Source organism: Coffea eugenioides, chromosome 7, assembly GCF_003713205.1.
Source record: "Coffea eugenioides isolate CCC68of chromosome 7, Ceug_1.0, whole genome shotgun sequence".
Lineage (NCBI taxonomy): Eukaryota > Viridiplantae > Streptophyta > Magnoliopsida > Gentianales > Rubiaceae > Coffea > Coffea eugenioides.
The window spans coordinates 2,319,220-2,389,277 of NC_040041.1; the positions used below are offsets into that span (position 1 = coordinate 2,319,220).

General features: G+C 37.1%; 8 protein-coding genes and 1 non-coding gene across 10 annotated transcripts; 3 read left to right on the forward strand and 6 right to left on the reverse strand.

Moving 5' to 3' along the window:
• Positions 1-3,952: 3,952 nt before the first annotated feature.
• Positions 3,953-4,024, reverse strand: TRNAQ-CUG. The gene has a single exon. It is a non-coding gene; the product is annotated as a tRNA-Gln (tRNA).
• Positions 4,025-7,732: 3,708 nt separating this feature from the next.
• Positions 7,733-9,315, reverse strand: LOC113778518 (GATA transcription factor 19-like). The gene is made up of 2 exons (XM_027323955.1): positions 8,590-9,315; positions 7,733-8,317 (listed from the first exon to the last, which is right to left on the reverse strand). Exons 1-2 carry the CDS (start codon positions 9,052-9,054, stop codon positions 8,021-8,023), a joined length of 762 nt encoding a protein of 253 aa, XP_027179756.1. The 5' UTR covers positions 9,055-9,315; the 3' UTR covers positions 7,733-8,020.
• Positions 9,316-19,827: 10,512 nt separating this feature from the next.
• On the forward strand, positions 19,828-21,542 carry LOC113777422 (2-hydroxy-6-oxononadienedioate/2-hydroxy-6-oxononatrienedioate hydrolase). The gene is made up of 3 exons (XM_027322498.1): positions 19,828-20,520; positions 21,217-21,306; positions 21,471-21,542. The coding sequence occupies exons 1-3, from the start codon at positions 19,828-19,830 to the stop codon at positions 21,540-21,542; spliced, it is 855 nt and encodes a 284-aa protein (XP_027178299.1).
• Positions 21,543-22,203: 661 nt separating this feature from the next.
• LOC113778699 (sugar transporter ERD6-like 6) lies at positions 22,204-27,958 on the reverse strand. Its single transcript, XM_027324175.1, has 18 exons — positions 27,767-27,958; positions 27,604-27,666; positions 27,417-27,506; positions 27,264-27,323; positions 27,111-27,176; positions 26,959-27,024; positions 26,768-26,843; positions 26,148-26,212; positions 25,977-26,069; positions 25,744-25,824; positions 25,516-25,600; positions 23,921-23,967; positions 23,772-23,834; positions 23,599-23,658; positions 23,390-23,449; positions 23,211-23,270; positions 22,415-22,529; positions 22,204-22,316 (listed from the first exon to the last, which is right to left on the reverse strand). Exons 1-18 carry the CDS (start codon positions 27,956-27,958, stop codon positions 22,204-22,206), a joined length of 1,455 nt encoding a protein of 484 aa, XP_027179976.1.
• A 2,457-nt stretch (positions 27,959-30,415) lies between these two features.
• LOC113778477 (putative DNA-3-methyladenine glycosylase YfjP) lies at positions 30,416-34,833 on the forward strand. Its single transcript, XM_027323899.1, has 2 exons — positions 30,416-31,914; positions 34,446-34,833. The coding sequence occupies exons 1-2, from the start codon at positions 30,656-30,658 to the stop codon at positions 34,465-34,467; spliced, it is 1,281 nt and encodes a 426-aa protein (XP_027179700.1). The 5' UTR covers positions 30,416-30,655; the 3' UTR covers positions 34,468-34,833.
• Positions 34,834-44,346: 9,513 nt separating this feature from the next.
• LOC113778280 (zinc-finger homeodomain protein 6-like) lies at positions 44,347-47,268 on the forward strand. 2 transcript variants are annotated; one of them, XM_027323627.1, is made up of 2 exons: positions 44,347-45,851; positions 47,182-47,268. In XM_027323627.1, exons 1-2 carry the CDS (start codon positions 44,785-44,787, stop codon positions 47,204-47,206), a joined length of 1,092 nt encoding a protein of 363 aa, XP_027179428.1. In that variant the 5' UTR covers positions 44,347-44,784; the 3' UTR covers positions 47,207-47,268. The 2 variants fall into 2 exon arrangements, with proteins under 2 accessions (XP_027179428.1, XP_027179427.1); XM_027323626.1 differs by having other exon boundaries at positions 47,162-47,239.
• Positions 47,269-48,716: 1,448 nt separating this feature from the next.
• On the reverse strand, positions 48,717-50,974 carry LOC113778666 (late embryogenesis abundant protein D-29). The gene is made up of 3 exons (XM_027324140.1): positions 50,625-50,974; positions 49,816-49,925; positions 48,717-49,737 (listed from the first exon to the last, which is right to left on the reverse strand). The coding sequence occupies exons 1-3, from the start codon at positions 50,855-50,857 to the stop codon at positions 48,929-48,931; spliced, it is 1,152 nt and encodes a 383-aa protein (XP_027179941.1). The 5' UTR covers positions 50,858-50,974; the 3' UTR covers positions 48,717-48,928.
• A 528-nt stretch (positions 50,975-51,502) lies between these two features.
• Positions 51,503-56,282, reverse strand: LOC113778083 (ATPase family AAA domain-containing protein 3C). Its single transcript, XM_027323350.1, has 8 exons — positions 55,970-56,282; positions 55,780-55,875; positions 55,265-55,375; positions 54,537-54,846; positions 53,864-53,954; positions 53,167-53,497; positions 52,542-52,690; positions 51,503-52,315 (listed from the first exon to the last, which is right to left on the reverse strand). The coding sequence occupies exons 1-8, from the start codon at positions 56,261-56,263 to the stop codon at positions 51,787-51,789; spliced, it is 1,911 nt and encodes a 636-aa protein (XP_027179151.1). The 5' UTR covers positions 56,264-56,282; the 3' UTR covers positions 51,503-51,786.
• Positions 56,283-57,721: 1,439 nt separating this feature from the next.
• LOC113778540 (protein RADIALIS-like 3) lies at positions 57,722-59,282 on the reverse strand. Its single transcript, XM_027323979.1, has 2 exons — positions 58,876-59,282; positions 57,722-58,085 (listed from the first exon to the last, which is right to left on the reverse strand). The coding sequence occupies exon 1, from the start codon at positions 59,144-59,146 to the stop codon at positions 58,904-58,906; it is 243 nt and encodes an 80-aa protein (XP_027179780.1). The 5' UTR covers positions 59,147-59,282; the 3' UTR covers positions 57,722-58,085; positions 58,876-58,903.
• Between the last annotated feature and the right edge of the window lie 10,776 nt (positions 59,283-70,058).

The window sequence follows — 70,058 nt, forward strand, 5'->3', positions numbered from 1 at the left end:
GAAGGGGAAATTTATCCGCTTCAATGAGTGCAACATCATTCACAAGAAGCTGGTACTGCATCTTTACCTCCTCCACAGTTTTCCCACCTACGGCCTTTGCTACATTGTGCCAACGATCCGGAGTATCCTTGTCATATATTGCGAGAGCTGTTTCGAACACCTTATTTTGCTCTTTGGTCCAAGTGGAGTTGGAGTTAAAGCTGCAAGATGGATTGCTAGATGCCATTCTTGCATAGAAAGCACCGAAAAACTAGTCAAACTTAAGAAGTTTGAGAGTGATGATTAGGATTTGAGGTCGTTGGTTATGATTTATAGTTGAGCAGAAAAGAACACAAGGTAGCAGACACTGGTAAATGATGCATGATGCGAAACTCGGGGCCTTGTGAGAAGGAGAGATTATTAAAGATGGACGGTAACTAATTGACAATTTGCGATTCAAGATTTGCAGAACAACTCATTATTTAATGCTAATAAACATTAAACAAGGCTTAACCTGAAGCTGGAACGTTAATGGAATTGGGAAGAGAACATAAATATGTTGACCAAAAAACGTGCACCAATAGTTACATTTTCTGTGCCTCATCTGTCTGTACTCTGTAGCTTCAGTGTTCTGTTCTCTACTGTAGAACATTAAGAAGTCTCGGAAAAAATGAGCACGCTTAGCAACGGCCATTGTTTTTAGATCAACTTGCCATTTTAAATTGCATTAATTCCTCGAATGCTAAGGTTTTGTTTGGATTGCATTTTTCTAGATTTTTTGTAGAAAAATTACTGTAGTGATTTGATATATGTGCTAAAAAGATGATAGGAAAATATGTTCACGAAAAACGTAGAAATTTTTCTTTGAAAAACTGCTGTCCAAACAGGACCTAAAGTTTCTGCAAGCATACGGTTTCGACTTTCAAGTTTCAACTAAAGATTCCTAGATTATAGGTCTGAAGAAACAGTAGTAATATTCCATTCACTGGTGATTTATTTATTACCCGTACAACAGGTAAAAGGTTCGGAAAATTTATGACCTAACCCAAAAAAACAAAAAACAAAAAGAAAGAAAGAAAACCATGCCTCAATTTGTCAAAGATTCCAACCCTATGATAGAAATTACAGACTAATTATCTGGCATGCTGCCGCGTTTTTTACCATGCCCTCTGGCCTCTGTGCAGGGACGAAATTAAGGAGTGCGGGCTTGAGCAGCCGTCCTCAAACTTCTTAAAAAATCTATAAAGGCCCCTGAAATTTTTTTTAAACTTGTATATGAAGTCCTAATTTTTAAATCACCAACATGTTTATCATTATCACATTTAGATATCAACTAGAGAATCTATTTAAATGTCACTGGTTAAAATCAACTCTTAGTTTTCTTATATTAGCAAAAGATTTTCTTGGTGCTAATTTTAGGATTCAAATCTTGTGCCTGATAGTTGGGGTGGGAAGGATGTAAGGAAGGATAGGAGGATTAAAAAAAGTATTAGCATAAGATACAAACTTATTATAAAACTAATCTTAGTATATAATTAGTATTTGTGTTATATACTACTCATAAATACTAACTATACAGTCTCTTTAAGTTTTCTTTGTAAAAAATGTCCTATATATAGCAATTTAAGTCTTAGTTTCCTTATATTAGCATACATATCAGTTTTCACTTTAACATTTTTATAGCATTACTAGTCAGTATTACTTCTAAGAGTTTTTCTAGATGGTGCCAAGTAAGTATTAGTTAACAACTTAAATTATACTTAACTTACCATATGATTATACACAATCACAATTATATTTACCCCTTGCATTTAGATGCTTACAAATTAATATACTTTTTTTAAAAATTCACATTTGAGATCCCTCTTAACGAGTCTTTCATTAAGGACTTGCTATCCAAATCATTCCTTCATTAGATATGATTATTATAACTTTAAAATAATAACTTAAGAAACACTATATCAATATACAAAATAAAACAAAAAAAGGTATAGTTAATTAAATATTTTAATATTTATTCTTATTCTAAATTTATAATTTAAAAATTTATGATGAGCATCAGCTTATAATCTACCAACTAGATAAGAGAACAACTCAAGTTCTCCATTGATGCCAAGTGTCAAGGTCTCATTTGAGGAAACAAATTTCATTTCTTTATTTTGGAGAAAATTCTATGAACAATTGAATAAGATGATGTAACCAACAATACCGTTGATTTAGATTCACTGAAACCTTTTGCAGAAGTTTGGTTTCCATTGGATAGAGTAAAACCTTTTTTCTAGAAAAATTTTTTTTTACGCTTTTTCAACCAAACATCAGAAAAAAGGGAAAACAGTTTTTTGAAAAAAATTTCCATCGATACAAATAGACCCTAAGCAAGCATGTTTTGATAGAAAATTATTTAAAATAATTTTTTTTAAAATCATTATTTTTTTAATATGATGTACGTTAAATAAAAAAATAATTTTGAACTCGTGTCCTAGGATGGAGAAAAATAATTTTTAATATCATTATCTCTAATATTATTTACCTCTTGAACCTTAGCAAATTATCCTCATTGTTACAGATTTAGTTGGTCATATCAGTGGGTGGGCCACAGCGTAGCACTGCAAGAACCATACTAGTATGTTTATGTATTGTCCCCCCCCCCCCTCCCCCAACCACCACAAAAAAAAGCAAAATATTGGTTCGGTCATTGCCTCTGTGTTCTATCCATATTACTAATGGTGTTGAGTGCACAGGTACATTTATGTGCAAGAAAACAAAATTTGCATGTACTAATTTTCTTAAAATTAATCTTGCAATATTAAAATAAGATCATAATCTTCCGATTATGTTTTTTAACTGAAACTAATACTTACTTATTTTAGCTAGCTTATAAAGAATATTTGTAAACTCTATTGGTAAGTAAACATAATAATCTTTTTTGTTTCGCAGTACCACAAACCAGATGGTACTTTTCCCTTCATATGTGGTACAGATTGTGCCTATGAGACTAGGATTGTAAAGTAGTAAAGGATACTCAAGGACAATGTTAAGGAAAACAACCAAAACCAAAGAACAATTTTGAAGCTGGATATTCACAAAATATTTGTATCAAGAAAGTGTCAAGGACCAAATCATTTAGTAGTGGCAATGTAGCAATGAATGAATGTGGAGCAAAAGAAACACCCAATCTCAGAGAACAAAGGCACCGACAAAGCCTGAAATCTAAATAGAAAATGGACCATAGGCGAGTATGTTTGAATAGCAAATTATTTATACAAATTTATCTATTTTGATCATATAGTATCTATTTCAGAAAATTGTCCCAAATAATTATATATCCAAACACAGTTGTTACTACTACTTTCTGAAATACACTCAAGGGAAATATCTTTGAGCTCCGAAAAAAAGTAAAAATCGAAATATAAAATAGACCAAAGGCAAGTATGTTTGAATAGCAAATTATTTATACAAATTTATTTGTTTTGATCATATAGTATCTTTTTCAGAAAATTGTCCCAAAATTTTTTTATCCAAACACACCTGTTACTATCACACGAGATCCTCAATGTCATTTTTTCAGTGGCAATTCAGTGTCACTTCTACATTTATGCCAAGTGTTCTATTTATTTAATTTGTCATGTGTTGTTTATTTAAATTTCTTCTATTATTACGTGATAAGTGAGATTGACACTGGATTTGGCACTGAGCAGTGTGGCATAGAGGATCCCAACTGCTGTTACTACTACTTTCTGCCAAAGGGAAATATCCTCAAGCTTCGAAAAATGGTAAAAATTGAAATAGAAAATAGACCAAAGGCGAGTATGTTTGAATAACAAATTATTTATATAAATTTATCTGTTTTGATGATACAGTATCTTTTTCAAAAAATTGTTCCAAAATTTTTTTATCCAAACACATATATTACTACTGCTTTCTGAAATACGCCAAAGGGAACTATCCTCAGGCTCCGAAAAATGCTCAAAAAAGGTCCCACCGAGATTTGAACTCGGGTTACTGGATTCAGAGTCCAATGTCCTGACCACTAGACCATGGGACCACTTGATGGTGTGATTTGTGAGCTTCCCTATCCTATAAATTGACAACTCCAACAACTCACCAAAGAAATTATCGTTTACTTTTTTTAGTGAAATTTGGAGACCAAGAAAAATATCCAGAGAATATAGGAAATTAATGACAGCTATTAGCAGTTATTGAAACTTATGCGAATAACCAATGACTTTCCTTCAAAATCATGCAAATTTTGCAAGACACAAATTGCATGAAAATGCAAAAAAAAAAAAAAAAAAAAAATCATAATTCTTGCCAGCAAAACATACGTAAAAGAAAAAAAAATTAACTTTCCTTTCCTTATCCACATTTTTCCCTATAAAGTATAAACAAATACTACCTTAATGAGGTTGCACTTTTAGACTCATCCTGATTTGTTTCTAGTCGGAACAACGTTTTTAAATTTTTAAAAGTTGCCTCATTATTCTGATTCTTATCAAGAAACTTCAACATTGTTTTGTGCAGCAAATTATTAGCGCATAAAGATTTTTTTTTTTGAAACAAAATTGGCATCCACTTTTTCTTTTGGAGTACAAGGAAAACAAAGTAGTATTTAAACTCCACTACTTTGACGACGCGTTTCACAATCAAATGAAAGATAGTAACTGACATTGAGCTTCCATATGCTCACTAAAGGTGCGTTTGATAAAACTGAACTTGAAAACTAAAATCTAGAACTTGAAAATTAAAATTTAAAATCTGAATTCATTAAGTTATTAAATTGTTAAATATTAAATCAGATACGTTTGAGTGTATATCACATTCAGAGATAAGTAAATACCTTATCACTTATTTTTTGAAATAAATTTTGTTTAAAAAGTTCAGTGTCACTTAATTAATTCAAATATTCAAGTTTTGATTATCAAACGCGTTTGAACATATTAAGATGTGAATCCATTAAATTTAAGTGCTGAATTGAATTATCAAACAGAGTCTAACACTTTCGAATTTCATTTAAGTCCGACTCTAAGGCAAACCTAGCATCTTAGTTTAGAATTTTGTCCAAGAAGATTAACCTTACCATTTACTTAACGTGTGCTTAAGCCCTTGTGTAAGCATTTCCTATCTTTTGCGTCCACTGCGATTAAGTTTATTTATACAAATACAACCAAGAATTTCAAAACCTAATTTATGACTGTTTGAGAACCCCCAATTTTTATTTCTTATCCCTACAAGTTATATATGATTCTGCTGGCATTAGAATCTTATTTAAATAATTTTGTGCCCAAAACTTAGAAAAACCTTTTCTTTTCTTTTCTTTTCTTTTTTAAAAATGTTTGCATGGACAAGTTATTGCAAGATTAGAATTCTGGTTAGACACAAGGGTTTACCATTTCAGTAGCCATTCCTGAACCTCAACACCCACCCAAAGCAGCCGCTAATCAACCATTGCCGCCACCGCCCCAGCTGATGACGCTGATATAAACCCCTTCACGTCCTTCTTATCAACCACCAGAACCAGAAGCAGAAGAAAAAACCACCAGAATCAGAACCCATCATCCAAAGCCGCAATAACTAGTCAACAACTTCTTGACCAAAATAACTACTACCTCCATTCCCTCTATCAACTCCCACATACTCATCAGACAGCTCTGGCCTTTCACAACCACTCTCTCATCCTCCTCGATTCCCACTCTCTCATCAAAGACACAAGGGCTCCGGCACTGTTCTTGTGGTTTAGTTTATGAAAAATGTAGTATATCATGCATCAAATTTAGTACAAGTAATTGAAGTTTCTTTTTTTCACAACTTGCATTTCGACATTTGAGTATAGTTACGTCAATCCCGAAATTATTTCTAGAGTATGGGAAAAATGTGAAAATGTGTAGGCAGGATAGGAACACTCCAAAGTTTTATGTTAGGAAATCATTTAAAGCTTTTGTTACGCAGGCCGTCTTAAGATTATTGTCATTCTCGTGCCTTTTTTTTTTAAGAGCTTATACGACAATGCAAGTAATTTTCTTCAAGCTGATGATTGTTGCATCTTTGAGTCGTCGCGCGCTGTTTTTTTCCAGTTTTGGGCCAATAACTCTTAGCTGACATGAAGCCGTGGTGACTGGACTACCTAGGCCCATGAACGACGGTACAACATTTAGTAGCGTCAAATCCGATAACGTTCTATCAGAAAATCATGACCTCCATTCATCTCTCAGATCTCTGGGGAAATGCCAAAATGCTAAGCATATCTAAGTGGAAATGTCAACAGATTTATAATTAGTGATCTCCGGCACAAAACGACACAAATAGTTCTTTACAAATAGATGCATAATCCTACGCTTTCAAAATAATGCAAATTAATCTCTTATATAAGTAAATCGCACCATTTTAGTCCTAAAAATCCATGTCATAAATGTTTTTAGGGCAAAAAGTCTTCTAAAATGGGTATTGGGAGTAAACCGGGGCAATCTGTACAAGTGAGGGACTAAATAACTCAAATGCAATGTACAAAAGTATTCGTATCGTTTTCCTTATTGACCTCTAATTCACATTCTGAAATTAGTAGTATTATAAGTTCATTCAAAGACTTTAGGTTCGAGTTCCATAGCTTTCTTGATCTGAACTGAGGTAAAGATTGCTGAGTCGAAGCTGATGTGTCTGCAAAGCCACTCTTGACACTCACACAAGAATTATGGAGGATACAAACAACTTTGTAAATATGGACGACCACTTCCTTATTTTATGTATATGTCATTATTGTATCAAGAAAAGAGTACCTAGACCATTTTTTATTTTACTGAATAATAGAACAGATTTAGGGATGGTCGCATAATTACATGAGCACCATAAAAAATGGAGTGAATTTTAGCCAATCAAAGTTTCTAGGTTTATCCTTTCTCAGTGTCCCAAATGCAAGGAAAAAGATAAACTCGAAAACTATCGGTGGATGCTTATAATTAATGCACGCAGATCTGTTATTTCCCTCATGCATGGTCTTATTTTATGTAGCTAGATGGTACCCCTATTAGAATACTTAAAACTTTTTATCGCATAAAAAATGACTTCTTGAAAAACAGTTGAGCATGTTTACCAAATTTATCAAAGGATAGACATTCGCAACGGAACAAAACAAATTAAACCCTCCACCAATTCACTTTTTATTAATTGTCGTTTATAAGTTTGCTGTCTTCTCGATTGGTTTTCCACGCATTATTTTCTTTTCGAATTTCATCAATTGACTTGATGCAGCAGGAAGAAGAGAGCTTGATTTCTTTTTTTTTTTCCCCCTAATTTTTTGGTTTCTTAGTACATAATAATATTCTCTATGGCATTATGCTTGATCAATCCCACATCACATCAGTTTTCAGTTTTAACAAGACGGACAGCCTTGTCGCAGCCAATTTCCCTTTCTTGTTCTCCTCGTCAATGCAGGCCATATACCCTTCTACATCCTCTACCACATTTCTCGTAAAGTAGACAAATCAACGAGCCCTGAGCAAGCAATTATTAGTACTTAATTGACAACTCCTATTGGATCATGAAAGTTACCAGTTACTACTCGTACAAAATCCGGTGTTAGCAGAAATCAGAAGTTAATGTAGTAGTACGACTGGTGGAAGGAGATTGGTGCAGTCAGCAGTTTTGATCATCACATTCAAGAAAAAGGTGCCAAGAAGCAGCCCGACTGCCAGAAAAAGTAGTAGTAGGAGGAAATAATATATCTTATATATTTATAGGTGACTTATCAAAAGTGAAAAAGCAAAAGATCAACTGAGCGCAAAAAAAAAAAAAAAAAGCAGCTAAAAACATAGGATTAACTCATTTTTCACTCCATCTCTGTCACTCTCTCGGTCTAAGATGGACAAAAAAGAAAAACAGCTGAAAGGAAAGAATTTCGTGATCCATAGCTTTCACCACATCACCATCACCAGCACACCACCCATGCCACGTAATCATATGGAGTTTGGAGGAGGCTTTGATCGATCATTTTCTTCCTTGATTTCAAACGTCTATTTTGAACCTTTCTTTCTCTCTTTTCTGGCTTTTTTCATCTGGTGAAGTCGTGAACAAGACTTGGCCTATCTGTAACATTGAGACGCCAAGAAAGGAATGGAACGCCATTATCCGAGTCACGGTCATCGTCGTCAATGAACCTGAATTCATTCCCATAAGCCGATGAAAGATACGGCATTTTCTGAGCCTGCGAGTGATGAACCCATGAACTGTTTAGCATGTGTTGAGAGTCCGCTCCGCCGGGTACACCATTAGTCCCACTGGTCGCAGCTGCAGCGGATGCCCTCCTCTCTTCCTTCTTAAAGCGAATTCCACAGGCATTACAAAGCGACTGCATTCCACCAACACCATCACTTTTAGCCTCCACAAAGTTCAAAATAAATAAACAAATAAAAACTAATCGTCCATTTTCACCCTGGTAGTAATACAAAATATATGATTGCTTGATTAATGCCAAAATGGGAAAAAAAAAAATGGCATCTCATCACAACCATTAAATAAAGTCTCCATATTGAAAGAGAAAATAAACGTGCTAGTTGGTCCGTTTTTCACCCTTTAAAGAAACAAAACGAATGGTAATTCTTTTTTTAAACTGGTAATTACCTTGGGTCCTTTTGGGCCGTTTCTCCAGAGAGGTGTAGAAGTGGTGTCACAGTTGGCGCAGCGTCGAGCTAGGAGGCCATCGCCACCGCCAGAGTTGGAGTTGGTGTGACTGTTTGCGCGGCTACTTTTGTGGGACGTATGATGGGGAGAATTGGAAGAATGTTTGGACTGTAAAATATCCCAGCAGAAGTTAGACATGTAAGAAGAGCGTCTTTTTTCGGTGTCATTATTGGTTAGACGAGTAGAAGGGGTGCCCAAGGAAAGAGTGCAATCAACAGAGGAAGACGGCGGAGATGATGCGAAGGAATACATTTCAGCCGTTTCATCGAAGGGTTTATTGTGATGGTTAGGCATGGAGAAGAGCATGGAGAAGGAATTGGCTTGATGAGTGTGGAACATCCCACATGAACATGGCCCAGACATGTTTCCATGAGAACCACCATTGCACCTATTACCGTGCATCATCGTTTGTTTTCTTTGTTCTTTCTTTTCTTGCTGCTGCTTCAATCTTTGGATGGATGAACAATCTCTCCAACTGGTCTTTGAATTTATAGGGCTAAGACAAAAGAATGAAAGAAATACTCTACTAACTATGGGTTTTGTGAGAATGAGGTGAAAAAAGGGTTGGAAATTGGGAGGGTTAATAATACTGCAGGTCAAGTTTGGAAAACGTTAATAAAGGCAAGGGCGGTACAAGTACGAACAAATAGTAAGTTGAGAGCGATGGGTAATAATCAAATGGAATGGGGGGGGGGGGGGGAGGGAAGTAAGTTGAAGCTTGGAAGGAAGAGCTCGAAATGTTATGTGAATATGATATATGAGCGTACGAGAGTGGAGAGAGAGAGAAGAGAGAGTTGAGCTGTCTGGTAGCTTTCTTTTATTTAAGCTAATAAAATGGTGAAATAACAGTCAGCAGCTGCAGCAGTCCACGTTGTCGTCAAATGAAACATTTTTGGAGTCCATGTAGAATATAGGCCAACGAATGTACAGTAAGACTGAGATATACAAAGAGGCAAAAACAAAAACAGACGAAAAGGGTCCCAGGTTTACCACGTTACTAGTTTATTTCTACTTGCTTGCTTAGCAGCAGGAGCAGCAGCAATAAACAGAAGAAAGACTGAAAGAGAGAGCGAGAATACTGACGGAGACCGGGGCTTTGATCAAAGATGATCGATCAGAGGAGGGCACGAGATGATATATGTTTATGGTATGCTTTGCAAGTGCAAGTGCAAGTGCAAGCGGTCACTACTCCTCTTCTCTCTATATATAGTACACTGCCTGTGCAGTTGGGTCATTTTTGTTGGAGTTTAATGTTAGAGAATTCGGAATATTTTATACCGTAAAGGTGAAGATACGCACATAGAATATGTTAGTAGAAGTTTGAAACTGATTCGGCCACAAAGTGAATGAATTATAAAGAAAGAAAGAAAGAAAAAAAAAACACACTACCGGTAATATCGATCATTATTATGATGAAAAAGTAATTGACGTGTATTTATGGATTCTTGCTGATGTTCTTTTAGGGGTTAACACAAACAGCACTCCACTAGTTTTCAAAATGCGAACATGAATAAATCTCAATTGATTTTTAAGGGCACAAAGAATTTGGATCTTGTAAAACACTTTTTCCATATTAATTCTACAAATAGCGAGGGGTGAGGACAGAGAATTCAATAATCAGTGTCTCTGCAGCGCAAAGAAGTGGCCAAAGGGTGTGCTCAAAACGAAACAAAACAAAAAGAAAATATGTTTAGGGTTTTTGGGGGGGCCTGCAAAGGTTGATGATCAAATGCGTTAGTGTGTGTTGTGTGTGTAAGAGAGAGACAGAGGGAGGGAGGAGAGTTTGGGGGGATATGATGGATGGGGTTGGTCATCGGGTAGTCAAAAGAACCCACGTGACTAGCGGGAACAGTCTTCCATGGATGGATCTGCCTTCTCCGATCACGAGGCAACAGTCTCAAACCCAATACATCAAAAACCTCTGTCCGTATCCGTATCTCTGCCCCTCTCTGCTCTGTCACTGCCACCCTCCCAATGAAAATGGAAAATGCCCCAAACTCACTCCGCCCCACACCTTCTTCAACGTCCTCCATCTCACGGGCCCAATTGCCAAGCCCTTTTACGGAGTATTTGGTTTTGTATCAGTAAAAAAGAGAGAAAATTTGTACCCATTTTTTGCCTTTATCGGCTGCGGTGTTCTTCTTAATTAGCAGAAGCAAAGCTAAGTCCAAACACGCAATTTGAATAGGTGGTGATCAAAGAACTCTCTTCTGTCTCTCGATCTAACCTTTTTTTTTTGAAACGTAATCATGTTAAAAGTTTGCGTTGTACGCTCTTTCTTTTTTGGTGCATCGGAGAGTTCTCTGGTTGATGCATAAAACTATTTAATTTGTGGATAATGTGAAAGCTTTAATCAATTAATCGGCCCTTTTTGCTCATCATGTACTAATATATGCAATTGATTAGCCGACCTTTTTCAGGATATGTAATATGCGGATTACTCCTCACTTTTAGCAATTGAACTACTAGTTTGTTTTTGGGTTAACGCATTTATTTACTAAAAATTGCACTACTAATAGAAACAAAAGTAACTAATTGACAACAAGCTACGCTAATCCCTTTTTCAGACCAACTAATTCGAATTATTATATTTGTGTTTGGATAGGAGATTATTTAAAATAATTATTATATCATTTTTTGTGATGTGATACGTATATATGAAATTAAAAATTTTTAAATAAAAATTAATTAAATTCTATAATTGTAATACATCAATATTAATGAGTGTGTTTGGATAGCAAATTATTTTATGTAATGTATCTGAAATAAAAAAATTATTTAAAAAATACGTTGATGATCCAAATAAATTAATATATATAAATAAGATATAAATAAAATGCAAACCAAGACAAAACTCATGATTTTGTGCCTGAAAATCTCATAGTAGTAGTAGTACTCTGTACCATAGCAGCTAGTGGCCGATGGATTGAAGTCGGAGCTACTGCTGACGAGGGGTGTGAGTGTGGATATTGTGGATTTACATTCCCATACATAAATTCAAAGGGACAATGAGGAGTCCTCTCTCCCAATTGTACAAAGTGCAGTTGCGTAGTTATAGGCCGTCCAATCCAATCCATCAAATGCACGACGGAAGCAGACGCAAGTATTAGACGGATCATCATTCATCACCATCCCCGAATCAGTTATCACACGACCACTGGTTTCAGCTGACTACTAAATCAATCAACTGGCGGTAGCCTGGATTCCCGTGAACTCTCCCATTCCAACTGAAATAAGTAGTGTCTCCTGCTCCACCTATACTCCTCCTATATTTATGTTTAATTCCTTTCCCTGCTCATCACATGGTCGTAATTCGTATTCCCAAAAAAAAAAAAAAAAAAAACCAAAAAAAAGATGAAGATAGTAGTAGTGGTTCATTTACCAATCTAGCCTAACTGGTAGTCTGTTGTTCTTCCTTTATTTTCCCTTTGAAACCAATCGCAATCTGACTTGACTGACTGCAAGTACCTACTCCATCTGTCCCGTTAAAAAACTGTCATACATTTAATTTAAAAAAGTCTCAAAATATTTCTCTTATTGAGAAAGTCAAAACACATATTTCAGTCTCTTCTTTTTTTTTTTTAATATAATCCCTCCCTCTGATCATATGCATGTTACCTATTTAAATTTAAATTTTAAATTTGTGGGATAAAATTGAAAAAAAAAAAGAACAAATATCACAATCAAATTATTATTCTTAAAATATTAAATTCCCGAAACGGGACCGGGATGAATGGAATACTAGATAGTTATACTTACTTAAAATTCTAATAATTTATCTTGATTTAATAACTTAACTGTAAAGTTAATAGTTGAGTTCTAAATAAATTGTCACGATCAACCAAATAGCAGTGACACGGGCCATGTTGGTAGAGGTGGTTCCTATAATCTATCCAATTATTTGTGAGAATTTGGTTCAATGATGGAAAAATAATTGTAAGCTTCTTTTTTACAAGCAAATGGAGTGAGTGCTCCATATATATATATATATATATGTAACTACTTCCAAAAATGGGATGCGACAATAGTAGCAGCAGTTAGTATTACTTGTCGTCGTGAATCAAATTGCCTGCCTCTGGTCCGAAGAATTAGAAATTTCATCAATGGAGGATATATGATGATCTAGTAGTAGTTGCAGTCGAGGAAGAGAAGATGCTTAGATTTGGCAGACGAATAAGAAAGAGAAAAGCGAAAGACATATATAAAGGTAGGATTCAAATGGGATACTCTGCAATCATCAAAGCAACAAAACGGTGGTGGTGTGTTGTGGTTTTACGATGGAGATCTTTGACTCAAACAACAAGCTAGTAACATATACGTAGAGACAATAATAAAGTTGTATGCCACACCTTAAACTATCAAAACTCGAAAGAAAATGGATAATAAATGATGATGACTTAGAGGTTAGCTAGCGCGTCACATACTACAAAACAGCGGAAACAAAATTTAATAAAAATAAAATAAAATAAAAAAAAGGGACCCCACGTCCATCATCATGGCCCGAGCCCTGAACAACAACAAACAAACTCCTCTGGAATATCGATCGATTCGATCAAAAGATTCATCAAATACAGCAAAAACAAAGAGAGAGAGAGAAAGTTGGAGGGTGAGAAGAGAATCAGATCGTCTAGAGATTGCAGACTCATGTAGAGTTCGACAAACGGGACGACCACCGCTTTCCAAAAGATGCTCTCTTTCTCTCTCTCTCTCTCTATTCTGCTTTGTAAACTACGAAAAAACAAACTACGATCTACCCAAGACTTGACGACGTCGCATTTTGCCCCTTACTTATTATACATGCTATGCATTGATTCAGCTAATAATTAATTAATCCTTATTTTATTTTATTTTTTCATTCCATCCAATTCCTCACAATGGCCAAACCCTACGTGAATTGCACGCTTGTAGTACGATTTATTAACGCTCGGTAGCACCGTGCAAGTTTTTAATTAAGCTGGTGGACTTGTTCAATTTATTACGGGTGATGTGCCATTCAAGCGCCGAGGATGAGAGTGGAGAAAAGATTGTCGTAGTCTCAGATGTCTATGAAAATTCTGGCATTTAATGCGATCTGTTTATACCCTTCTTTTTTTTTTTAATTAACGAAACTCGGGGATTTGCTTAATCATGGCAAATGCAGCCCCCACGAACGCAATTAATTCTCACAGCCTTTGAGAGTTATATATATATATATATATATATAGAGAAAACACACACACACACACACACATTGGTCTTTGGGAACGCATATGCATGCTTATTATTGTGCCTACTACCAGCTAGTAGTAAAATAAGTACAGTAACAAGGAACTTTGCACTGCGATACGATGATGATGATGGTATGTGGGCCGTTGGATTTTGTGGGACCGCCTCGGCTGGACCAAGTTTCCAAATACTGCATGCATATCCTATCATGTCATCTATCTCCTGCTTAACACTAACCCGAAAAGAATCAATCATTAGCATTAATCCACGTTCCACGTGGACTTCAACCAAGTGATTTCCCCCCTCGCTTGCATGCATGCATGCATGCATGTATGCATTGCGGTGCAATTTGTATCGAGAAGCTGAGAACTTTATGGCAGTAGTACGTATACAAACGACGCAAGCCAAGAACATATTGAAATCTTGGGAAATTTTTTTTTTTGAGAAATGAAAAATCAAGAACATTCCTCAAAAGCAACAAGATACAACTGGAATGGATCTCACTTCTCCTCTCTCTCTCTCCCTCTTTCTGGCTTTCCTTCTCCAGGGGGGAAAAAAAATTAAAAACAAAAAAAGAGGGATGTATAGTTTGGGATTGGTCTAGTTATGTTCTTGTCTGCAGGATCTACTTTTTTCCAGGTAACGTAAAAAGAAGCAGTAGTAGTTGTAGTATCTATAAGGTTTCTGGATGGAGTAAAGGAAAAGTAAGGAAAAGGGGAAGGGAGGAGCAGGAGAAACCCCTAATGAGCCGACCTACCTATGGAATGGAAATTGGAAAGTTGGGTTCTGGTCAAACAACAAACTACATCTAAAGAATAAACTGTAACCTCGAATTGTCTCCTCTTAGGAGGTCTAGTCTTGTGGCCAAAGGAACCTTAGATTTCTCCCCAACCCTTTAATTATTGTATTGCACCTATCTCCTTTTGTTTTCTCTTCTTTTAGTTTCTCTTCTTTTGAATGTAATCATCAATCCTCGCTTCAGCCAAAGAGTTGGCTTGGTCATGCAAGTACTCGAGATCGTGGAGGCTTTTTTTTTTTTTTCGGGGGACCAAAAACAACCGTCATTTCTTCAAGCTAGTGTCCAGTAAGGATATCGTAATTTCAGACATTAGAAGGGAGGTTAGTTGCAACTAATGAAAAACTTACCACGAAGTCATATTTGTTTTTGCTTTTTTCAGGGTTATTTTGTGAATTCTATCTTGTCTTAAAAACATCAATTTTTAGGTCTGTATTCTAGATAAGATTAAACAGCACCTTGAAAATACTTAACTTTTTTGGGGGGGGGGGGGGGATGATGCTAAAAAAGGGTAGTTTTTGTTTGCACAAAAAATAATCATAACAATCTTTGAGGTTATTGGTCAATTTACCCCATAACAAACGATCATAATGTCTCATTTGGATTTAATAAAAAATCAATAAAAGTGGCATCTCGGGAATAATTAATGCTGTTAGCTTATAACTTATAGCAAGTCGCAATTTCTTGGTAACACTAGAGATTTATAAAATGACAATCCTGATACAAAATTCGATATCCTAAAGCCAGGATTGTAGCTCCAGCTCATCAATTTTTAAATAAGCATATCAGTCCCTAAAAAAGGAGGAAGTGAATGTGCCTAATGATCAGGTTTCGGAATTTGAATTGGTGGAGTTTGAAGAAAATCTCATTCTTATTAAATTGTGGTGCTGATATCGTTTGGAACCCTATGGCCTATGCCATCCTATCATCACAACTTTGGTTTCTTCAACACATGATGAATGAGTTGAATGGATAGTTGAATTCCAGCTCATTCAGCATAAGTTTCGTAACGGACTGCATTTGGGTCCAAAAGTGGATTAGCAAGTACCGAGGCGATACAAAAATAAACAGTATGGGCTAGACTCTTTGGGCCTAAATTTGCCTAATCAAATTTGCCTAGAGTCTATGCTCCTTTCTTCCTTACGGGTTAATTTCAGAAACCTCACCTGAGGTTTTTGACAATTTCACTAGCTTCCTCTAAAATTTTTAAAATTATACAAACCTCCCCTAAGGTTAAGGTTTTGATAACAAAATTAATCCAATTAGAAAAAATAACGTTAAAAAGTACTTTAAGAAAAAAGATGAAACTTTTATTCTATATATATCCCTCGTGCATGTATACAAGTTGTATTAGTAAAAGAATAAAATTTTTTGAATTTTGCCTTTCTTTTCTCTCCACTCTCATTTACTAATATACAACGATTAAGTAATTAGAGCACTAATTAACTATTAGTAACTAATTAACGAAAATAACTATTGAAAATTTCTTTAGTGATGAATGATGACTTGTATTTATAAAATAACATTAATTGATATACCTAATGGAGAAAGGAGGGAAAAAAAAGGTAAATTTTGAAAACTTGCCTGTTCAAATAATAAGAATCATAGCAAACATCATGTTAAAAGAGATTACTTATCTATTTTGCTGAATCTTGTGATCATTAGGGTAATTTTGCTGCTTATTTGTATTGTCTAATTTATTAAATGTGAACTTTTTGAATGGTGAAATGCTGTATTAATTGTTTCTAACTTTTAATTAATTTTGGTTTTTTACTAATACAACTTATATACATGTATAAGGGGTATTTATGAAATCAAAGTTTCATCCTTCTCTTTAAAGTACTTTTTTAATGTTACTTTTTTTAATTGGACTAATTTTGTTATCAAAACCTTAATCTCAGAGGGGTTTGTATAATTTTATAAATTTCAAAGGAGGCTAGTGGAACTGTTAGAAACCTTAGAGGAGGTTTCTGAAATTATCCCCTTCCTTACAAACCTCTTGTGGAAAACATACTTAGTTCATATATTGTGCACAACAAATTTAACTATGGATATCATCAGCAAGGGTGGAGCTAAGATCCCAAATTTTAGTACAATAAATTTATTTTAAAAAATAAAACTACTAATAGTATATACATATTATAATTGTACCCTATGAGTACTCTTTGTTTTTTTAAATGTTGCAAAATGAATTCATTATTAATTTTGTTAAATATATCTTTTTCAATGTAAGTAACTAAAGCTTTTGATTTTTTTAAAAATAATTTGCGAATCACCATCAACTTTATTTTCTACAGGTTTCTTTTATAAAATTTATCTTTACCCTATTATAAATAAAAAACATAATAATTTAATTTCATATTATAAATAAAAAGTTTACCATCCACTTAAATAATTATTGTTTTTGAAAACTTTGAAGTTTGAAAAAAATGATTTTAAAGAATTGGTTTTCTTACTCCACTCAAGAAAGTTCATCCCTCATGTTTGGACATTTTAGATGAATTTATTCTTGAACTAACTTTCGTAGATAATTTGAAATAAATTCAAAATTATTGTGATGGTAAAAATTATGAATTTTCAATTTTTTGGGGTCAATGTATATAGGAAAGAAAATTTGATAAAATATAATAGGGTCAAATAAGATGTAACTTTAAAATTTTCCAAATTTTCTAAGTCTAAGAACTAATTTTTCAAAGTTAAGTGGGGTCAATTGACCCCACTTGCTTCTATGTGGCGGCGTGCATTTAGGTGTCAATTTTTATTGTGTAGTTTATACTAGGGCTGCAAACGAGTCGAATCGAGTCGAGTTTTGATCTAATCGAGCCGAGTTTTGACTTAATTTTAGTGAACTCGAACTCGAACTCGAGCTCGACGAGCTGACAATTTCAAGCTCGAGCTCGAAAAAAAAAATTTATTATTTTTATTTTTTAAAAAATAAATAAAATAATATTTTTTTCTTAATAAATAATAAAATATTAAGGATATATATGTAATTTTACTATTAAAATAAAAAATAAAAAAATATATATGCACTTAAAATAAAAAAAAATAAAAAAAAATATACTTAAAATAAAAAAAATATATATATATATACTCGAGTAACGAGTTTAATATCTTGAGCTCGAGTTCGAGCGGCTCGATCCGTTTAGGGCACTCGCGAGCGGCTCGATTCGTTTGAAACCCTAGTTTATATTTTTCACCCCTCTAGCTCTCGCACCTTTTTTTATTCTCAATTGTTAGGCATAAAATTCAAATTCTGAATTTGATAGTAACGAAGGCTCTTTATAAAGTTCATCTTAAATTCCTTTGAAAAGAAAATTCTAAGAAGATCATCTTAAATTTACTACCGTTTATCAACGACCATTTGCAGCCAATGCTACTAAAGCAGCAGACGATTCTCAAATGTTTTCTAAATAAGCAATTAGCTCGTCCCATACCTTCTCCCGACTTGGCCTACATCAATTCCACGCAATAATTAAGAACTGCTCACCAATCACAAAAGAAAAGTAGAAAAAGACAAATACTCCTAATAATAAACTTTAGTGGTGAATAATTTACTCAATAAAACAAAAAACTAATCCAAAGTCGATTTGTAGCCTCTAGTCAAGAATAAGAAATTCAGCAGAAGAAAACCATTTTGTTTTACAGAATTTTGTCCCTCACATTGGAACAACTACATGAACAAAAAAAAAAAACAAAGAAAAAAGGGCTGCTTTAGATTGGAACGAAACGGTGTGCTCACAGAATGCAAATGTCTTAAATAATCCAAACTCTCTGTTATTACATGTGAACTGAAACGGTGTCATATCGGTCGTCAGGAATTAGGTTAGCCAACCTTAACCGGAAAAAATGTCGGTAACCGTAGTTGATCCACTTAAATCAAACAAATCAAAGCCGTAAACCAGTTACCAACCCATTCATGATTTGATTACCTGAAGGCCAATCACCAGAAAAAAAAAACAAAGGTTCAACATTTGGTTAAATCTTTCACTAACTACGGTGGATCTAAACCTCTAGAAGCCCATGTCGGAAAGTTCTCCGGTGCAGGACAAAACAGTACCTCGAATTGGCTCCATCAAGAGTAGTCCAAACTCCATAGCATATGCAATTTAGGGTGGAATGAAGTTGGCAGTGTGGTTGATCTAATTAAACTTCAATCAGACCTTCCACAACGAATTCAAATTATTTATACCTGGTCAGACACAGATTAGTTCTACACGGAGATTCCTAATACTAATTAAGAATAGTTAACAGTGACCGTACACATAGTCACAGACAACAAACTAAGATTTCGTGCAAGAAATTGTTCAATCAAGACTTTTTTTTTAGCCATGTGATGTGGCCCAGCAATTTTATCTCATGAATTTCTTAAAGCTAAAGTAGCTTAAAATTATGGAACAAACTAATCCCTTTTCTATTTGTCCAGTGTACAAGTAACATCCCAAATGTTAATGCAGAGATGGGATGTGTAGTAGTAGTATTCAGCATTGAAGCAGTAAAATCCACGTCTACGAGTTTCATGAAATATCTATAAGCTGCCTGCAGAAGAAAACGGTGAAATAAACTGCACGAAACCGAGATATCGATGTTCAAAGGGAGATCGACTGAAACAGCACACAAAACTTTATTTTACTTATGTCTGTTGCAGGATTGGTTCTTGCAGACTATTTAGTTTATGGATGACGCAGAATACGTAAGAATCAGAAAAATTAAGCGTGTAACTAAATTTTGAATATTCAGTCGCACTAATTTAACGTGAACATATGATTGATAAGCGATAGAGAAAAGCCACAACCATTCATAGATTAATTTCTTGGGCTTTATATTTTCAACTTTAGACGTTAATGGGGTAGAGTACACACAGTTCCAAACAGGTAGAGATATGGGGAACCGACTGTCTCAACTCGTCATCGCCATTTTGCATTATGTGATCTGGCGCCCACAAATCAACCGCAGCAGCTGATAACAACCCGGCACCAAACCAGCCTTGTCTAATACTCTGACGTCTTCCCTCCTCCGTCTTAAATTTAAAACCCACCGCTAGCTGCCTGCTATGATCACTCCCCAAGCTAAAGCCATCGACCTCCCTCTCCCCATCTCTCTCTCTTTCTCTCTCTCTCTCTCTCACACACACACACTAACACACGCTCACCCACACGCAGCGCCACTAAATTAAGATGGTTAACCTTGTAGCAATCCAAAAGCCAATGTTGCATGGCCTAATGAAAATGGCTGGAGTTGTACCTCAAACTATAGAAATCGAGTCAGGCACGGTTATGAACTTTTGGGTTCCAACTGAAACCGTCCCAAAACAGAAAAAGTCCAAAAAAACCACTCGCTCCAACAACGTGGACGAAATCAACCTTAATCACAACATCCTCAAACCTAAAACTGCGAAGCCAGTAGTAGTATTAGTCCACGGCTTTGCAACTGAAGGGATCGTCACTTGGCAATTTCAAGTGGGCGCTTTAACGAAGAAGTATTCGGTTTATATCCCCGACCTACTCTTCTTCGGCGGTTCAATCACTGATAGCTCGGACCGGTCACCGACTTTCCAGGCCGAGTGTTTGGCTAAGGGGCTAGGGAAGCTGGGGATTGAGAAATGTACGGTGGTGGGATTTAGCTATGGTGGTATGGTGGCATTTAAGATGGCTGAGTTGTACCCGGACTTGGTTCAGGCGATGGTGATTTCGGGCTCCATTTTGGCCATGACTGATTCCATTAGTACCACAGCGTTGAATGAGTTGGGGTTTTCTTCTTCTTCTGAGCTGCTGCTGCCAACTTCTGTTAAGGGTTTAAAAGCACTTCTCAAAGTGGCTGTTCACAAGAAGCTTTGGTTCCCCGATCGGCTTCACAAAGACTTTCTTGAGGTTAGTTGAATCATTACATTTTTCCATGCAAAAATCATTTGTCTGACTTTTTTTGTTTTCTGAGCATTTTGTTCTTGAATTTTGAATTGCATGGGCAAATTAACCTACTTTTTAATTTTCTCCTCTTTTGTTTTTGGTGAAAACTGGGGCTGACTTTGCTTGATAACAATTGATAATATGTTAGTGGTGATGATATTTTGATCTAGCAATTCAAGTTGATATTTCAAAATTTAGAGGTTTAAGTTTAAATTTCTCATCCCATCTCCACACCTTCCTTGCTTGTGGTTATCACGGGACAACAGAAGAAATTTTCAAAGGGATGGGTATGTGGGTTTGTTCGTATAAAAGAAAAACCTTGGTGGAGCAACTAGTCAATAGCTTCATATAATGGGTTTCCGTGTCCCATTGACACGTACGAATGGTACGATACATAAGCAATCTGCAGAAAAAATACACTAGCGGTGTAACTGTCCAAAAGAAATGAGTCTCTTGTTAACTCTCTTTCAAAGATGTACATAATAAAATTTCAAGAAGAAGATGGGGCAGGTTACCTACTACTACCTAGTACATTAGAAAGTACTATACAAAAAAAAAATTTTGGTAAAATCTTGAAGCCAGGCACTGCAACCCACCCCCCATTTTGGTAATTAGATAGTTTAGAAGCCAAATTGATTCAATATACTCACTCTGATGCAGGTTATGTTCAATAACAGAAAGGAAAGAGGAGAACTTCTTGATGGTGTAGTAGTCAGCAACAAGGATGCTACCATCCCCACATTTACACAGGTGACTGATGAATTCTACATTATTGAGGACCGACCACCTTCGCTAATTAATTAATTAATCATGGAAACAAAAGATAAACTGCCTTCTCGCTTGATCATTCCGTGATTACATGGGCAAGCCAATGACTAATGAACGGTAACATCTTTACCATATGCCTCTCGCAGCAAATACATCTTTTGTGGGGTGAGAATGATCAGATTTTCAAGCTCGAGCTAGCTCAGAACATGAAACAGTAAGTTTCCAGATGATTAGTTTTCAGTTCATCTCCTATATCCCTGCATAAAAAAGCACATCTCCTTCACTAGGTTTGCTACAAGTCTGACGTCCTTCGCCATGAAACATTTCTTGATATATACATCATTCATGCAGTTTGCATGATTCACTAGGATTATCTATCTGTTAACAGTAGTATTCCCACACATGGAGTCATTACGATTGCTATACGGACTGATGCTATTTGATTCTATGGTACTATCACTGAGCAGGCAACTGGGAGATATGGCGACGATTCAAGGCATAGGGAAAGCAGGGCACCTGGTTCACCTAGAGCGACCCTGCGTCTACAATAGGTGTCTTAAGAAGTTCCTCGCTTCCCTGAAGGCAGATGAAGCGCAAAAATTCATCTGATTTTCTTAAAGAATTCATGTCCTCTTTTTGATTTCCTTCCTTTTGTTAACATTATTATTGTTTAGTAGTATTTAATTAATTGAATCAAACATGAAATTGGTGTGCCCACACTCAGGGGAATTGATTTCCTTGCATCTCCTCTTTGTTCCATTACAACAACAATTGACACATGGATCCCAGAACAATTAAAAGCAAAGATACTTTTCACACATTTATTAGTAACAAAAATTTCACTTGGAAGTAGTCGATAGGGGATTTGAGGAAAAGATATCATCTGAACGACCACTGTATTTCTTCCAACGTTCTTCCTTTGGTTTCAGGAACCCAAAGTCTAACAAACACTACTGTGAAAGCTGCTACTAATGCGTAAATGGCGAATGTTCCTGTTGAGATCAAATTAATATCAGTATACATACGAAATATGCATGTCTCCCTCTGTGTGTGTGTGTGTGTGAGAGAGAGAGAGAGAGAGAGAGAGAACCTCCACTGCTCCATGTCAGTAGCAAGTTTGCCGTCATTGTGACCACTGATGCTGTGAGCCAATTGAACAATGTTGCAACACTGCCGCCAAGACTTTTGATGTTCACTGGAAGTATCTGCAGTTTTCAATTCAAACACTTGAGAGAAGAAAGTTTACAATAACTTTTAACTGTCATATGAAATCAAATCCCCAAAAGAAGATTGCAGCACAACAGATAATTTCATTGAAGCTCCTTCCAGTAGAATGAATGCTTTGATTGCCTTAAATTCTAAGCAAAACAGAGTTTGGAACAAAGAGATTGCAAGCAACCAGCTGCAGTCTTCTTTTTGTTAGTGGAAATTACCTGGTCAAGTTTGTAAGCATTGTATGGACAAATCTCAAGAAGGAGCCATTTATGCTTCAATTATTTGACTAATATTTTTAGTACCTATGAAAAAGTTATTACAGAACTTTTAGACTTCGTTGTTGCTTAAGAAAGTCATATTGCATTGCCTATCCTTTTCCATTTAACAGGCATTTTGTGATTTAAGAATTTGCCCAGTGCTGTAAAGCCTTTCATCTTTGTCAAGGAAACCTTGTTGAGACTAATAAATCTGCAATAAGGTATTGCAATTTTCACGAAGTGCACATGAAGAGAAGATCAAATTAGAAGAACCAAAAATGTTGCGTTTCTTTCAGCAACTAGTCTCCATATCCCCCAAAGTCGAATATACTTCTTTCATTGTATGATGAAAACAGAGTTCATTTCTTTAATAGTAACTTCTTGTTTTCAGCCACAAGATTGACTTAACCCTACCTCGGACATTATAACCCATGGGACAGCTCCAAGCCCTAGAGAGAAGCCAATCACCAAAATCTGGATAGATAGTTTGAAAAAAAAAAAAAACTGAGAAATGCCTGTGAATTTCACCAAACAATTAACACATGCACAGAGAGAGAGAGAGAGAGAGAGAGAGGATCTTAGTGGAGACATACCACAAGACCAACCAATGACAAAATCCCTAATACAGAACGAGAATTTTCAGGTATGAAATCCTGCAACAATGGTAAGAAACTTCTGGTTATGGGGAAGAAGGAAATCATACATCATGATGACATTGAGATAAAAGATCTAACTTCTCTGTTCAAAAAAGTAGTGAAAAAACTAGCAACAGCTACACAAGGAAAGCTTCAACTCTACTTGCCTCCAAATAGAATGCGATTGCAACAAGAAGACAGCTAGCTGTTGTCAGTGATGAGGATACCTGCAGAAACAGGTTACAGACTTCAAACTGTGAATTATTACAATCTAAAAGAGATTATCCCTATAAAAATAACTAATCTTAAATTCATGTGTCATATTTTTAGCTCTACGCACCAAAAGAAGCACCCTGCGACCGGCTTTATCTATCAATGACACAGAAATTCCAGTTGCAACCACCTACATCAATTATGGGAAATTATCAGCAACCATAACCTTTTAAAACTTGAAAACATGTCATGCAATGTGCAATAATTCATTACTACCTGAATAGCACCAAGTCCAAAAGTTGCTGCTTGGCCAGATGAAATTCCTGTGCAGATTTAGATGATATGATCAAATTCTTGACAAAATACATTGTTTTACCAGCTACTGCAAATCCTAATTCCAGTATCAAAAAAATTCTTCTGAACAAGTGTTGCACTAGTTTGGAAATGCTCTCTGATTTTATATATCAAGAGGAAACTATCTGGCTAAGGACCAGCACAGGCTAATAGATGTCAATTTCTCGCTAGTTATTGATATGAATGGTTCGAACTAGCATATACGCCAGTACAACAGGGTGAAGCTTGATTTTTCTGTGACACTAGTTTAAATTTTCTGCATGCATGTCAAATTGCTCGACTTAGGAGGTGTGTCATGAAAAACTGATGGAACACAAGTGGATATAATAAAATGGAAATTACAGGACAATTAAGTGGAAGTTCTAGGATTAAAAACAGACTACCAATAGAAATCAGACTAATTTAGCTTAACATTACCACTTCACTTTTCCATGTCCAGAGTTGAGGAAGCTGCAATCTACTTATAGTAAAAATTAATACGACCTTTTGGCCGTTAAAAGATCTTAAAACTAGATTGAGTCTTTGTCTTTGTCTCAATAACTTATAGCCAAAAACTCAAGGATGGCCAACTAATCAAACAGATCTGCATCAAAGCTTGATGAAAGTTGATTGAGTCCCAGATGAAGCACCTCGAAGATTTGGTCCCAAAATTAACGTTCGATTAGATTTCTACTCTTAAATCATATCCATGTTAGCCTACCAGTGTTCAGGTATGCGGTAGTCTAGGATATAATTGTTAAGTCATCTAGTTCTAAACCATTAACAGGAAAAGACAAGGGTATGCAAAAAGAATAAGAAAATCAAATGGCACCAACAAGAGCAAAAGATGCATAGATTTCTGCATGAACTGAAGCACTCTACATATCAGTATCTAAAGTTAAAGTTGAAAAACCTTGTATCTTTAACCCATGTCATTCCAAAGTAAAAAATTTAACATAATGGAGCTTATATTACACCATCATCCCACTTTTCCCCTCAACATGCACCCCCCAAGCACATTTTAAAGAAGAGAAAAAGGCAAAGATAATAGAAAGATTCCAAAGCTCTATATATCAACTCATAAGTTCCACTAAGTCAAGTTGGTTCATCTGCAAAAGTGATGTATAAGCATATTGTGGATGCTTTTCATGGAAGACATATAGAAAATGACACTCCTTTAGCAAATAAGCACATTTATATCCCATAACTATAACTAACATCAAGTGAAAACATGGGCCATTTGCAGTCAGAAACAACAAATACATGAAACATGCCTACAGCTTCTATTGCATCAGTAGATGCTTTGGCAGCACCATTCATCAATATTAGAATGCAAAAGTCTTTAATCATGTGAGATGCAGTACCCAAGAATTAATCCACATCTTGTGTCTTCCTGGATGTGCGCCATGCTACCAAGACATTAGCCAAATAAATCTTAGGAGAAGCAAGGAAGCATGGAAATAAGTGAGACAACCATCTACTGATATTCTGGATGCAACAAGGCATTTCATAATTGAGAACCAAAAAGCTAAACTCACCAGCAGATTTAAATATGTTGCTGGAATAGAATAGAACACCATTGATACCACTCAGTTGCTGGAGCACTAGTAATCCAATTCCAAGCTGCAAAACATGTACCGATTATCAGCGGAAATACAACAGGGCCTCTAGAAAAGGCAAGTTTCCTAATTTTTTCAAATTCCAGGCCTATAAAAAATTCAGATCTATCACAAAAAATTCAATGAATTTCAGAGAGCACAGTATACCATCAAAGGATACCAATATTGTCTTCTTTTAAGCTCCGCAAAACGTATAGTTGTTCTCTTGGTTGATGATCCCACAGATCTCTGTAGCAAGGAACATGCTTGTAATATAGAATCAGAAAACTCAAACAGGATTTCAAATGCAAAAGATAAGCAAACATTAGCAGATCTTGCATAAAGCTTTCAGTTTTTTAAGTTTATGTGCAGTAACTAGAAAAAGAAACTAATTGCAATACCTTGATCTCATTCACTTCAACTGAGATGTCTGTTTCAAATCCACGCAAAACTTGTAAAGAAGTTTCAAAATCTTCATTCAGCCCCATTTTAGCCTATCACATAAGGCAAGAAAGGATCAGCTAAAAACCAAACCACAAACAAATCAGTTGGTGTTTAGATCATAAGCATACCAACCAACGAGGAGACTCCGGTATAAAAAAGAGACCAGGAATCAGCAGTGTGCAAGGCAAAATTCCTGTAAATAAGGTTTCAAGTCAGAAACAGCTACACAAAAGTAATAATCATAATATTGAAATAAGATCTTCAATGTGTTACATCCGACTTGTCCAAGTAAATCAAATCTATGCTGAACATGTAAAAGCAGTTAAATACAAGAATATCATCCTCCAGGAAGAAGCAACAAAAATTTCAGGCCACTAACTAGCCCTTATCCAAGTACTTCATCCTAATTATGTGCAAAGGCACTAGAAAAACAGAAGACATTGCACCAAGTATCTAGTCAATTGCTAAATTTTAAAATTACGACTTTCAGCTATACTTAGTGCTCAAAACGCATCCTCTTTCAAAGCTGCAGAAAACTAGTATCCTTCGCTTTCAACCAAAAAATGGCTTAATGTCTGAAAGATGAAGGGCATGCTCGGCTTTTAAAACAAGTATCTCCACTTCCACTCTCGGCTAAGAGCGAGAATCAGGTACTGCACACAAATTTCTAAAACAGCATGCCTTCTGGGACAACTCAAAAGTTGATTTTCAGCTCACAGAAATTTGATACAATTTTATCACAACTCACCTAGGACAGCAAGCACTCTCCAAGGCACAAACATTCCCAGTAGATAGGCGAGCATTATTCCAATTGTGACTGAAAGCTACAGAATATCGCCAAATGTTCAAATAACGGATGTTTACCATCAAATTTGATTACAAAGTAAAGAGGGATTGACCTTAAATTAATTGATTTAGACGGCAATGAACAAAACGAACCTGATTTACAGAACCCAGGCTTCCCCTTAAGTTCTGAGGTGCTATCTCTGCTATATACACGGGCACCTATATAAAGCGAAGTTCTTAACAAGTACCATTTCTATAGTATGTCCAACTGATAGCTAAAGACTATGTTGTAGAAAGGGATTTACCGTGTAAGAAATAATCCCCACACCGAATCCTTCCAACAACCTTCCCAGGAATAAAAATGACGAGTCCTATACGATGTGTCATGAGAGTAAGAAATATGTTGACTATCAGGTAAAATTTGGACACATTCTATCATCCAATGAGTGCCAACTCACTTTTGCAAATGAAATGGCGAGCCATCCAAGTATATTAGGAATTGCAGCTATCATCAATGACTGCATTCCAAACCTTAAGAATTTAGAAAAAGAAGATGCATGTCGCACAACTGATTGTGCAAATTCAACAGATTTAATATAAAAATTTCATACCCCTTTTCGTCCAACGTATTCAGCAATCTGCCCGCTTGCAATTGCACCAACCATTGCACCCACATTGGCCAATGAACCAAATACTGAAAACTACAATCACATCCCACCAAGAGACTTTATCAATAATAATACTTAAAAAAAAGGAAACAGAGGAAAAAGTAAATAGTTTGAATAAGAAGAGATGGACCTCTGAAATGGTGAGTCCCAGATCATTGATTATATCAGCTTGCGTAGGACTCGAATATCCACACTGAAAACCTCAATCATATAATTGCAAAATGTCAAGTACATTCTTAATAAATGGCAAGTGAGATAAACAAAATGCTATGGAAAGAGGTGAGGAAATATACGGTGAATCCGAACTGAATGGGTCCCAAAGCGACGATGGATACACAGAGGAAAACGGAAATGGATTCTCTGATCATTTGGGCGGAGGAGCCCATAATGCTGGACTGCCTCGACGCCATCCTATACCAACTTCCGGTATGCAATAAGGGCTTCCGAATCCCATCTTCCAATGCCGAATCATCTCTGGAACTCATCGTATTCCCAGCCTCGTTAGCCTTACTGGAAAAAAAGTTTTTATTCTACAAATGATAGATTTATTGATGAAGATGGAGAAAACAGAGGCCGTTTACAACGGTCTGTCTTCTTGTTGTTTGTCTGAACAAATAAAACGAGGAAACGTCGGGAGTGGCGGACAAGTGAGAAGAGAGATGGGGTGTAGACACGTGTCTAGTTGGGGTGAAGACACGTGTCTAATCCAATCTGGGCAAATTGTGCTGTGTGGGACCGCGTGCGCTCTGTTGGGCCTGGCATTGACCGGCCGGTTAATTAAGCGCTCCGATCGGGGAATGCTCACCTGGGACATGAGTTCAACACGTCAGCAGTAGATGGTGCATTAGCTGTGCTTAGTGGCCAATCATAATTCATGTACCCCAAGCAAGTATACACATTGGATCCAGACACATATGCATTCTTGGTTTGTTATATTTTCGTGATTTTATAAGCATGTGGAATTTTTGGAGTTTTTTTTTTTTCTACTTTTCTTTTGGAGGACGGCATGTGGAGTTCGAAGATACCATGAATCATAATAAAAATAACTTGCAAGGAAAGAACAAAAAGAAAGAACTTGCAAGTTGCAAATTTGCAACAGATAAAATTTAGTACCAAATGAACTCTATATTAATGTTTAGTGGCATAGGCAACTCGTGTGGTTTTGCAATTTGGACTTTAACGTGCTTTTAGATCCTTCTCATTAGGGCTGCAAACGAATCGAGCTGCTCGCGAGCGGCTCGAGTCAAGCTCGAGTCGAGCTCGTTATTAATCGAGCTCGAGTCGAGCTCGAGCCGGCTCGAGTCAAACTCGAGCTCGAGCTCGAGCTCAGAATATTAATCTCGTTAGCTCGCGAGTCGGCTCGCGAGCTTGGGTATATATATATATTTTTTTATTTTTATTTTTATTTAATAATAAAATTACGTATATTATATATATATTTTTTTATTTTTTATTTTTATAGTAAAATTACGTATATATCCTTAATATTTTATTATTTATTAAGAAAAAAATATTATTTTATTTATTATTTTTAAAATAAAATAATTATTTTTTATTTTTTTTCGAGCTCGAGCTCGAGCTCGAGTTCGGCTCGACTTGATTCGAGTCGAGCTCGAGCTCGAAATTTGCCGGCTCGTCGAGCTCGAGCTCGAGCTCGAGCTTGGTAAAATTTAGTCGAGGCTCGGCTCGATTAGCTCAAAGCTCGACTCGGCTCGGCTCGTTTGCAGCCCTACTCCTCATGTTGTAAGGTGTGCCATTCTCAGTGATCATAAGTGGATAATTATAAGAATTCTTATTAGCGATTTATGATATTAAAAGTATATTCTAATCAGTGATAGTGATCGAAATTGAATTTATTTAATTTTTTTAATAAAAAAAAGTGTTGAAATCCTCTAATACTTGACTGATGAACTCGTTAAGGATTCTATACATACAAGCGTGAAAATTTTTTTCTGCCTTTTTTAGGGTTATACAGAACTACTTTGTAATGAGATCAAATATATAGTTTATTTGACAAGAAAAGCTAATTGTGATTAATTTTGACAAGAAAAGCATTTGCAATTAGTAATTTCATAAAATTGATTGAAAAAGTCTAATGACGAATTTGCATCTGCATACGAACCACACTCTGTTTTCAAACTCGGACCGGACCGGCCGGTCGAACCGGGAACCGGCCAGGTAGCCGGTCCGAGTCACATTAAAAAATCGGAAAATTAAAACCTTTAACCGGGTTTGACCGGGAAAAAACCGGTTTTTCCGGTTCAACAGTAATTTTTTAAAAAAAAATTCAAAATTTTTAATATTATGTTTTGACCCCCTAAATTGTTAAAACTTATTGATATACCTCAAATATTTGATACTTTATAAATATTGTCCTAAAATTTGATGTTATTTTTCAATTAAATTCATAATTTTAATTCTAAACTTGTTAATATTTATTAAATAATATAAATTGCTACTTGATTGTTCTAATTTCTTTGTATTTTCTTGTTAAATATATTTGAAACATCAAATATATATGGATATACCTTTATTAATATCAATATATTATTAGATATTATATATATAATGTTTTAATTTTTAAATAATTTTTATTTATGACGTCATCCGATTCGACCCCTATCGACCCCCGGTCGAACCCATTCACCCCTGACCCCTGACCCCTGACCTCGGCCGAGTCGCTATCCGGTCCGGTTCTGAAAACATAGGAACCACACAAAATTCTCAAGTAAAAAGGAAAACCTTGTACTACTAGATTAATTCTTGTCGTTATGTCCACGGAAGATTTGACCCAGCCGAGGCAGGCAGTTGTTTGGCCAGTCTTGCCATTAGCCAATGACTTGTCACTACATTTCTAGATTGACTTTTTACCTCCAACAAGAACCAATAATAGTAGAGAGTAGAGACTAGTGTACCCGACCCGGTACCCATCCCCCACCGCAGTCAAAACGCCCACCTCCAGCCCCGACGTCATCACAGCGAGAAGAAACAGGCCAAGAAAACAACAGCACGGGTGAAACTTCTGCCGTAACTACTCCCAATTCTCAACCCTCCACCACCAAAACCACCGCTACCCCGGCCGCCGTCGTTGTTATCCAGCCCCCTTCAGCAATTCTTTCCTCGTCTTCCACCGCCGCAGAGCGGAAAATTCTAGAAATAACATTTTGATCACCGCCGCACACATGGGTGAACAAACCCAGGTACAGACCCAAACCCATTCTCAATCGCCGGCATCGTCTCAACCTAATTCTGATGTAACATCCGCAACACAGCCCACTCCTGTAGCCGACGTCTCCATCAATGCCGACGTTTCCCAGAAGCCCTGCAATCCTTCCAAAATACCTATTCGACCTCAAAAAATCCGAAAGCTGTCATCTAACCCTACTTCCACCATTGCCACCACCCCCGTTGTTCTCACCGCCGTTAACTCCTCCTCCATCCCCACCTTGCAGACTTCCGAGGCCAAAGCCCTACAAATTACTGATTCTTCCTCCTCCCCTTCTGCCATACCTATTCCGACCACTGCTTCCTCCTCTACCACCACCACTACCATCACCTCCACCTCCGCGACGACCAGCACTGCTGTTACTTCCACCACAGTTTCCACACCCGCGGCATCTACGCCCAAGAATCGGAGGCGTAGTGCTGTCCAATCAGCTAGGGTTCTGCCCCAGATCATCAAACCCCTGTCGGCCGAGGGTGAAATCAATGCCGCTCTCCACCACCTCCGCGTTGTTGACCCTTTACTTGCTACCCTGATCGATACCCACCAGCCTCCAGCATTTGAGTCTCACCACTCCCCATTCCTTGCCCTCACCAAGAGCATTCTCTATCAGCAACTCGCCTACAAAGCAGGCACCTCAATCTACAATCGCTTTGTAGCGCTCTGCGGTGGCGAGACTGCAGTTCTTCCCGACAATGTGCTGGGTCTATCTGCTCAGCAGCTCAAGCAAGTCGGTGTCTCTGGTAGAAAAGCCAGCTATTTATATGACCTCGCAAATAAGTATAAATCTGGGATTTTATCGGATGAAACTGTGGTCAAAATGGATGATAAGTCATTGTTTACCATGCTATCCATGGTCAAGGGAATTGGGTCATGGTCAGTTCACATGTTCATGATTTTTTCACTGCACAGGCCAGATGTTTTGCCAGTGAGTGATTTGGGAGTGAGGAAAGGAGTGCAGATGTTGTATGGATTGGAGGAGTTACCTAGACCTTCACAAATGGAGCAATTATGTGAGAAATGGAGGCCATATAGGTCAGTTGGTGCTTGGTATATGTGGCGGTTTGTGGAAGGAAAGGGATCACAGAATGCTTCTGCTGCTCCTTCTGTAGAGGGTGCTAATGTGCAGCCATTGCAGCAAATTGAGCCTCAGCAGGATGCACAACAGCAACACCAATTGCAGCTTCTGGAACCCATCAACGGCATGGGGAATCTCGGGTAGTTGATATTTTGCTTTAAAAATCTTTTCTTGCTTGTAGATAATCAACTCATATGTGTTTTCTGCTCTGTGTTAATGCATCATTGTAGAAATTTCTTGTCAGATTAGCTACATGTTGTCATATATGCTTTTTTGTTTCACATGGTAAGCGGGTCTGCAAGGGGGAGTATGTGCTAGGATAAAAATGGTATCAACTTTGATGCTTATCTGTTCTAAGATCCATGAGGTAATCTCACTAATTGGTTTCAGAAGGATGAGTTGGTGTTACCTTGTTCATGTGCTTGGTAGGTTGGAATTATATTCCATTAATTGATGCCATTATTGGGTTTTGTCCTTTTTTTTTGGTTATAAAACATGCAAATTAGGTTTTCATTTGCTTGGGGAGTAGTTGTGCCACCAGGTATGGTTGAATTGAACTTGTTTTACATTATTAACGCCATTGTAATTACTAAGAAAAGGTTATGGAAATGGCTGGAAGTATAAAACTTTGGTATTGTTTTTGAGTTGTTTATAAATGCTGAAAATCACGGCTTGCGGGATAGGCCATCACTCAGAGGTTTCCAGAAGTCCTTTATTACTGTTCTAAATTGAGTCACTCATAAATGCCAAAAGCCACAATGCTCTAAACTGATGGCATAATCAAAACGATATAAAAACAAAATGCGTTTCATCGTGTTGGGGGACAACATATATGAATTCACTAGCTATCGCCAACTGCTTTATGAGCTTATGTCTGAGCCCTCTTACTTTATGTGATGCAGTTGTGTGTTTGTATACACAAGTTTCTCTCTCTCCCTCTCTCTCAAATGGATGACTACATTTATGAAATTCGGAACTAGCTTTTCCATTATTTCGGTGAACAACCTACAGTCTAACCGGGGTATTTAAACTTAGGGCAAATCTGGCACAAATAGATTGTTGTTGTTCTTCTATTTACTTATGTCATGTTAGCTGCTTGCTTCTTGTTGCAAGCGTCTGCCTTTTGCTGCCTATTTACTGTTTCTTTGTTTTGGTGTGACCTTTTCAAACTGCAAATTCAACATGAGTTGCTTGAATTGTTGTTCATAACTGCAGATTCAACATGAGTCGCTTGAATTGTTTTCCGTAACTGCAAATTCAACATGAGTCGCTTCAATTGTTGTTCATAACTGCAAATTTAACATAGTCACTTCAATTGTTGTTCATAACTGCAAATTCAACATGAGTCACTTGAATATCTCTTGAATTGTTCATCATACCTAGATCTATTAAATTGTCTGGCTCTTTATTTTTTCTTTAATAAGTTTAGCTATGGGTTTTGTCACAGGAACTGTGATTTTTTTTTTTTCCGTTTTTGGCTATTCTGATATTTGGCCTTCCTGTTTGATTAATTAAAACAGAAAGAAATAGTTAATGCTGAATGTGGATTTTTCATTATAAGATTTGCCTCTTCTTAACCATTTCCCACTACCCACCTTTTGACCTGTATAAATAGGACATGATACTTGTAGTTGATAACTCATAGGTTCTTGAGTCGCTAATGCATGGCTTCGTGTGTGGCCTTGACATGCTGGCCTTTGTGCAAGTGTTTTGCATTTATAGACTAGGTTTTTGAAAATTTCACAATGATACAGCATTTTGAAATGGTAATATCATTCACATTTCTTTCTGATATTTGTGGATGAATGGCCGCAATGTACATTTGGCTGTAACAGTGATTCTTTTTATGGTGAAAACAAAATTGTAATACTAGTATCCACATGTTGACATTTTTCTTTTCTGTTTAATTATTCAAATTCCTTTTTCCCACCTTTTGCCTGTTCATGAATGCGGTATATAGAACCAAGGTTTCTGTTAGCAACTTTAGAGCATACCTCAGTAAAATTGTTGACCACAGGCTTGATTTAGGTGACTTGCATATTAGGATCTGTATTCCATGCCCCCAAAAAATGGGGTATTTGGTCCACACCCACGTCATGCTTAAGTTTCTTATTCATCCTAGTTTCTGGAAATGTAAGTAGAAGGTTGTGGTTGGTTGTGTTGTATATTCAACATTGAAGAGTTAAAAAAGTTTACTATTGGTTATGCTGCTAGTGCAAAATTTGTTGTGGTTTCGTGCTATCAGCTCTTGTAACATGAACCCTGGTGATGAAGGGAGCTATTTGTCATCTTAAATACGAGTAAATTTGGTTCCTGGACTATGAATATATGATATTGGCATTGCTTCACTATCTCCATTCGCCTTTTTGTCTGCTTGTCAATTTAACCTCTTCTCATGAGAAAGGTTGTGCCTCTCATTGACAGAATTAAGAAACAGGTAATGCCGTGGATCCTTAAATGGATAAATCCTATTTGAAAGGAGATGTTTGTCATAGGCCATAGTCCACAATTAGTGAATGACGTTTTTTGGTAACTTAGGTTGCTAAAAGCTGGTACCACTTGACGCTTTGCACTTCCGTCCATTGTTCTTTATGGATACATGCAAAAAGTTTTGATCTTATAATTCACAAGTACATTGACAAGTATAACCAGATTTGGTCTTCTGTTGTAGGGCTTGCATCTGGGGCCAATGACGAGGAAGAAAGTGTTCTGTATCATTACATTAGGAATTACTAGTCTCTGTCTGATCCATGGATGTAAAGAATCCAGTGCAAGGGTTTGTTGAATTCCGGAAGGACCTGTCGTATATAGCTCCAACATTTTATATAACCTTGGGGGCTGTATTTGTAGAGTATAGTTGCGAACTTGTTGAACAAGTTGTGCCTTTAGGTATTGAGGCTTTTATTGATAGTTAGGAAAGGATAGCTTCCATAAAAGACTGGTATCAGGATGGAGAACCCCTCAGCTCTTGATGCAATTGTTTAACTAGTGCTCTTACATTTTATCAACATATAAGCTTTTATTTCAACACTTCGTATTTACCCATGTTTGTTTCTTCATTCTTGTGGTGGACCAACCTCATTCCCAAAGCCAACATGATTTTGACTTTATATGTATGTATATCATTTGGCAAACAAAATGATAACTCGTGTTTTCTTTCTCGTTTCTATTCTTGTCTGTAAAATAAGGTGCAAATGAATAATCTAGTCAGAGCCAAGTTTTGACTAAATGAAATGGACCTCGATTAAAAAGTCCCTTTCGTCTTCTTAAAAAGTTAATTTTGCGGTAGAATTTCTTCTTGTCAAATTTTTTAAGTTAAAAAAGAAGACAGAATACTTAAAATCTAAGACAAATTTTTTGCTTAAGCGTCCAAATTATACAGCTATTCCAAATTTTGTTTGTATCTGTCGTTGATTAACCCATTGCTCAAATTACGAATAGTTTTACACCCATTATACAAATTACGAATTCAGCACCTAGCATTTAGAACATATTGCTCAAATTACGATTTTTAGTTTTACAATCTCTAAATTAACCTCTTTCTCGTAGATTATCCAACATAAGTGGTTAGCCGTGGGTTAAAAAAAGGCAATTAAATATGTGTTCACTAAAAATGTAAAAAATTTTCTGTAGAAAACAGCAATCCAAACAAGAGGGACTGAAGTTGTCAAACTTTCAACGTTTTCATTTTTTTTCCCAGTAAAAAAAAAAAAATTAAAGTGAATTTATCTTTGATCACTTTTATAGATCAAGCATGCTTCATATAAGTATTTTCTATTTGACGCATCTTCTGTGCATGCTATGTATGTATGTGTGTGTATATATGTGTATAGTTGTCAATTATGGGTCATGCCATTATCGCATCTTTGTATAGTGTTGTTGTGGGCTGCGGCCTGTAGAAAGGAGAAAGAAGGGGGAAGAGTTAACAAACCAAAACCATCTCTGGCCACGAAATCCAGAAATTTTGCAAGAGGGAACTAATAGGACTTAGTTCAAGCCCAATACGAATGTTACGATCCAGTGCACCTGCAACCAATCCACTCGATACTTAGTGGCAGAGAATTATCGAAACAAAATTTAGAAAGACTGAAAGCTTATATAGAATTTGAATTTGATGAAGCTGAAGAGGTGACTTCCGGGAAGTCCCAAAATTTTGCTACAGAAATGACACCCTGAACATGATGATGATTATGCTTGCAAATTCTTAATTTTTTTGGTCATATTGCAAATTCTTATTCGGAGTATCGTTTTTTTTTTTTAAATTATTCTTGAAATATTTTAAACTGAAAAACAAAAGAAAACAAAAAAAAAAAAAAGACGGCAAAGAGATCAAAGAGATGAGAAGAAATTGGTCATATCAAAACTTGACAAGGGCATGCGCATCTTATCTGGATGTTGGATTGCATGCATCATACTTTGATTTGAGGAAACTCATTGGCTCTTCATCTTCTTTTTTTTTTTTTTTGTCGACATGCGACTAAAGCACAACAAAGACGCTTTTCTCATTGCTCATCCCAACTTATAAAAGGACATGGAATTGTCGGAAATTCAAAAGTATGGTATCTGTCCTATACTATTAACAAAATGTGATTAGCATGTCATATGTGTAAAATTCAATTAAACTAAAAAAGGGTGCGACATAGCGCGTGTTTAGATAGCAAATTATTTGGGATAATTTTTTTTTTTTTAAAAAAAAAGATACTGTAACATTGTTTGAGATAATGTATATAAAATAAAAAGGTGGTTAGAAAATATGTTCATGATGCAAAACTTTGTACAAATAATCCATTGTCCAAACAAATTCGCTTGTAAGAAAAATTTATAATTCTTTCAAAACATGTTTAGAATTACTAGCAGGTTTGTCCAACCAAATGATTCATCACCATGCAGTTCGTCACGCGGTAGTCCATGAAAAATCGTAAGAGATTTTTATTTTTTTTTTGGTCTGGGCTATGGAACAATTATTTGACAAGTCTAATAATTAGTGTTTAACTCACGTGATATGGTCAACTGGACATAGTAGTAAGAATCCCAAGTGCCAAATCAGAACTCTTATCAAATACAATTATTGGGCTCCACAATTTTATTTAAAAATATCTTCATTGATAGAAGACTGACTGCTCGACTTAACATGATGTAGCCGTTCCATGCCATGATAAAATTTGTGGCCGAAAGAGGGTTAATTGAATTTGAAGCAAGAATACAGAAATGGCAAATGCTTGGACTTGGTTCAACTTAACCATTTATCTTCTCTGCTTTATCTTTCGGCTGCGGATGAGAGGTGACTTAAGAGAAAAGACAAGTAATTAATGCACAATGTATTCTAGAAAGATCAACGAGCATATATGAAATTTATTGATTAAAGATAATTTTGGTATTTGAGTAACTCAAATATGCTCTGATAGAAAGATAATTGCTTACCGGCGTGAGCTAATTCATTTCATGTAAACTTGCCAATGGACTTCAAGTAAGTCTGCTTAAAGATCGTCTAAACATCTTAGATCCTATTTGGAGTTGTGGTAGTTTATAAAAAATCCTTTTTTTTTTTTTTTGCATAAGTACTTGGAACGAAAATGCTTCTACGTTGTCAAAATTAGACTATTTAAGTTACGGAAAGTTCAGTTACTCAAGTTACTTTTAGTGTTTAAAAGCTTTTTTTTTTTTTTTTTTTTGTATAAACACACTGCAACCCCAAACGCACGGTTAGACTAACATTCACAAAAACTTGGTTCAAGCGATAATCAACCAATTGCTACATGGTAAATATTAAGTCGGAGAAAGTAACGAAACGGTGGTATTACATATGTCACCTCGAATAGTGTCGCAAAGGGTGGTATACTTTTGCGTGTATTGGGAGACTATTTTTTTTACTACTCCTTTTTTTTTTTTTTTTCCCTTAATACGGCTGCCATGAAGAGACAATTTGTGCCCTATTTTTTCTTATAGTTGAAGAGACGGTGGTTGATCTGTCAAACAAAATATCACATTATTGTAGGATGTTTAGTCGGATACACACAGTGGTCGGAACTGCTTGGATGAGTTTCAACCAAACTCAAGCCCTTGTGTCGACACAAAATTGAACAGATGAAATGTCAACCGACTTTGCAAAAAATGGCCAGTTTCAATCTAATTATAATTGGCCCTAAAAAAGAGGTTTTATGCAATACTGCAATATTAAGTAGTGTTCCTCGGTCCCATAAATATTAATGTAAGTAAACGTAGTTAAAAAGGGTAAGTAAATATAGTTAATGCAATCATTTTTGTTTCATCAATAGTACATATAGTTTTTGTTTTTATAGTTCCTACTAGAATAATTGATCAGTGGAGTAACATATTTATTGATAGGATTTTTCTACAGAGGGTCTATTCACACACATAAATTACTCATACATTAACAATTATTATCCTCCCTTACATTTATACATTATTTTTAATTAACTTTATTTTTCATAAACTTAATACCTGAATTACATCATAATGAGCATCCACTAGTCACTTGTTAAGCAGACCCTTGTTGACAAAGAAAGATGCACATTAAGTATAAGTATAGTAGTAAATTGATAAACAAGCAATCCTCTTAAAAAGGAAATAAGTTGATAATTTAGGATATATATAAAAGAACAGTGAGCCTATATTACTTGGGGGTGGGGCGGGATTGGATAGTAAATATAAGGGATAATTTCAGAAATCTCTCCTAAGATTTTTGACAATTTCACTCACTTCCCTTCGATTTGAATAATTGCACTAACTTCCCTTCATGTGGTAAAATGACTATAATATCCTTCACTTATAGATAATTCCTACAAAAAAAAAATCCTACAACTACAACTAGTTTTTCATTCTAAAATAACGATTGCTACATAAAATAAACTCTTATTGTCTTTCTCCTATGTCTTATGATCCACTAGTTTTTCGCAAATGTCATCCACACAACTATCTAATACATCTCGAATCCTTATTATTATGAAAATATATCCTCTCTCTCTTTTTTTGTAAATATTATTGAATTGATATTGCCAAATGACAAGTTGCCGAATCAAATTTGTTGTCAAAAAAAATAAAGATGAAAAGGATGGCGGTGATACAGAATACAGACAAGCAAATAAAAGTGATAGCTAAAAAGGGAACATGAATTAAGGAAGATTACGTTATTATACCAATTATGTATAAAGAATTTTGGGATATAAAAACTGCAATCGGATTTGCCAAGAGACATGAGATGTAGCCTCTAGTGTTGCTTTTTGGTTGCCACATGTTGGTATTCTTGGTGAGTTAGATTATTCGTTAATGTGATGGTTATGATGTTTACAATAGTTGCAATTGAAAAAAATTTATTAGTGAGTTTTTTTCTATTGTAAGTAACAAAGGGGTATTTTAGAATTTTTGAGAACAAATTTAATATACTGGGTCTATATTGTTATTGAAATGCTAAAGGGGAGCTTCCTGTAGTAACCAGAAACCTCAGGGGAGGTTTCGGAAATTATCCCTAAATATAATACTATCGTCAAAGAAAATTGTTCTGCAATTATGTGATGGTTTAACTGGCGCCCCAAACGACTCGGACATTTCACCTAAGAAACGTTAAAAATCGATTGCGGCTTTTTAAAATGAGAAGCAAATATTGTAAAAATGGAAAAGATAAGAAAACTGTTAAACGATACTACAGTCGCGATATGGAGCCTAGCACAAGGCACGGCTAGCTTATTCAGCGGATGAATGACGGGGAGTTTACCCTGCAACAGTGAACAAGTGCCCCATCGTGCCCTTTTCTTCTCTTCTACTACAGTACTACTTCTTCTTCTTCTTCTCATCTTTTTAATGCACAGTGTTTTTTTTTTCTTTTTTCCTTAGGGTTTTATTATCAGAAAAGCAGTAACATTTTATAGTTTTTGCCCTTGCACTTCATTTACTTTATAATTTGCTTGCCTCCGTTTGGCTTTCCACTTTCCAGATTTCATAAACTCTTCAAGTACAAATATATATATATTTTTAATAAAACAATGGAATCCATCGATCCAAACACTTTTTTTTAATATAATGAAAGTTATCTCTGACCTACATGATCCTATTCCCGCAACAATAAAATGTGTGTGATTTTCACGTACAATTAATTAACATTCAAAAGAAATGTTCCAGATGGGGCCGATATCATTATCAACAGAAAGCCATGATAGGCCTCAAGCTCACTTTTTTTTTTTTTTTTTTAAAATTTTTCCTTTTTCTTTGAAACAGGAATAGAAATCAAGATAAATCACTAGCTACTAGGTACACCAAGAAAGACATTCCACCAAAACCTTCAGCATTACTTTTCAAAATAAATGGTTGACTCTCAAAAAATCATAAAAAGAATATAATAACTGGATCAACTACACTTAAAATCAATTGTGCCTATCCCGGTGAAAACAGCCGCAATTTAGGCATGCCTGTATTAGATGGAATTGATGGGAGTAATCATGGGTCTGTTAAACGTGATTAGACTGTATATATATATATATATATATATATAGATGGTGATTGAGAATTTATTAATTGAGAGATGAGCTGCCCATGAAACGCTCCCTCATCTTCTTGTATGATCTCCCGGCACATGATTTCCAGTCCCACTATTTTGATTCCACTTACAAATCAATCTACGTACAAAGCGTGCAAATGTTGACGTGACTTGTCCATGATCTCAATTAGATTTGCCTTTGGCAAAAGGGCCAAGCCTTCATTTTATTGGTCAGCTGCACCACCAAGCTTTAATTCCAGCACCAGTTGCAGAGTACCAAATACCTTTTGATTCTCAAGCAAGAAGATTTTAAGGCTAAATCCCACGCATCTCCAAACCTCTTCCTCATCAATTGCTCGTTTTTTTTTTCTAGATAAAGTGACTATAGTCCGCCTGTTTGTGCAGCCAAATTGACACTTTGCAGACAACCAATACAATTCTCATCTATATCAACTTCATTTATTTTATGTTATGTTAATATACACACTAGCGAATGAACCTTGACAACTGAGTTCAAATAGTAGATTGGAAAAACAGCTCTTTACTTCAGCTGGAAAAGAACTAAAAAGTTTCGAGGTTGATAAACACTAGCTTAATACAATGTTTGCCCTGCAGGTAGAGTTTGTTTGGATAGAGAGAATTTGCAAAAAAAAAATTTGCCTCACAAATCCCAATCACCTTTTTATCTTCCCAATCACCTTTTTATCTCACACACATCACATCACAAAAAATGTTACAGTAAATATCTCAAATAAATCATCCAAATAAACTCTTATCCAAACAAATTGTGTTTGGATTGTAATTTGCTGTTGAATTTGCTGACCAAGTCCCAACGGTCAGAAATTATTTTAATTAGATCAAAAGGAGACAAAAAAAAAGAATCATAAAGAAATGACAGAAAAGAAAGCAGCAGCAGCAGCGGCAAAGAGGAGGAGTTGATCGAAGTATGAAAGTCTACAAGATTGTGGTCGAGGTTTCGCCACGAGTACCCACGCCTGCCATCTTGTTCTAAATTAATCATGTCATGGAGATATGCTGATCCACCCCTTAATTAAATACTACTTCAAAAGCTTCAACGCATTTGATGATTATAAATGACCTCCGCCGACTAATTGCTCGGAACTTGTTCCCTAGCCGAGAAAGGCTAGTGTGAAGAAGAAGACTGGCTTCAACATATATATATATATATATTTCTTTAATCTTTCATTACCATGAAATCCAATCCTGTCTGCTTTCTTCCAATTAAATATCACGAGTAGCATAATTGATCAATTGATTAAGCTATAATTGGTATATATACCCTTTTACATGTAAGCAGCTTGATAAACAAAGCAATCCGTTTTGGGCTGAGTCAGGAGAGACAACTAAGTGGCCTAAAGGAACAAAGCTGCTACTGTTCTTCCACATACTAATCTTAAGTGTTTACTGTTACCACTTTAATTAAGCCAAATCCGATGTTTTTACTCTTTTTATGTTGTGATCCCTTTCTGGTAACATTCTCGTGTACAAAAATTTCGGCTGGCAGTTCTGCTTTCCATTTTTAGATACTCTAGGTCATCGGCTGAGATTGCCATTGGTAAAATCACTAACCATAATCTAGTCACTAAACATCATCTAAGTACGTGTGTCCAAAGCCCCCTTCCAAGGGATCTTTTTGACTCATGAGCCATTGAATAATGAAAAGAATTCTCAGATGAGTTACCGGTTCGAATTCCAAGGTCTGCCTATGCTCGTTTGAGTAATTAGAATGGGGTTCTAATTCATGCACATTGCAAGTACTAATTCCAAGATTATTTTAGTTTCAAAAAAAATTTTCAAGATTATTTTTCAGTACTCCATTTTTTTAAATAATATTTTGTTTGCATCATAACACATTTTTAAACAATTTTTTTTAAAATTTTTTAATAATATTTTTTATCTCACATACATCAAATAACAAAAATGTACTATAGAATTATTTTAAACTCAAATAATTTTCTATTCAAACACATTCAATGAAAGTAAAAAAAAAAGTTTAATTCATAAAAAAATTTTGTTTACAATTTTAATACGTAATTTAATCAATCACAAATTGAAAAGAACAGAAAGAAAATGTAGATTCTCTTAGGAGCATTTTTTTTCTCTCCCCCCCCCCCCTCGGGGCGCGGCGGGGGTTAGTCTTTGCTTCATGAGTGTCTGATCCACTTAAATTGCATATAACAGCTCACAATGCACATTTTGGACACGATTGTCACCTTACTTGGTCAAGAAAAAAAATTTAATAGCTCACTCTAGTAGTCCCAAAATCAATCAAAACGACTTTGAAATGAAACTAATAAATTTAGCTGAATAAGGTTAGCATCCAGACAAGTGAACATGGGCAAAATTGCATGGCCAAAAGGGCATAAAATAAAATAAAGAAAAGAAAAAAATGCAAAATCATCTAATTTTTTTGTCACAATAACGATAATAATACTTTTATAATTTAATCTATCCTATTATTCTATAAGGAGGGGGAGTTTAAAAAAAACTGTATAAAGAATTAATAGATAAACAAATTCGATTAGATCGAAGAAGTGTTTTGACTCTTTTCTTAAATTTTTTTTTTTTACTGTAAGTGAGATTCGAACTCGTAATATATAATCTAAAAAGAAATTTAATTCGTTTTTGGTGACGGGCTGAGGCAATGGCTTTTCAAAGTCATATAATAACCACCTGACGCAACTCCAACAGGAACAAACACAAGTGGTATCCCTGACACCTCCATTTAGCCTACCCCGCGAGCGCGCGCGCGCGCAGATACACTGTGTACGAGCACATTAGCCAGTAGTAAAGGCACCACACGTCGATAGTGTCCCACGAAGGATGCAGACTGCAGTGAAGGACAAGAACAATTCTATTCATAGTCTCTAGATGGATGGCTGGATGGAAATTAACCAACAGTTCCTGGCTGATGATGGTTTAGTACCAACAGCAGCATCTACCATCACAAGAAGACTCGGATGTAAAGCCACATGTTGCACAAACATTGCACCACCGGGTGTTCCCACAGCCTTTTTTTTGCACCAAAAAAGCGCTCCGCTGCCAGATACATTACACAGAGAGCCCTTCGAGTAATACGAGAGTGTGAGATTATTAAGCTTCCCACTGGCTAGCTAAAATTAAAGAAGGAAAGAAGGGAATCTGACACAATAACACTAATTAATTGGATCAAAATGCTATGCTCTGGGCCCATCCCTTTCTCACTTTTATTCCACTCATCCTACACAACATAAAGATTAAAAAAAAAAGTCTTCCTTCCGTGAATTCATATTCTTTTGTCACAAAATGTAATGAGGAGAAATTAATTAAGAAGATTGCTTAGTACTTTACGCATTTCCGCAACAAATACATTATTATTGTTATTATTAACCCTAATTGCACCATGTTGAGCCAGGTCTCACCTTCTTTCTTCCTCATGGTGAGATTTGCATAAACTACTCCCCCTTATTAGCTCATCATACTACTAAATGCGGCAACCCTTTGCAGTTATGTTTGTTTTTAAAGGGATTTAGACCCCAAAAAAGCGCTCCAAGGAAGGATTTGTCTTGTCCCATCCCATCATTAACATGCACACACATCTCTTTCCCCTTTCTAATTCCAGGGATTGCAGGATACATACAACACGGAGGGGGGCTAGCGCGCTGAGGCAATAATAATAATGAGACAATGGACCAGTGTGTAGGTGTTTAGTGAGTACGAGCATGACTTTGTCGGTTGTTTTGTAGAGTGAGTCTCCCACTGTCATCGGTGTCCAGTACCACCGAGGTTACCTCACTCTCAACTTGGAGTGCATTTCAGCTGCTCCCTTTGATGGATGGATTTTATGGGGCTGGATGGCTGTTGGGAGACACAACTCACAAGCCCTTCCTTTCTTTTGTTACTTCTAAACCCTCTTATCACGTCCATCTCTCATTTTCACTCACTGATTATTCCTCCCAAAACTCCTCCTCAACTTCTATAACTTCTTCGCTCGGTACCGACTGCCAAGTTTTTTTTTTTTTTTTTTTAAGTTTTTGCTTAGCTTCAAGGGGGGTCCCATGTCCAATCTAATCTTCTCATCTCCCAAGTGAATTTCAAGATTCCTCTAATTTTCTTACTCTGGAGTTTCCTGAAATTAATCCCTTCTAAGCATGGACCTTTTAGACCATTTCTGTATCAAATACTACCACTAAATCGGCTTACGTATTGAGAACGAGGTTGAAAAATTAGTGAGATGGGACCACTTGGTTTAGCACCAAAAACGTCCATATCAAGCTGAAAAGAAAGCACATGTCTGAGATTACTTAGTTGATTATCATTTTATCTCTTTGGTTTATGTATGCTCTGGGGATTAGACTAGTCGAGTTGATGCTCCGAGAAAATTAGTGATTAGCGCAGGTTCACAGTTAGAGAGAAGCTTATGTTTTGCTGATTATGATGAAGGTAATCTGAGAGAGAGAGAGATCAACAGCCGAGGTGGTTCAAAGATCAAGGCTCACTACTGTTAGTATCAAAATCCATGGAGCCAAGAGGGCAAGAAAAGGATATAGGCAGCCTCCCATACTCGATGGGTTATAGTCCACCTTCATTCACCAACGAATCCTCAACCAAGCCGCCTTCAGCTCCGACTTTGGATAGAAGAAGAATTGATGCCGGCCGCGGAAGTATCATCCCTATCACCCCCAGTCCTAACCAAACCCTAGATCAGCAGCAAAATCCACCACAACAACAACTATATGCACATAAAGACTCGAACCCAGATCCAGATCCAGTTCAAGTTACCAATGCAACCCCCATAAGTGGTGCATCTAACTCGAAGACAGCGACAGTGGCAGCTCAACAGCCGCCACCAGCAGCAGCAGCTTCAGGAGCTAATACAATTACTCCTGGCTCATCGGTTCGATATCGCGAATGCCTCAAGAATCATGCAGCAAGCATGGGAGGACATATTGTCGATGGATGTGGAGAATTCATGCCTAGTGGAGAGGAAGGTACTCCTGAAGCCTTAAGGTGTGCAGCTTGCGATTGCCATCGCAATTTTCATCGGAAAGAGGGCGATGGCGAACCGCAAGCCGGTACAAGTGGCTATTACACACAAAACCATACGCCCAGACTGCACAATAGTGCTCATCAGGCGACACTATTTCGTACTCAACCTCAAACTTCTCCCATTAGAATGCCGCCTCAGCATCATCATCATCAGCAGCACCATAAATTTGCTCATAGTTATTCCCATGGTTTAACCGCTAGCCCGACAGGTCCTATGGCGCCTATCATGATGACTTTTGGAGGAAATAGCGGAGGAGCTGCGGCGGAGTCCTCTAGTGAAGATCTTAACATGGTTCAGTATAATGCTGGAGGACAAGTAGTGCAGCAAGCGTTCTCGGTGTCGAGAAAGAGGCTTCGGACAAAATTTACACAACAACAAAAGGATGGAATGAATGAATTTGCTGAGAAGCTGGGGTGGAAGATCCAAAAGCAAGATGAACAAGAAGTGCAGCAGTTTTGCAGTGAGGTAGGAGTAAAGAGACAGGTCTTCAAGGTTTGGATGCACAATAACAAACAAGCAATGAAGAAGAAACAAATGTAAGACAAGGGCTAATCCCCTCTCCGAGATTCTTGAATTTTTAGCGCAGAAAATATGAGATTGTGCACAACCATATACATAAACTGATTTCGGTAGATCAACCAGTGATTGGGTCGCTGATCACTGCTTGTTTTCTTGATATTTAGATTATCTAAGAGAATTAACCACATCATCTAATACGGTTTCATATGGTATCTAATTTGACATCCTATATTTCTATGTATCCCAATTTTAGTTTCTCCTAAGCTCAACACTCTTTATTTATATCTGCCCTACCTCCAGATTACTTGGTTAGTAGTCATCTGTTAACTCGTAATTGTCAGCATTAATAGCACTCTACGTCTTAAGCACAAACTAAAAGCCCTCAGACAAGAATCTTGTTTTGGGGAAACCCATGTGTGTGATTAATGCATCTTTGTCTTTCTTTTATAGTGGTTTAATTTGTTGTTTTATGTTTTAGCCTTCACCACTGACAATGAGTTGAAATATGATACTCCCTCATCAATTTTACAGCTGGATGGAAAGACTGTCTAGCTTTTAGTACTTGATCACATACTGGCCTGGTCAGTTGTTTGCTTCTTTGATCTGGTCAAAATTACTTCGAAACTCCAATAGCAAGCACGTACAATAATAAGTCTAGTTCACTATATGTTAGTTGTCGTATTACAGTAAACAGATTAGGGCACATAAGGAGAATTTCTTAAAAATTGAATGATTACCCAATGATTGGATAACCCTAAACAAGTACTTAGGTAATCCTGTGTATAATATACAGGCGGACAGTTTCCGGAAGAGATGAATTGTGTGCCTTAATCATCACAACATAGGAACTGAGAGTACAACCGTCAGATTTAGTCAGTGAAAACTAGATTTTGATGCAGTAAGTAGGACTGGAAAGTGAGCTTATGATTATGAGATAAAAGATATATTCCAGCGGACGATCCAAGAGGGGAAAAAATTGCAAATCCTCTCCATTTTCCTCTTAAAATGTGTACTTTCAGCATGAGTCGCATAGAACAAACTAACTGAAATTGAACTCATAACTATGTAGACATAAAAAATAATTTATGTTAAGAAACTTCAATTAGAGAGTCAACCGTGTTTTGAGTAGGGTATTCAGTAATCAGTGAGTGAGTGAAATTCTCTACTAGATCATAATAAAGTAGGACCAAGCCACAGGCGTTCGCCAAGGAAATCATAATTCTCGCCTGCCAGAGCCTTGAATGATTACATAAGATTTGTTGATCTCTTAAAAAAGACATAGATCTAAGTTTGGAAAAGTTTCTGCTATTGCTGATCCCTATAGCAGTGAACCAGTGCGCAATACAGGACAAGAATATTAAGAGATCAATAGGCGGAAATCAGTTATCACCCCAAAAGCCAAAAGGACTGAAGTGCACGAGATGATATGGATATGTTCTTTAATGGGATCAGCCCCAAGCACCTGAAGGAGGGCAAGCAAGTTTTTTTTTTTTCTGAAGGAAAAGGAAGGTAAGTTCGGATTACCATTCTGGAGTCGTACATTGAAGCTGCAGAAAGGGAACCACTGTACTGGGAATTTGACGCTCCATCAGGTGGTCCAAACCGTCAAACTAAAATGCCCTTGTGTAAGTATTCTACCTTTTCTCGTTCAGTAAAAAGAATGTAACATAAATTCTTTAGCTTTGTAAATGCCTATATCTTATCGTATAGAAGAAACTGAATCAGCTGCATTAATGCTTTGTAGAGGAGAGAATTCAAATATCTACCACTTCTTATAGCGAGTCAAACGCACAGCTTCAAATTTATAGCGAGTCAAGTTCATTTACTAACCGTATCAAGGACTGGGGCATTATAAATAAGACAAAGTATAACCTACTGTTTATACTCATGACCAGTGTTTTAAAAGAAAAGCAGTTTTGTAGGATTGAATACAGCATCATATATTAAATACACCAACACCTACGATGGATTAATTATTAAACGCGTAATCACATCGAGCCGCCTAACAGACAGTAAGATGACATCTTCATTGCGAGCATGAAAAATCTAGTAATGGCAGAATTCTAAAGTTCATGTCCCAGAGCCCTTCTTACCTTTTTCACCCCCTTCTTGATTTACCATGAGTTATTTTCCTCCAGTCTACTTCAAGGAAATGGCTGATCTTTCTGCAATCTTAATGGACGACTGATGAGTGCTAGCACTTACTAAGCATTACTAGACAGGCTACCAATCCCTACTTCTACCCTGGGTCCTTAAATACCATTCAGGAAAATGAATCTCTTTGCTTTAACAAATTGCCTATCAATGAACTAACAGTCATCAACCACTAGGCCAATGGCTCAGTGGCCACTAGGGAGGGGCTTAAGTCCCTCCTTGAGCTGTAGGTGAGGGTTCAAACCTCACTTGCAGCGAAAAAAATCTAAGGATTGTGCCAGAGCACTCTTTTGATCTAGTTGGGTCTGTATGCCCACTAGCCCCTTACCACAGCCTCCTTAGGCTTCCCTTCCCCTTCCCCCCTAGATTAGGATTTCCCCCCTAGATTAGGATAGAGTAGGTTATACAAATGTATCGTTGCTGGAAAAAAAAAAGAAAAAAAACTAACAGTCATCAATAGCCAACAAATGGTGTTTAAACACAAATAACAAGGCATCTCTGAAAAGGAAGAAAAAAAAAAAGAACTAACAGTCATCAATAGCCAACAAATGGTGTTTAAACACAAATAACAAGCATCTCTGAAAAGGAAGAAAGAAACATGGAGGAGATAAAAAAAAGAGAACTTGCCACAAGGTCCAACTAGCTTAGATGCAGACAAACATAAACGATAACTCATGTTGTGCCTAAAGGGGAATAAAGAACTATAGCTTGCTGAAAGACGCAAGATGGATGAAAAAAAAAATTGCATACCAGTGCTTAAAGCTGCTTTAGCACATAGCTATCTAAGGAATGAAAAGTTAGAAGATAAAAAGGGAGAGGAGATTTTCACCTAAACATGCTCGAATAAACCTGATTGGATATAAACAAACTAGTAAAGCATGTGTTACTTAGAAGAGTAGCCGTGCTAAACGTTCTTCAAGAAAATATGTTGCAAACTGCTCTACAGCTCTGCAGTTTCACTCCTCATTAGTTCTCCTATATCACCTGTCGCTTGTGAGGCCTTCTCTTTGGCAGCTTCATAGCTTCCCTTTGCATCCTTAGTCATGGTATCCTTGGCATTTAGATAGGTGTCGTGAACCTTTGACTTGGCACCTTCATAACGACCCACGACTTCATCTTTCATGCTCCCCATTGCATTATGCATTGCCTCTTTGCCATCGTTCGCCTTGTCTGATGCTTTATCTTTCAGCTTCTCTTTGGTGCTCGTAGCCACTGAAGCCTCATCCATGGCCTGACCTATCTTATCAGAGTTGTAAGAATAAGCATTCTGTGCTTTATCTTTCCCAATTTCCTTGGCATTGCCTACCATGTCTGACATTTTATTCATTGCATCACCAGCTTTATCGGAGGCATAAGCATAGGCATTGTAAGCTTTATCTGTAGCTGCCTCTTTGGCTTCACTACCCATTTCTGAAGCTTTATTCATGGCATTACCCACTTTCTCTGCAGAAAAATCATATGCATCGAGCATTTTTTCCTTTCCTCTCCCTTTTGCTTCATGGGCAATATCTGAAGCCACGTTCATGGCTTCACCGGCCTTATCAGAGGCAATATTGTAGGCATCATAAGCTCTTTCTTTCCCTAAATCTTTGGCATCACCTGCCATTTCTTGGGCATTAGAAGCCTTATCAGATGCCATGTGCCTAGTTTGATCGGCCTTCTCTGAAGCAAAGTTTTTAGCATCTCTCATTTTCTCATAAGCGCTATCTGCCATGTCACCTGCCTTTTGAGAAGCATACTTTGATGTCTCTGCATACGGAAGGAAAAGTCATGTAATTTCGTGTTAAAGAGTTGTCATTTGATATCAGGGGACAAGAGAGTATTTACCTTCGGCTGCAGAATTCATGGCATCTGTGGACTTTGATGCAGCATCCTTGGCTTTATCTGCCATTCTTTGAACTGTATCTTTCGTGTTATCCTCATCCAACCCAAACCCCCTAAAGGAAATGTTAAAACCATATGATAACATGAACAGCATTGAGAACCATGCTAACCCTTTAAAAAGATCAGCTTTGCAAGAGCACATCAAACAATAAATGGGCTGATGTCCAATAAGCATTTGCTCAACTAGTTACAACAAGCAGACACAAAAATGTTGATCTTGTTTACGGGTGCTACCCTTCTTTGGGATTGCCTTTACCGTAATGTTTGTACTGTACGTTTATGCTACCCTTCTTTAAGGACTTAACCGACCCAAAAATATGTGTGGGAGCGTGCGTGCGTATGTGGTCTATTTGACATCCTTCCATCACCAATATGTTCATCTTCTCATTAAAAAAAAAGCAAAAGAAAAAGGAGGGCCAAACTTCTCTTGAATTTCACTCTACAAAGGAACTTCAGAATACAAACAGAAAAGGAATTGTGGCAACTACATCCATGTAACCAGTGGCATGCCAATCACGGCATAATACGGACTCAGGCCCAAGTTACAGCTTCACTTGCAATAAACATTTCACCGATCAACAAGATAACTCCCTCCTTTTTTTTTTTTTTGATAGCAAGATAAATCTAAGTTTAAAATAAGCCAAGGAAATTGGAAAAACTCACGCTTGGTTGCTTACCCCAAAAGTGAAAAAAAAATAATAATAATAATAACGCTTGGCGCATACGTACGAAGCTAAAATTGGAATACTCACTCAGAGAACTTGCCAAGAGCCCAATCAGCCCAAGAGTCAGTCTTGTCCTTGGCATCTTGCATGGCCTCCGAAGCACTTTGCTTGGCCTCTTCGGCCTTGATCTTAATATTTCCAGTAGCCAAATTGGTTCTTTCTTTAGCATTTTCCATCGCCTCCTCACCCCAGCCCCAGCCCCAACACAAGGGTGTTACTGCAGCCAGCCACAGTGCCAAAAACACTGTTCTTTTTGCCATCGTTGATCTTTTTACCTTCTCTCGATCTTCTTTCAATTTCCTTGTACAAGAATTTTCTGCAAAGTAGAGTTAGGATCCAAATTTTGGAAGCAATTGATCTTAAAAGGAAGTTGGTGAAGTTATGATTCTTTTTGTTTTCATTAAACCAACAGCGAAGTGGGGAAGATATATAGATAGAAGAGAGGAGTTGTAGTGGCAGTAGTAGGATGAAACGTGGCGGTTAAGTAGGAATGCATGAGGACCAAGTTTCATTCCAGTTTTGCCACGTATTTATAAGCCAAGGCGTAGACCATTCCTTACCGTATTTTATGCTATTTCTTACAGTTCCACGGGATTTGCTCCTCTCCACACACCCACCGCCACTGACGGTCACTGGTGGCCGGAGAGGAGCCATGGCAGTTCGGAGTGTCTGGCCGGTTAAATTCAGACAACTCGTAGTACCTTTACTGTAGAGAGAGAGAAAAAGGAACGTGCTCATTTCTGATTTTAAAAAACAAAAAAGTGGTCTCACAGATTTTCAACAATTTGTTTTTAATTTTTCTCCCCACGTATTGAGTGACAGGTTTTATTTACAGAAAAATCTTAAAATATTTATCTAAATACATTTATTCGGCAACCAACTTTTATTCAACCATTCCATCCCAAGAAATTAATAAAATAGTATGTACGCACGTAGAAACAAGACAAGCGTAAGAGCGCAATGGAAATGAAGCCAAGCCGCCGGCTCAACGAGGAGGATGAGGTCTACAGCAGCTAAACTCATTCTAAATGCAATGATCACTTGCTATTTCTCACTACTATTTAGTAGGAGTAGTAAATTAATCATTAGTGGATAAACCAAAATTTGTATGTTGAAAAATTGTTCTCTCGCACTGGGATCTTAGAAACATCCGCCGCAACTCTATTCTACAAGAAATCAATTCTAGCTCTTATTCTGCAACTTTATCAGGTTCGCCGTCTCCGGCTGCAAGTTTAACCCGCTGGTGATGCTCAGCAACCTTGTAATTTACCATCTCCTTGAACAGCTGGGAATCCAAAACACAGTCTGGCCGCCCGTACACAGCAGCTTGAACGCTGGCCATGAGTTTTGCAATCTCACGGCCAGAGAAACCTTCAGTTTTTTTAGCAGCTTCTCGGATCACATCGTCCGATACATCTTTCACAGTTATTTTCTGCGCTCTCTTCTTAAACAAATGACCCCACTTAGACTCGTCTTCGCTTTGATCCTCACCACAAAGGTACTTGTTCAAATAAAGTTTCAGCAGTTTGCAGCGCTCCTCCTCCCGGGGGAGGGGGAATTCAATAACTTCGTCAATGCGGTCGGTGATGGCACTGTCAAGATCTCCGGGCCTGTTTGTAGCCAGTACAAGAACGATATCCCTTGACTGGTCCCCTGTTCGAAAGAGCAAAGCATTCAAAGCACTCCTCTGAGCTTCACTCATGTGAATGCTATTGCGCCTGCAGCGTATTAAAGTTCCATAACATGAAAACCTGAGAAACTCGAACAAGGAATAAACGTGTCTGCTTTCCTACTAAAAGGAATGTCAACATGTTAAAAATTCTACAAGCTTGAAATGTTTTGTCATGAATAAAATCACTGCACTTGAAAGATTTACTTTAATAGATCCAAAAAAATGGCAGATTTATTGATTTAAGAAAGCGTTACGTTACTAATTTAACTTACTCGCAAAGGAAGGCATCAGCTTCATCGATGAAAAGCAATAAACCCTTATTTGATTTTTTGGCCCAATCAAAGATTTCATGGATTTTGGTAACAGCCTGTGGACCAAGCGGTGCAACATCTCCCCCTGTCATCATAGCATAATCCAAACCCTGCAGAAAACAGCTGAATGAATGAGAGCACACCCATGCCTTTTTCTTCATGAGAATTTCCACAATCAAATCCAAAGAACAATTTCACATTTCTCATCAATAAGATCGCTGACTCTGTGCCATCATGCATAGGAATCTTCCCAGGCTCTCTTTTGCGCAAGAGAATTAAGGGTTTTTGTCAGCTACTTTGGTGAAAACCAAGTGGCACACATCGCAAACTGGAAAATATACAAAACTACAAAAATAAAACCCAAAAATCGTATTTTTTTCGCTATCAACATCGTAATAATTGGCATACACCATGGATCAATTTATTTTTGTCAAAGTGGTAGGCGGTGGCGGCCGGGGGGTGTGGTGGTTGTCTTATTCAGGGAAAACTTAAAAAGCTCAAACATCTACGCAGTGGCCAACTGCAACACTGGTACGTCCATAATGACACGGATTAAAAATCAGGAAAAATTGGATGAATCATTTACCGATTTTCTTGCTATCTCCCTGGCGACCATGGTTTTACCCGTCCCAGGAGGTCCATAGAACAGCATGTTGCGGAAAGGGGCCTCATGAGATTTGGTGTTTGCTGTAGCCCGAGCAAGGTGCTCTACTCTTCTCTGCAATGAAGGATGCAGAACTATACCTCCCAAAGGTGATTTACTTTGTTCTCCAGCAACTGTACCATATTTGAATACCTTATTTACACCACCTGAAACTATCCCTGACCACGGGAATTTTGTGATGGACGATTCTCGAATTAGTGATGGTTGCCCAAGAATGCGATTGACATACCCCCAAATAACTCTTGCACCTTCCCTGAAATCACGGAACAGATTCAAGTGCAAATAAATAAGTATCCACTTACCTTTGATATCAATTCTGGCATTTCATGTAATCACTGCAAAATTGACATGAGGAAGAAATAAAACTGCACACATACAATTACCAAATTATGCCAAAAAATTCCATATCATGTATGATCTCTTGAATTTCTTAATAAATGACGGAATGACCACAATCACATTCCATGTAACATCATTTCAATTTAAAGTTTGTACACGCAAACACAAAAACTTATCAACAAGTCAAAACTGCTGACAATCCCACATGTTGCATTTGGACAGGTAAATGACAAGAAATAATATCTTGCAAAATTCTATTAAGTGGTCAGAAAATGCTAACCTAGTGGTATAGACTCCAGCAGCTAATGCAGTAGCTCCTCCAATAGTCATTACCAATTTACTCCTATCAGTCAATAGAACACGAAAACCCCCTGCAGATTGACCCAAAAAAAATCATCAAATCTACAGGTTACAAGCTCAACAAGATGGATAAGTATATGGGCACGAGGATAAGAAAATGGCATTTGGTTAGATAGCACAAAAACTGCTTAAAGGCTATAGAGCTGATGCTTTAGATAGTATAATATTTAAAAAGTCAAAGAGACTACCTCAGCACAAATGTTAATTAAGGAGGGCAATTTGCCTTTATATTAAGGATCCCTAATAGTAAAGAACAACTGATATTCGAGCATTTGTTTAAGGGGATCAAATTTACAGGACAGTATCCAGCATGTGAGTTCATGAGTGAAATTTCTGGTGATCCTTTAGAGTGACAACTACAAGGAGCATTCATGACCATCCTTTCAATGCCAAGACCTTGAATTTGGATGATATTAGCACAACAAAGGAAGTCAGGGATTTCGGCGTCTTCATAAGAGAAACTGAAGTTATTTTCCAGTCACATGCAGAGACTGGGCGGGAGGGGTTGGGTTGGGGAAGGGCTACTACGCTTCAGTCACACTCTTAACCTCATAAATCTTCAAGTAACTAGCTACAGTTCGAGTCATCCATACCTTCGATATGACTGAAAGTCGTATTGATTGCAGCAAGCCACTTCTCTCTTTCACCGTTTATCCTGTCTATAAGCATCCTTCTCTTTTGTTCCTCAGTCAGTTTTGCCTCATGAGCTCGAGCTTCTGCCTCAGCCATGGCTTTCACTCTTATCGTTTCTCTTTCAATTTCAGCTCTCTCTTTTTCAGTCTGTCTCTGCTGAGCTTGGATTTGATCTTCGGTTGCTCTTCTTGCCTGTTCTTTTCGTATAGATGATTCCTCTTGCATTTTGACCAATTCAGCATTATGACGTCTCTGAGCTTCATGATCTGTCTGAAAGTATTAGAATAAAAAAAAATGAAAAATCACCAAACACTTCCAAAGACCTGAAACACCAAAAACAGGTGATTAAGTCATTTTATCCTTAATTAGATGATTGACTGCAAAGTCCATGATCATACTAAGTTTAGAGAATATAAATTAAGACACATATTTTGCCACTTAATGACCCAGAGTTATCACAAAACCATGAAATCGACAAAAATCAATCATTTGGATAGTCGTTTTCTTGCAAATTTTTATGGGAAAATTCTGTAAACAAGTTTTCCAACCACCTATTTATCTGACACAAGTCAAAATTCAAAATGTGCTACACCATTATTTTTCTAGCAATGCTTCTGAAAAGCACAATCAAAATGGAAACTCCAGCCAAACTCCTTGAGAATAAGTTAAAAAAGAATATAATGTCCACCTGCATCCGTTTCCTAGCCAAGTCATCTTCATATCTTAATACTTGCGCCTTTGTCTGAGCTTGCTGTTGATATAGATTCCTCTGATCTTCTGCCCATTTTCGTTGCTTGTCCTGCATGAACATATGTTTTAATGTTCAAGTTTAATGTTCAAGAAAGTGAACTTAGGAAAAATGTTGCTATAACAAATACAACTACATTTGATCCTCAAATGACTGTACACTCAACCCAGACATCAAAATAAGAAAACGTCAAGCAATCCAATTGCACTATTTTCAACTTCCAATCAAAGGAAAAAAAATGGTCCCGCTTGCAACGCCATTTCACATGAACATGAAGCCATAGCATGACAAGATGAAATCCATCCGTTCAGCAACCATAATTACGGCGAATTACAACTTTTCCACGGCGATCAATCAATAACCAAATCAATCAATTCTTAAGTTCTGCAAAGTCGAGTAATGCAACTAAAAAAAAAAGGAAGGAAAAGAAATCTTTTGGTAAAGTTAGAACTAACAATATCCGCGTGAGCCTGAATGGCCTCAAAATGAGCTTTTTCAGCCGCTAACTCTGCTTGCCTCGTCTGCTCTTGCTTCCTCATCACCTCAAACACCTTCATAAAAATTCTCAGCAAACAGAACAAATTAATTGAAAAGAATACAATTTTCCCGCTAAAATAGGTTTACTAGCATACTAAAGAGCCGTACCTGTTTAGCATAAGGAGAGCTATTGATTTCCCTAAGAACTTTAGCACCTCTCTCCAATGACTCAGGGTCAAAACCACCTCTGGAGTCTTCTGCATCGGCGGTGGACTTGGAAGCGGGATCAGAAGAAGAACTCTCCGGTGTCTGAGGTGGAGATGGAGCAGAGCGGGAAGTGGAGAAGGGGGGAAAACGGAGGGGATTGTCGGCGTATGCAATATTGGAGACTGAAGAATAAGACGCCCCGGCGGCGGCGGCGACGGCCATCGCGGCCAGTGAAGATAGCCTAGAGCCGGCCATATTGGTGCCAGAGCTGGGATCTCTCTATTGTTTAGTTTAGGGTGCTGTTTCTCTGTTAAATCAACTTGTTCTTTCTTTCTCATCAAGCTAATTTCCCACTATTTTTTTAATTTTCTTTTTCTTTTTTTCTCCACTCTTCTCTTGATTTTTTTCTTTTTTTTTTTTGCAATTAGCTGACCAAGTACCTCAAATAATTCATTAGATTAGTTTAATTGACCTATAGTGAACGATTCAAAAAAATTACTCGAGCCTAGATGCTAAAATCCTCGATTGAATTTTTATTAACAAACCAGTACTAGTTTTTGTCAATTGCCCAACAAATCTACATCAGCTTGTATTGTACTTTAACCACCAACCAGTACATAGCTTAACGCATTTTCCATTAACTTGCATGAAATTTTACCAAATAGTAATATAGTTGCTATGATTTTAAGATGCAAAATTTCATATGTGTATTGCTGTCTAGATTTCTTTTTCTTTTTGACAAATACATACAAAATCGTTTTTGCTTGAATTGCCATTTTTTCTTCAAAAAATGTTTATGTTTGTCATTTTCAATTATCTTTTTAAGATATCTCACATGTATCGAAATGTTATAATACAGTTTTTTTTTTACAAAAACGTCAGAAAATAATAATCCAAACGGGTCTGTTAAATGAATTAGCTTACTCTAACTCATACTATTGAAATTGAGACGCCTAAAGCTGGGCATTTTTTTTAGCACTATGGATGTAACACAGTCCTAAGAATCAATAAAGCTTCGGTTTGCTTCTCCAAAATAATAATAATAATAAAGCTTTGGTTTGGACTAGTGGCAGTCTAATTTTTGACGGCGTTGACGGAAAATCAAAAGAGAGGGATGAAATGCGTTAGGCGGGGAGGGCAGCATATACTACATAAACCCTGGAGTGGTGATTAACGCCTTAACGGTGGAAGACCTTAGGGTTTAAGCAGCAGCACCAGCTAGAGCTTCCCCATGGAGGCGACATCCGGACTTATTTTAATTTGAGGTATTGGGCTTTCGTTTTGCGTAAAATAATAAATTAACCAGCCTTGCTTGCTAAATGGACCACTTGGAACGGGGGGACGTGTAATGGAGCTGTCTTCTTAAACGAGTTGTTCCCAATGGGATGGGCTCTATAACTGGGAACGCCCATGGGCCCCTTTTTCCTTTTTTGGGTGCAGTTTATCGTTCCCCTGTTCGACACTTCGAATCTAAATATCTAGTCTATGACGTAACTTCTTTATTGGTTTTACATTATTATCATTTTATGTCTCAATGTTTACTTTACAGTTTACACCGTTGCCTCGTAAGTAATATTCTGCAAAGAGGATAGCTAGCAAGAACTGCTATCTCCTCGTATATATAGGCACCTCAAGTTTCACTAAATCCAATAAAATTTGAACAGGATTGCGGCTGCTATAGTTACTGAATTTTACTTGATCATACAATGTTGTAGAACTCGAATCTACTTGACCAATATCAATTTGCTGAGAAAGAAGAAGAAGATCCAGCACGCTTGTGTGCCGGATCAGGTAACAAAAAATGTACTCACCCAAATTTGAGAGTTCTAATAGCAATGCAAACTGTGCATTAATACACACATTACAAGCTGAATCAAGAAGGCTTCATTTTGTCTACTGCTGCATCTATTATTATTATTATTATTATTATTTTACACATATTATCTTTTGGTATCGAAAGACTCATTTTCACATTAGATAATTAATTCTTAAGCATTCCCTGACTGACCCTTCTAGTAGATGCATGCTGATCGTTTTACCTTCAGCCTGGATAACTTGTAACCCAGAGTTTACTGCCCTGTTGCATATGAAAATTGGAGAAAGAAAAGTCAGACGAAAAAACAAGCAAGATCCGGTGAATGTGGCATTGCTGCCTACAAGTTTGATTGCAGCTGCGTAAGACACTCCAGGACAAATGTGATATCTAACTAAAGGTTACTTAGATATGGACAAGACGGGAATGAATGTAGGGTAGGGTCAGATAAAAGCCAGAAAAATGTATAAAGGTTTCATAGATGAAAAGAACCAATAGATAATTGTGTAGGGTCTGGTAGAGTATCCGGATTGGAGTTGAAAATGAGAGGCTTGCGGTTTGTACCCCACATGGAATGCTTTGAGTTTGAACTAGTTGGCATGGCATGTTCTCCAAAATAAGAGCTCAGATTAGATCTCATGCGGGCAAATTTTTTAATCTTAAAAGTCCAGGATAAGAAACTGGATAGCCAGGCATTGCCTTTTTGGGATATGATAGGCAGTTTGGTGACAGGAATTGTTTTTATTATCTAACCAGGGAAATGGTGATGCATGAAAATAATAAACTAAATTGAACCTTTCTGGTGTCAAATCCTCCAAGTCTAATGCAAATCTTGTTTAGGCATGTAATGATGTCACAATAACGAGTGTCCACTTTTGCAATCATGTAAAAGTTTTCACACTTTTAAGGTTTTTTGACCATATAGACATTCTGTATGAAGGATGCTTCCTGCATTGCTTATAGATTTTGCATGAAAATCTGAGAAATCTGTCTGCACGTTTAAGGTTATGATTCTTCATTTTTGGAATGGGGTAAAAGAACTAAATTTACGTACCTGAGTCTGCATCCTGTGGCTTGATGGCTCAGCGTTTGTTTCTGCCTGACCTGTAATTTGGAAATGGAACATTGCCAGACTCGATGTGCTTGAGGTCTTCCACAAGGATTTGATAGTGCCTTTTCACTTCCTCCTCAGTTTTCCCTACCGCCCTAGCAACATTTTGCCAACGGTCTGCGGTATCCTTGTCATATTTAGCAAGGGCCTTTTCAAACAATTTATTTTCTTTGGCTGTCCATGAAGAGGAAGAAGAGAGGGAATTTGATGCCATTGCTTGCCCAAGCTTCAAGTATGGCTATTAAATGCAAAGCTGGAAAGTTGAAGCTAGAATGTATGTGTTGGGAGCTGGATGAATCTTGCAAAAAGAAACACGAGAGAAAGGAGGTTTTTTCTGGTCAAGAAATAGACTTGAAGTCAAGGGAAGTTATGGAGAACCGTTTCCAAGTGAGCTGTTTATAAGCTAGAGGAAAGGTGGTGGGGCTTTGCCAATTGGAGAATATATTTTGCAAAAGCCAGAATAAGGAGTGACCCGTCCGCTCTAGAAACCACAAAATATAGAGAGAGAGGAAGAAAGAATCAGTATCAAGGGACATACTGTGCCTTATGTAGTCATTACCATTGATTTGGATCCTTAAGGTCCAGACAAAAAGGCACAAAAATCTGAATTCTTATTACTTTCCTGATTTACTGACAGCAGGATTAGGTATAAGCAAATTATGCACTGGTAGTCTAGTAGGCTGCAGTTAAACAACTATGATTCTTCATTGTATTAAACTGTAATTGATAATCCTTTTGCTTCTGATTCAGCAGAAGTACTTTCTTTTTATACTAGTGTCTCAGTCTACATGTCTAAGCCGCTCATAACCGTATTGGGATTGACAGATGATCAATGGTATTAAGCTGTAGATACTACTACATAAGCCCGATTTGTAACTTAAAAAATTGGTTGTTTATCTGCACTAAAATTCACTACTATACTGTGATTGATTTTTTATCTGAACTTTTGTTCCACTTCACCCAAGGGAAATTGGTGAAAGTGAATGTTAAATTGAGGCTTAATAGCAGCAATTTTGAGCAATGCACTGTTTTCGGATTCTTGCCAGTTCGCAGCTTAAGAAACAATCTCGTTAGCTGCTGCAGACTCAGAGTCATGGCCTCAGAATACTCTGCTGACCATGCGTTAAGACGCTTAGTTATGAGCTTTATGTGATTTGACGAAGAGTAGATGAAGGAATCAATGCTTGCCAAAGTCCTATGCACTTTTACATCGTGACCTCAAGTATGATGACATCTAAAGGGCATTTCTTTTAAGTATTTGCTAAGTCCAGCGGGAATATAAAAGATTAAGGATGCGTTTGATAAAACTAAAATCTGAAGTCTAAATCCAGTAAGTTATTGAATTGTTAAGTATTAAATCTAATACATTTGAGTGCATTGTGGAGGCCAATTGTGAATTTGTCCACCTCGGCACCATCTTGGACAGGAGACTTTAATGCCTTGCTTCCTGGGTACCAGGCATTCCAACTTAAAGACCTTTAAGGTCAAGGGTTCGAATCCTGGGGAGGCCCCCGAAAGCACTACCAGGCAGCAAGGCATTAAAGTCTCCTGCCCAAGACGGTGCCGAGATGGACAAATCCACAATTGGCCTCCACATGCATATTACATTCAATCATAAGTGAATAGTTTATCACTAAATTTTAGGAGCAAGTTTTGTCTAGAAAATTTAATGACACTTAATTAATTCAGATGTTCAATTTTTTATTATCAAATCGTCTGAATATGTTAAGATCTGAATCATTAAATTTAAGTGCGGAATTAAGTTATCAAACACGGCCTAAGTTGGTTACCCAAATTAGATGCTCTACCTATCATGAGATTATTATGATCTTTTAGTTCATTTGGAAGCAACATACTTAGGCTCCAACATGACAGATGTGAACTGAAAATCATCATATTTTGGCTCATCAAACAAAGAAAAGGACTAACAGCTGCTTTTGCTTGTCTGTCAGCGTTTCTTTTTTTTTTTTTTGGGTCACTTTTGTTGATAGCCATGATGAAATAACACTCCTGCAGTCACAAGTTGCAGCTATGTATCTGGAATATATTAAAAAGTGATACATTCCTCAGTCGTGAGAATAGTTTTGACAAAATTAGGCTTCTCATAACTCATTCAGTTCGAACATGCGTGGCTTGATATCTTGATATCTATGTCTGAGTTTGCTAGCAGAACACTAGGCCAAATGCGCTGACATTCAAATCCAGCTACAATTTATCTTTAAGCAAAATGATCCGTTGGAGCCCTAGAGTATTGGACAATCAATAACACCTAAGCAATATTTTTAGATTCATACATGCACTAGGTTCCATATAAGAAAAATTTAGCCTATTTCATGGAGGTGAGTGCGAGTCAGCGACTACTTGTCCTTCACTTAGTTTTTTTAGAATTAGTTCATATGCCAAACTTGTTTATCTTTGCACCTCGGCATGTGCCAATTGCTGTGTGTTTTGATGTTGTAAGTAGTTCTTGATACAGAAAAGAGATCAAGTTTCCGATTGTAACACCGGTTGTACATGTCAGTGTCTAACTGTAGAATTTTACAAGTCAGAATTTTACATAAATAACTTGACGACAGTTCGCTCGCTCTGCATTCTGTTTTGAAGACTTTGGAGAAGAATGTTTGACCATTGGACTGGATCACTGGATTTCTTAGAATTAAGCTTCAGCCTTGTGCTATTTTCTAGAGTTTTGTAGAATAATATACTGTAACGATTTGATGTATATGAGGTAAAAATGTGTCAACGGAAAGCGTAAAAATTTTTGGGCCAAACTGGCTTTCCAAACAAGGCAGCACAAGCACAAATACCGAGTCAGGTCCAGTTCAATCCACTGCCGCATGTCATGGTGACAACATCCAAATGAACATGAAGGATCGTTGAGTTGTTTGCTTAGGCTTGGCTCCTCTCTTAAAGGAAAAGTTAGTTGTTTATTCAGCACTCAATCGGAAGAAATGAAAATGCAAATATAAATCGTAAAGGGAAGATGCTTAATGCTGCAGAAACTTCGATTCCCTAGCCACGGAGTGGAAGGCAAGATCAGGGTAAGAAACCATCAACTGACAACCATGGTTCAAAGTCACGGTCGAGGCCCGGACCGTTCCACATCAGTTTCGGCATATCGGTCGCGATTTCGACGAGACGCGAATTTTTGAAATATTTAATATTCTAAAAATTTACAAAAAATATGATAAATAAAGATAATTAAAAAATTAGTAAAAATAATAAAAATTCAAGTTGACTCGGGATGATTCGGAGTGATTCGGTGTGACTCGGCCATTTCAACCCTTCACGGTGACGTTTCGGCGAGTCAAGTATCTCGGAATTGTATCGTTTCGGTATCGTATCGGGAGGGCCCGAGACGGTGATGACTCGGCCGAGTCTTTGAACCATGATCAACACTCCTTTCAGGTCTTCTTGCTTTCTTGTTTTCTCTTTCCAGTACCCAATGATTATAAGTCGGCTTAAGGCAGGGGAATTGCAAGAAGTTTTCTGCTTTTGTGATGTGTATATGAAGACTTTGTACGGAGTGTACTATTGGAATTCGGAGCAGTAAGATCTTGCAGCTGATGGTTAGTATAACATATCCATTCTGTTTTTTTTTTTTTTTTTTTTTTATCTGCCATGATTCTGATGATCGTGTGCGGACGAAAATCGATTGCTTATTCTCCTTCAAGTTGATGTAACGTGTTGGAATATATGGTGAACCTCATTTGCTTAGGAAGCAAGTTGGTTGCGAGCACCTAATCTTCCCCAAGTGGAAGCACTATGTAGTCTGTTCTTCATCACGGGAATCCTAACAGTTATCTGGATTATGTAGCAAAAAGTAACCACGAATTTGTATCTGCTTCCGACCAAACAAGTCATTAAAGGCCGAAACTTTAGTTAGTGGAAGCACAATTTTATTGTTCTTCACCACTAAAATCACCATTCACTGCCGAGTACCTTATTAAGTAAAAGAATCTAACAGACTATCTGTTTCTGTTATTTACAGAATAAGTTCATGGCAGGGACCAAGGCTTTTGCTGGTGGAAGCACAATCCTCTTGTTGTCCATTTTCCGTGTGCCTAATAGGTGGATTTTTACGTCACAATGTATAGCTGAGAATTGATTTGGCTGCTTAATTGTTGCAGAAGTTGATTCCAGGCACCAAACTTTTTACTAGTGGACCACCACCTTGCACTAACTGGGGTTCCCAAACCATTATCTGGGCTGAGTACTTCGAAAAAAATAGTAGTAACATTCAGTATCAAATGTGCCGTGCTCTCTGCCTGGATGCAAATTCATTGTAACAGATGTCCGAGTTATGCATGGTTCTTAAGAAATCCGAATCAGTGATTTAATGAACTACTATTACAAGAGAGTCATCTTTTCGTTTCAGACAAAACGTAACAGTGGATTAGATGGTGGATAAAGGACAAGAAAGACTTTGCTGGAGTAAACAGATTGTATGGTGTGTGGGGGTCCTTAGGATGTTGCATCATCATTCTGCGGGGTTGGAATCCTTATCACATCTTTGCCTGCTAAAGTAGCGCCCCAGGATTCCCTTTGTCCCTTTTCCCCTAGATAAAAGTTATGCTCTTTACTTGTTTATGCAGGCACTAAAAGATTTGCCATGAAATAAATCTGGATTTCTTTTTTGGAAGAATCGTCTAAAATGATTTGCCGTTGAGTAATTAATGACTTGCCCACTCTCACCGGTGTTTTAGTCGGTTACTAATCTTAGAAGAATGATCAATTTCAAGTTATGTTTTTTTGATGTTAGTGCATATCAAACGAATTTTAGATAAAGAAAAAAAAAATGGAAAGAAAGAAAACAGTGGAATGTAATTGAAGGAATCATATAAATTTGCTTTGCTGCTTTTAAATTTTACCTGTTCTTCTGCAGCCTCAGATTCTCATTTATATCACAACAGGAATGTTTCAACATTTCTGGATCATTGCAGTTTGAAGCTTCATGGGAGGCCAGTTTTGGAATCTTTGTCGGATGCAACGCAGACCGCTTCAAACTTTCAGTAGCTACCCTCTCCAGCCCGCTTGAAGCCTGACCCCAATTACTCAAGAAATACGCATCTCCGGTCATTTTGGATAGCATAACTTGAAAACTACTACACATGAAAGAATCCGAGTCATTACCATGCAAAAAATAAAACTACTAATTCACAGGAATGATATTATTATTATTATTATTATCATTTTGCAAAAATCAGACTCCTGGGAAAGATGCTCATCTCATAAATACGAAGCCTAGCATGCTACAAGCTTCCTTGCTTCACCGAGCTTCAGCCGAAAAAGCATATACATGCATTTGGAACTTATTTTGATGCTCATCTCCGATAAGAGTAATTGACTTGGATGGAACCATGCACAACAATCCCGTCATCTTCATGGCCCTGTTGATTGTAAGGCCAAATCTTTCCTAATTTGTAGTAATCAGATTCGGTAGATCTGCATTATTCCAGCAGGCAGAAGCAGATGCAGTGCCGAAGCCACTATAATAACTAAACATATTTAAAGCTATTGATTCCGAACTGGGGCTTAGTTTGAAGCTTTTGGCATCCGTAATATGCTTTTGAAGCAGCAGTCCAGTTTCACGCACTTGACTTGATCGTATCTATTCTTAGCTTGTTTTTGCTATGTACTACAGAAGATGACATCAAATCAGGATATGCCTGTGCTATTAGTACTATACTGAAGGGTCACAAATTTGTGCATTACATTCTTCCGAATCCGCTTCGGCCGCTGCTGGTATTCAATTTCTTATTATTCTTCTTTAATAACGATATATATGATCGTTGTTTGTTGAGAAAGATGGAATGGTCAATGCTCTTGCCCGCCACCGCTACCGTCTCTAATGCTACTAGTCAACAAGCCAAAGAAAGAACGAAAAAGGTTCTCTTCTACAGTCTACACAGTTAGATTTGGTCGTCGCGCCTGAGTTGACTGCATCGACCGAATCAAATTTGCCTTAGCTCGCCAATCACATTTGCAGGCTGTGGTTGATTAAATAAAATCCACAGGTTTCTTTTTCTTATCGTTTTGCTAGCAGTCGCAGTCGACCCACGGAATTCTTATTTTAGGATACCGATTGAAAATGACAAACTTTTACTTTAGAGCACTTGGATTTGTGTTTTCTTGGCTTTCACAAACTTTTTCTTTGGTGGGGGCAAAATTTTGCTTTTGATTTCAGAAGAAGAAGATATTGTGGATGATAATAATAGTAGTGGTTAATGAGGAAAGGTGACCAAGTCAAGACGATAAAAAGGACCCCATTAATATTTACAAAAAAAAATTAACAAAAATAGCTCGATGTTAAAATGAATGTCAAAATTTTTTTTAGGTAAAACCAATAGAAACTGGAAAACTTATCACTGAATCATTTCGAGCTCTTAAGACATTTAAAACGATGCTTATGTAGGGCTCAAAAAAGTTGTTCTCAATATGCTTTTTTTTTTTTTAATTATTGTTTGTCGATGGGATTTGCATATCTGAAACGTAACCAAATCAGAGATTCTTGATCGTGTTATGCAAATGTTAATAAGAGAGCAGCGTGAAGCCTCGAAGAAACCGGAATTACAACAAGAAATTGATATCTACAGAATAGTTGACCCAAAACCTTTGACATATACATATATATGTAAATTAAATTTAAAAGTCAAATAAATGAACATTTCGATCTGCTGATACGTACCATAATATTTGATTTATGTATAGTAAATCAAATTAATGTACATTTATTGAGTGGTATTAATATTTGATTTGGTGTACGGTCAATTTAATCAATCTGTTTAGATTTCTGTTAAGCCGATGAAATCAACCAACTGAACATCAAAATTAACTCTTGATTTTAATTAGAGAAGCGGATATTTCGACGCTTCTTCTACCACTGGCATAGAATGTCAATGGCGCAAGTAGAATTTGTTTTGTAGCCTCTCCAAATCATTTTGTGGCTTCCCTCCCAACTTAGTAATTATGACTTGTTTTCATTAATTAATTCTCGAGTGCCCAAGTTGTTAGCTGTCTCCACATTAAATTAAACTAATAGAGTGTTTGCATGCATAGTTGAATGTCACATCAATTAATCTATAAAATTCCTAGTTGCGAGTGTTTATCAAAAAAATAAAAAGTTGGTTAACAAGTGGGCGTAGTACTGCTCCCAAATCCTGTTGAGTGGGTTCAACAATATATAATTGAAGTTGCAGGCTTGAATACGAATTCAAAGCCTTTAAGAAAGGTGTGTGAAATGAATCTGTTTAAGAAAGCAATTAAATACGAAGGAGGGAGGAAATGAAGGGGGTGAAGTAGTGGTATAAACATTCAAGATTATGAAAGCAAATGGTGCATGCGACTGAAACTCCCAACAATCGCTTTCTCCGCAACCTCATGAATTTGACATTTCATAAGAAAAAAAAAAATCGCTAAAGGAATTAACTTCCTGAAGTTTCAATATTAGTTTACCTTCGTTACTCAAATTCTTTGCTTAGTTATGTTACAAGACTTTGGCAGTCATGCGGTTAAGAGGAAGAAATGCTAATAATGTCTTGTCGTAGTCACTACTATTGAAGTCCCGCCCCATTAAATAAACCAAACAAGTAATTCTACCAGTTCATATTTACACTTTCTATATCAAAAAATTAACTATAAAAACATCTCATAAACATTCATGTTGTACATTGATGGGATGGGATTCTTTCTTTATAGTTATAGTTGAAAGAGTTATGATTACATTTGAAGTATCATCAAATTCATTATCCTGAAAAATAAGCTATGGAGGGACGGGACATCCGATCTCTCATCGCCACCATTCTTTCTTCCTCACACAAACAAGAATTACAATTACTCCGGCTCCGTTTTGATTAGCTGTTTTTGGGGTATTTTTAAAAAATTTAACTGCATTAATGTATATGAAAAATATTTACTAGATAAAATTTTTAAAATATTTAATATGTTGTATGAATGGAATTTTTTTGAATTATTATATATTACTATAGCATTGTATTTGAAAAAAAAAATTTTTAAAAAAAGAACCATCTGTTTAGAATATATATTTCCTTATGAAACAATTGACCAAGACCTCTGACTGAATGTGAACACACAATAGGTAGCAAAATCCAACATTGACATTTTAGTAGTCCTCGGAGCGTTATCTGATTCGTCATGCTTGCCTATTGTCTCAAGCCCCACAGGCATAGGGTGAAATTTCCACAGAGTCTTGTGCCGTATTATCTGAAGAGTGTTTGTCTTTGTTTCACGTTCGGTTGAATACTTTTGACATCGGTCAAAAGTTAAAAGTCTAAAGACGGCTGTTTTTTGGTCAATGATTCAACGGATCGAAAAAAGATTAGCCGCGGCAGCCTGCCTCCAGAAGAGAAAATACACGGAGATTCTGCATGAAAATTTCCATGCAGGCTCGGGAAGTTTGGTGCAGCTGGTTGAACGTTTCTTCCTTTCTTTCTGCCCTGGTCTAATTCTAACAAGATTTTAATTGTCTTTTGGAGGTCGTCGTAAACGACTCATTACTGTTACTCAACTAACTCTAAAAATTATTAATAACATAATCATTGTAGTTGTAGTAACCATTTAAGCAAAACACCGATGCTGAATTGTCTATTCTAATTAGAAGTGCAAACGAGCCGAGTCGAGTCGAACTTTAGACTTATCGAGTCGAGCTTTCAGTTAATTTCATGAAACTCAAATTCGAGTTCAAGCTCGACGAGCTCGAAATATCAAGGTCAAGCTCGAGCCCAACTCAAATTCGAGTCGAACTCAAGCTTAAAAAATAAAAAATAATTATTTTATTTTTTAAAATGAATAAAATAATTATTTTTTTAACAAATAATAAAATATTAGGATATATATGTAATTTTACTATTAAAATAAAAAATAAAAAATATATATATAATTGAGCTCGCTAGCCAACGAGCTTAATGTTTTTGAGCTCAAGCTCGAGTCGAGCTCGTATCCGATCGCGAGCGGCTCGATTCGTGAGCAGCCCTAATTCTAATCATGATTCAAAGTCGCATCGTAGTTATGCTGGCGGCTCGGACCGTTCCATATCGGTCGCGGTTTCGGCGAGACACAAAATTTTGAAATATTTAATATTCTAAAAATTGTAAAAAATATGATAATTAAAAATTAGTAAAAATAATAATAATTCAAGTTGACTCATGATGGTTCGGAATGATTCGGTGTGATTCAACCGTTTCAACCATTCACGGTAACGTCTCACAAGCCAAATATCTCGGAATCGTATCATCCCGATGTCGTATCGGGAGGACCCGAGACGGTAACGACTTGGCCGAATCGTCTCAGACTCGACCGGGTCTTTGAACCATGATTCTAATAGATCAATTAATAAATCAAACTTTGTGAAGTCCACCAGAAACCATGATCACCAGTGGAGAATGGAAGATCCCTCAACTCAACCGCGAAGCAGGGGATATCGCCAAAATTGATGATGTTCTTCCAACACACGCAAGTAGACAATAAGTGTGAAAAACGACATGAATGAACAATACTGCTAATATACTTGTATCAGACGTATGTATAATTAATACTCCTGCTTACTTAGTGGTCCTTGCCGTTGAAATACTAAACGAATGTATCAATCTCACTTAATTCTGCCTCGGACAAATACAAAAAACGACCCATTGTGCATGACATGAACTTTATTATAGTACGCAGTCATATATGTAACTATCATTACCACCAGGGCCAAATTAATTGAAACTTACTTTTGGGGATACGGACAAGCACTGCATGAATTTAGTGGCCTGCATTGAGGGGAAGAGAGCATCTTGGAGAATTCGTCAAACAAAGTTTTTCTTGAAGGGAAAACTGCATACTTGGGGATTTTTTCTTTGGAGTAAAATACCAACAATCCAAAAATCATCCCACCACCTACTAAGTTAACACCTGCACTGTCAAAGAGAGAATAAGGAAATGACCTAACGGTAGCGGCACTTAGTTAGTGAGTGAAATTTTTTTTTTTTTGTTTTTGGCTAATGCTGCCATTTTCCAAGCATTTAGGTTTGCTTCATCCTCCCCTTCCGGTAGAGCGTCCCTATATTGCGATTGCAATAATCAAATTCTTGGCCAAAGAAATTATCCGGTTGGTCATTAAACTTTTGCCATCGTTCAGTTTTAGTCACTCAACTATTAAAAGTCTGGTTTTGACCATTGAAATATATAAAGTTAAGACGCGAGGCCATTCTGTTATATTTGGCCGTTAAGTTTACCAATATGTCTGTTTGCACGATTTTCAAGATAAAAGTTAGGGTCAATTTAGGAAGTTCAACATCTTCTCTCAAAAATTGTTCCTCTTCCTCCTCCCCCTCCTCAAATCTTCGTCAGACCCTTTTCATCCACCGCAGGCATCAAGACCAAACCCAGAACCTCCCCTCAAGCAACCCAATCTCCCTGCTGCCCGTCCCTAAATTCTCCATTCGCTAAACTTCCTTCCTCCAGTTCCTCCACCAGCAGCACCTCCGCTTCAAGCCGTACATCCCTCTCCAGCCTCCATCTCTCCCTCCTGGAACACGCCTATATTTATGATTTCTCCGAAATCTGTTCTGTCGCCAACAATTTTCTCGCCAAACGCTACTCCACTTCCTCCTCCTCCTCCCAGTCCTGGTGCTGCGAGCTCAACGGAAAGGATGTCATTATTTTCCAACGGAAAATCCATCAAACAATCCACGAATCTGACTCAAATCCAAATTATTGTTTATTTGTAAAAGCCACATAAATGCTTAATCAAGCTCCTCGGAGCTTCCATTTCAAATAATCACATTTACTTAGTTTACAAATTTATCAGCGGCTCCAATCTTTCTACTTGTCTCCGAAATCCAAGAAACCCTGATTTCACCTTTCTTTCAACCTGGATGTCGCAAATGCAAATCGCCATGGATTTAGCTTACGGCTTGAATTATATCCACACCGCAGCCAGATATAGCATAAGTTTGGGCCACCAGTACGTGAAGAGCAGTGGAATTATTATCACTGAGCCTTCCTTGAATGCCCGAATTTGCCATTCGGAGCCGCCGAGCTATGCTCCGAGACGAAGAGATATGATGGAGGTGAGATAACGAAAGAGGAATTGCCGGAGCTGCGGAGGTCGGGGAATGGGGGTA

Excerpts from the sequence above, each read along its gene's own strand:
- LOC113778280 (XM_027323626.1), top strand. The coding sequence starts at position 44,785 with ATGGAGCCAAGAGGGCAAGAAAAGGATATAGGCAGCCTCCCATACTCG. Across the intron at positions 45,852-47,161 it reads GCAATGAAGAAGAAACAAAT|TGAACCAGTGCGCAATACAG; the intron begins GTAAGACAAGGG and ends TCCCTATAGCAG.
- LOC113777422 (XM_027322498.1), top strand. The coding sequence starts at position 19,828 with ATGGTTAACCTTGTAGCAATCCAAAAGCCAATGTTGCATGGCCTAATG. Across the intron at positions 20,521-21,216 it reads TTCACAAAGACTTTCTTGAG|GTTATGTTCAATAACAGAAA; the intron begins GTTAGTTGAATC and ends ACTCTGATGCAG. Across the intron at positions 21,307-21,470 it reads CCATCCCCACATTTACACAG|CAAATACATCTTTTGTGGGG; the intron begins GTGACTGATGAA and ends TGCCTCTCGCAG.
- LOC113778540 (XM_027323979.1), bottom strand. The coding sequence starts at position 59,146 with ATGGCATCAAATTCCCTCTCTTCTTCCTCTTCATGGACAGCCAAAGAA.
- LOC113778666 (XM_027324140.1), bottom strand. The coding sequence starts at position 50,857 with ATGGCAAAAAGAACAGTGTTTTTGGCACTGTGGCTGGCTGCAGTAACA. Across the intron at positions 49,926-50,624 it reads GCTCTTGGCAAGTTCTCTGA|GGGGTTTGGGTTGGATGAGG; the intron begins GTGAGTATTCCA and ends CATTTCCTTTAG. Across the intron at positions 49,738-49,815 it reads CATGAATTCTGCAGCCGAAG|AGACATCAAAGTATGCTTCT; the intron begins GTAAATACTCTC and ends TTCCGTATGCAG.
- LOC113778518 (XM_027323955.1), bottom strand. The coding sequence starts at position 9,054 with ATGATGCACGGTAATAGGTGCAATGGTGGTTCTCATGGAAACATGTCT. Across the intron at positions 8,318-8,589 it reads ACGGCCCAAAAGGACCCAAG|TCGCTTTGTAATGCCTGTGG; the intron begins GTAATTACCAGT and ends GGTGGAATGCAG.
- LOC113778083 (XM_027323350.1), bottom strand. The coding sequence starts at position 56,263 with ATGGCCGGCTCTAGGCTATCTTCACTGGCCGCGATGGCCGTCGCCGCC. Across the intron at positions 54,847-55,264 it reads TGGCTAGGAAACGGATGCAG|ACAGATCATGAAGCTCAGAG; the intron begins GTGGACATTATA and ends TAATACTTTCAG. Across the intron at positions 53,955-54,536 it reads GACTTTCAGTCATATCGAAG|GGGGTTTTCGTGTTCTATTG; the intron begins GTATGGATGACT and ends GTCAATCTGCAG.
- LOC113778477 (XM_027323899.1), top strand. The coding sequence starts at position 30,656 with ATGGGTGAACAAACCCAGGTACAGACCCAAACCCATTCTCAATCGCCG. Across the intron at positions 31,915-34,445 it reads AACGGCATGGGGAATCTCGG|GGCTTGCATCTGGGGCCAAT; the intron begins GTAGTTGATATT and ends CTTCTGTTGTAG.
- LOC113778699 (XM_027324175.1), bottom strand. The coding sequence starts at position 27,958 with ATGAGTTCCAGAGATGATTCGGCATTGGAAGATGGGATTCGGAAGCCC. Across the intron at positions 27,507-27,603 it reads TGGGACTCACCATTTCAGAG|TTTTCAGTATTTGGTTCATT; the intron begins GTCCATCTCTTC and ends ATGTGATTGTAG. Across the intron at positions 23,659-23,771 it reads GTCGCAGGGTGCTTCTTTTG|GTATCCTCATCACTGACAAC; the intron begins GTGCGTAGAGCT and ends CTGTTTCTGCAG.